Below are 60948 nucleotides of genomic sequence, written 5' to 3'. Positions count from 1 at the left end.
AGAATGTATATCTGGCTTTGTTTGTTCTGACTCTTTTACTGGCAACTGTTCCATTGGTGTTACTTAGCTTGCTTCAAAGATATATAAAGTCTTCAATCTCTTCCAAACTTGTTACTGCTCTTCAATAATTGTATCCGTATTTGCTGTATTTTTGTTGATCAAAGTTTATTAGTATAATAGAGAAATTGTAACAATTATCAGCCGAACAGGATCTACATTAATGTCAAGTAAGAGTAATTGTCCTTAAATTACAGCTTGTACCTATTTTATGTGTTTTTTTGGGTTAAAATTATTGAAAAATAGAGAGAAATGGTAAAACCATAAATCATCATTAGGACATTTTCTACAAAATGTAATTTGGACGAAACCATTAGTCGATTGTTATTGCAACCGACTTATGATTTGCATTGAGTTTTATTTTACCACAGGAAACCAAAGCCTTTAGTTTTCTGTTACAGTCGAAATTCCCCACAGTGCTATTTAACCTTTTTGTAAATCTTATCTTGAATTTGTAAAATTATACTCGTCATGAATATGCATCAAATAAATGCCACTACAAATAAGCGAACAACAACAATCAGTATTCAAGTTCTATGTCTCTGTAATAGTCAGCTAGATTACGTATAGATTTTATAAGTTGACAGCGAGATTGTAAGTATACATGAAAGAAATATCTCGCCTGATTTTGTAGAACAGAATAATTAGATCAGTTAATAAAATACAATATAAAAAATAAAGAAGAATAAGCGATAAACAAAATAAGTTCCCCTATTCAATATTTTATTAATTTTGACAGTTTACATGCGGAAACATTTTTTTACGACGATTGCGGTGATAATGCTGCACTTATTATTCTTACCAGTTCTTAAACGTCAATATGTTTCTACAAAGATACACTATTTCAGTTATAAAATTTTATTTATATTTATCGCTTTTCGCCACACAAAAATCCTTTACAAGCTCTGCCGTAAAGCATCCGATCATTTTAATACCTTCCAAAATCCCTTGTAAAATCCCCCTACAATAGAAATGCACACATGACTTGATAAAGATTATTTAAAGTATCCTCAAACACATCTGGTATCCTGATAACAGAGAAAACAACTTCTCATCTAAGATATAACCTAGTCCATATTTTGCAATATGAAAGACTTAAAGTAATTTGAATTCAAATTATATTCAAAACTAAATTGCACAATGTCATGATGTACGAATGCATCTGTGAAAATGTGATTGGAATTTGGACCAATCCGAATATTCCTTAATGTGGCGTTCACACTGCCGATTATTGCTCCTGTTTGGGATCAGATAACGCTAAGACACGAACAGTTAAAAAGTCGGATAACTGTCCTCCTTGATAATGGTATGTCCTAACATTGTCTAACGAAGTCGTGTAGTTCATAACATATTCCTACGGATCGGGAATGGTCCGGAGAGGTCGTCCAAGCACTGCGATAGTTGGGTGCATCGCGTAACATTTGGGGAAACTCAGCCGATTTGGTTTAGTTATATTACAGTCGTGACTAAATCGCGACAGATTCTGATATATCGGATTAAAATCGTTACAATATTCTGTGTTTTCTTGGCGTTGTCCTCTGGAACATGCATGATCTGGAGAAATGTTTCATGTTTTTTTTGTCGATTGAGTTCAGATTGCATCCAGATCTTGCCGAATGCGAAACTGTTCCGAAATAGTCCCGTGTTAATACGAAATTCGGCAATGACTTCCGACAATTACGGAACACAATACGACTGAGTCCAGACATATCCGTGTGCAATGCGGTACAGCAGACTGTTTTATAGGATTGCGTTCCGACAGTAAATGATCATACCAAATATGGCGAACGGTTTCTACCGGATATCTTCTGTCAGCGTCGGTTCACTTTCTGGTCACTGTCCGATCTCTGTCGGATTATACACGAAAAAATAGTCGTTTTGTACCCTGCGAAAAATATAAATCAGATTAGAACGGATTGAGAACGGCATATTCGTGAAATGTGGTAGAGAACGGCTGAATTTGGACACTTCCTGAATAACATCTGATAGTTGTCTTGATTCAATAAATGTTTTACAAATTTGAATTAAGTTTGAATTTTCAGCTACGATTCACAGGATATATAAGAGAAAATTTACGTAAAAGTAGAATTAATATTAATTCCAAAGGTATGTTTTTAACATTCATCTTCTTTCATTTTAATTAAAAGGAAAACTAAAATTCTAAATTGTTGCACCCTATTATATTTACCATGATCCAACTCTCCCGCTACATGGTACAGCATGCCTATGACCCAATAGTTTTTTGTAGTTATAATTATGTTGACTGTGTAGTGCGTATTTGGTGAAAGTCTTCTTTTAAAAGTGCCGACAAGGGAAAGAGTGAAATTTCCTGGTAATGACCGCGGCTTGGGAGACAAATCAAAGTTTAGAATAGTGAGGACCCGTGTGTTTGGTTCGGCTGAAAAAGAGTTAATTTCTTATCAAAAGTAGTACTAAAATTGTCTGCAAATAATGTCTCGTATTCTTTTCGTTTAGTATAATGCACCCTGAACAGTTAATCCAACAGCTCCCAACCGCCCAGCATGTCCGAGGACTATTTCAGATATGCACAGATCTTTCTGTAAACAGAAATTCAAAAGATTTTTAGCACAAGTTGCGGAAAAACCTCATGAATACGTATATCATACACATATTCACAGTACTATTTAGGATTTACAACTAAATTACGAGCCGTGGCGTGAATGTTATTGCGACGCAAACATAACACTTCCCTGCCCTGAAAATTAGTTAGCATCTTAAGGATGTTCTTAGGTGAAAAAAATCAAGAAATTAAAATTGACAGTATAAGTCGAAAGAGCATAGTTATGGAACAAATTAAGCTAAAAATATTGATAGGTCATGGAGCTCCTTTTTGAGATTTTTGTGTTTTACAATTTTGCGGGACATTTGTTTTTAAATTTTTTATGCGTTTCCATTCGTTTCCTTAAACCAGTTAAATGATTTGTTGCATTAAATTTGTTCATTAAGAATATATTTTTACTATTTACCTTTAAGAGCACGTTTGTTTACATCCTTCCATCACGGTTTTCCTCACACGTGCGATGTGCAGTAGTGGAAGTTACAACGAGAGGTTTCGTAGTTGAGGGCAAGAAAATATCGGCGAATTTGCGTCTAGGAATTCATTAATTCAATAGCTGTACATTTATGAAGATTTATAAAGATTGCGACAATGTAAAGGATTTTCTTTAAGAAAAAAAAAGATAACGCTTACTTCTTTTAGCTGACAACTTAGCATTTAAGTGTATAACACATTTTTTTAAACTTTAAATTTCATATGTTCATATGGCTTTAATTATGTGGAAAATAAAAGGACATGGGATGGTGTAATTTTAATCAAGATCATTGTCCTATATTAGTAATATATAAAGCTGAATTCTTTGATTCGCCGTTTTAACGGCATGCCGTTTTACAAATTGGACATCGTTATTTAGTAGTATAGGTTATAAAAAAATAGCACTGAATTCCCCAAATGCCATACATTGTCTTTTAAATTTTGCTATAATAAAGGTTTTGAAACAACACTACTCCGATAAAGCGAGCAATGTTTCAGTTTTAGAGCACAAAGTAATCGTATAATACGTTTGTAATCGACAACCACATGATATTTTCTCAGCAACAATACACTATTTATAGGTTTGCATCTGAGACAGCAACTACATCCAACATCAAATAATGATTGATAACATTAGAAAAAATGATAATCTAACAACCATGTTTTTTTTTGCAGAAAAAAGTGAATTAAAGGTAGAATTAATTTCAATTTAAGATTAAATCCTATCGATAAGTTATAGATATTTTTGAATAAAAAATTCTTTGTTTGTTATTTCTGATTTCAATATCTCAAATTTTTTTTGACAAACAAACTAGCTTGAACATTTTAAAAACTCGAAAATTATTCTGTGAAACCCTATGTCACCCCTACAATTGCTCTGTCAGTGAATTGTGTACTTCTTTGACGTAAGTCGATTTATAAGTAAACTACGAACATGTTTATTCTTACATTATATAAAACCTCTGTCCAAATTTCATAATATGCTTTGAATAGTTGACAAAGTTAAGTCAATACATTGATATTTCCAAAATCGTTCAATGTTTTTTTTCTTCATTTATGAAAGCGTTTACGTATACATACAACAGTCTGCCCATTTCCATGTATGTGCTGCAAAGGCAGATGTAAACAAAGACAACACTACAGGAAACAAGTGCATCCTGTTTGTCTGGACACACCGACAATAAGACTTATATTAATATCTTATCTTGGAGGTTCTGATCTTTTCAGTCAAGTTCGTTATATTGATATGCACTTAATGCTTCATCTAAGGCCACAAAATATTCTGTTTATATTTGGTATTTCAAAATGAAATGATTATTACAATGGATATCAGTTTGCATACGCCCATAATCATGCTGACTTATAGCCTAAAGTTTTGATGTTGTTTTGTTATTTCTACATTTGAAGTTAAATTTGAAGCATTCGTCCCTCTTAATATAATTATAGCATGCAAACCCAAACTTACGCCAATTTAACAAATGATAAATGGAATTAAATTTTTACACGTAGGACTGCTTCTTTGAACATGTTCGACACTGAAATAATGGAAAAAACTGCTTATTTCTGCAGATAATTCAAACCTACTTTGTTGACCTCACAAGGTAGCCATTTAAATCACTTTGCAAGTTTTGAGACAAAAAATGGAGCGGTAACAAATAAAATAAAAACATCATCAAAACAAAGATTTGTATTATTTTCGATTTGACCACGGTTATGCCTGTTACACAAAAAGACCTTCCCAACTTTAATTCTCCAACACCACAACAGAGTGAAACGAACAAAATTCTTTATGAGCAACAGCATGTTATCTAAATGGAAATCTACAAAATAGTTACTCTATCTAATAAGATATATACAAAATGTCAATACAAGAATGAGGAATAGCATAAGTCTACTCCTTAACAGAGTTAATGCTTTTGAACGACAATTTGCAGATATATTAGATAGAAACTGTAGGCGAAAAAACATGACCAGCAGACATATATCTACAAACAAGTCAAAATAATGAGTCGAATCCCAGAGGTGTTGTTGTCCCTGATTGGAAACTTTAAGCCATATTTTTAAGTTGAGAGAAATTAAAATATACAAAAAAGAATGTATAGTGCTTAAATAAGTCACCATAGTATGACATGCTCCATTGGCTTCCTATAAGAGGCATTGGCTTTAAACGACGATTTTTACTTACCCATCTTTGTTTATGTGTCGATACTTTGGTAAATAGACAATTTGTACAATAGATCAAATGTTTGAAATCGTCATTCGATTCGTGATTTAAATTATGTGTTTGTAATAGACACATTCAAGAAGAGCAAGACTGTAAATAGCAAACATGACAAGCAGGACAACATCATAAACAAGAGGCTCTCAAGAGCCTGAATCGCTCACCTGTTATTTGTTTTGCTTAAATCTTTCATCAATGATTAATTTGCTTTTCAGTATAATTTGATGCGTGGCTTGAAAATGCCATTTAAATGTTCATTGTATATGTCATATTTTCTTCAAAAGCAAATAAATGCATTTCACCCATATGTTCCATTTTAGCCATAGTGTCTATGTTTCTTGACGTACAAAGAAACAACATACAAAATTTATACTAGATTCAATTGAGAGGATTGATGCAAACATAAACAACTTGTGTAAAATTATCCTTAAAGGGCAATTACTCCTTTTAAGGGGTCAATTGGCAACTTTTGTCATATAAACTTTTTTTGTAGATCTATGTTTGCAGAACCCTTGCTGTTTACAGTTTATCTTTATCTTCAATAACATTCAAGATAATAACCCAAAGCTGCAAAATTTTCTTGAAACAACCAATACAGTGGCAGCAACCCAACAATGGGTTGTTCGTTTTATCTGAAAATTTCAGGGCTGATAGATCTTGACCTTTTAAACATTTTTACCCTCTTAGATTTGCTCTGAATGCTTTAGTTTCTGCCAATAAACTGCATTTGACCCCTTTTTTTCTATTTTTAGCCATGGCGGACATGTTTGTTAATGGGTCAAAATTTGGGATACAATTTATAAACTAGATACCCTAAGGAACATTAAGTTAAAGTTTGAAGGTTTTGGCCCAGTAGTTTCAGAGGAGAAGATTTTTTTTAATGGTTTACGACGACAGACATACGACGACAGACGACGACGACGACGGATGTCACGTGATGGCATAAGCTCACATGGGGCCCGAAGGGAAAAAGGTCGACATTGTCAAACTAGTTATTGCTCTTCAATGCTTATTTTATCAATATTTGTAGTCTTGATTATCCAGATGCTCAATATGCATATGTATGTACGTACTAGATAATGTTCGTAGTGAGAACGACAACTCTGGTGCAAAGAGACTACCATATTTGCTGTTTGCTGTGGTTGAAAGTATATTAGTAAAGAGAACCTGTAACAATTATAAGTCAAACAGGACCTACCCAAATGTCAAGCAGGAGAAATGGTCATTAAATGACAAGTTGTACCTATTTTTGTGAGTTTTTTGTTGAAATTATAGAAGATAGAGAGAAATGGTAAAATCATAAATTCATCACCAGGACATTTTCCACAAAAAATAAAATGGACGCAATCCTCATTTGACTTGGATTGCACTGACTAATGATTTTCATTAGGGTTTCTTTAACTGGAGGAAACTACCGAAATTCGTCTTCTTGCATTGTATTGGAATTTTTGTAAGTATGCAAGTTGAACCATACAGATCTTAAATACTATAGTTTCATGTGACAGTCGAAATTCCAACCACTGCTATTAAATCCTGTCGTATTTTTTACCCATCCTACCTTGAACTTATTGTAAACCTATTCTCTTCATGAATATGCACGAAATAATTGCCACAACAAATAATCAAACAACAGTAACTCTACCAATCTTAAAATCCCATTTCTTTGTAATTTTCAGTTAGATAATATGTATAAGAAAGTTTATAACAAGACAAGACTAATCCGTATTTTTGTTATTTATTTTGCAGTCGGTCTACCAGCGGAAAATCCTATTCATTTTTTTTCATGACGGTTGATCATGCTCTGATTGGTGATATTAACTGTTTGTTACCAGATGTTAAGAACGTAGACATTTTTGGATTTCATTGTACAACGACCACAGTATTTCAGTCATAAAATTTTATTTATATTTATCGTTTTCCGCCACACAAAAATCCGGAACAAGGTGTAGAAATCGACAGCTCTGCAGTAAAGCATCCGATCATATTACCGCTTTCCAAAACTTCGACTCGAGCCCTGAAATCACCCTACAACAAAAATACAAGCACGCTCTTGAAAAGAATTATTCATAGTATTCGGATAACAATAATACAATGGCCGAGTCCATATTTTGCAATATGAAAGCCCTAAAACTACTTAAGTTCAAATTATAATCAAAGAATAAATTAAACACACTGCACAATGGCATGATGTAGGATTTTTTTAAATCAATTTAAATCAGTAGTTTAGGGGAATTTGTGGATACAAAAAGCATAAACAACTCTTAGATATCAAAAAGACCATGTTTTGTTATGGAAATCCTAACAATTTTTGTGTCATTTTGGAACAAGCACTGCTAAAGTCAAACAAGAAAAGTGAGGGCGTGTTTCAGTTGAATATTTCGTCTTGAAAACGTATAAAGCAAAAATATTTGATACATAATCTCGCTCAGATTCTGTAGTTTTTATATATGTAGGGCAACAGATTGATTTTTAACATAAAAATTTCACATTCCCGAATCATTGAAAGATATGGATCAAATGAAATACCTTTCTTATGAGTCTCAACAGCAGAGTAGGTGTGTTCGAATAACAAATTTTTACTGAAAGTATTTGACAACAAACTTTTCAACTGGATCTTAAAAATGCAAAACTTCATTTCTTTTGTGTGTGATATTTAGGGTTTATAGTCTTCAACCTCTGAAAATTTTAAATCTGTCCTTCAACGAAATCTATATTTTTTTCTGAACTTCGAAAATTCCATTTGACAACCGATCAGACAAAGGTCTTATAGTTGACTGAATGCAAAAGAGTACATTAAATGATGACCAATAGCTAGCATATATTCTTTTAAAATACAAGTGCCATATAAAGATCGTAATGGTGATACGTGGATCAATTTATCGGTTTTCAAAAGCTTATTTTGCAGCACGCCACCCCAACAATGGGTTTCACTTTTACGATTGTAAAAATTAATCGGCGTAATTCGGAGATAATTTTGACAAAGTAGAATCTTGATTGAATACCTTTTGAAGACTTCAAACCTCCCCTAACATGATACAGTGGTGTTAAAAGACACCTCTGTCGCTCATAAAGACTTAATATATTCTAATCTAACATCGTTTTTAAAGTATACTTCAATGCTACTTGTATGTGTTCTCTTTATTTGAGTTACAACCTTGAAGATAACTTCAGAACAATGAGAAGTACCAACATACCGTATAACAAGGAATGCTTTTAATATAATATAAACTTACCGTAGCCAAGAAACCCCACTGGGATGGAATCGTTTTCACTGTTACGACTGCGCTCTGGACATCCAATTTGACAGGGTCAAAAGGGCATGTACATGTTAGACCATTATCAATAAATGACTGTGGACATGTGTTGTTGTGCGAAAACTGTTGTAAAAATTCACATGGGTCGTCGTACAAACTGAAAAATAAAATGACTCCAGTCATTGACTTTCCATAGTAACGGTATAATCTTCCAAGTATGGTAGGATGTGAGTAAAATTTTATTGCAAACTTAAGAGTCAGAACAGAACAATTTCTGGTATACCAATATATGTATTATTAAAAGGGTTTAATTCACCATATCCATAAAATAAATGACTTCAAGAGATTGAGTCTTCAAAAGATTAAAATTGTGGGGTAAAATTAGTATTTATATTAAATTCAAAGGTACATATTTACTCAGCATATTTAACATTAATATCTTCCCAAGTTAGATGACAGAAAAAAATCTTAATAAAAAATACACTAGATTGTTCTATCTTTGATAATTACCAAGTTCCGACTTTCTTGCTACACGGAACAGCATGCCAATGGCCCAACAGTTTTTTGTCCATGGTAACATTGAGTTTGTAGTGAGTGTTTACTGGCAGTCTTCTTGAAAGTGTGCCGACAAGGGAAACTGTAACATTTCCTGGTAATTTCACTGGCTTGGGACTCAAATCAAAGTTTGTCAAAGTGACGACACGTGTGCTTGCAACAGCTGAAATAAAATTCGTTTCATATTTCAGTGTTATAGACTCCTACAATAACTTGGTACTATTGTTTATATTATATTCGTCAAATCCGTTTAGTATAAAGCATTCTTAACAGTAAATCCAACATCTCTCCACCGTCCAGGACTATTTCAACTATGCACAGATCCTAAGGTTAAAAGAAAGTCCAAAGATTTTTATCACGTGTCGCGGGAAAAACTTCAGGAAAATATATGACATGTCGGAATGGTGGTGGTGGTGAATTATCTGTCTCCGAGAACACCACCAACCAATTAACCATAGCTCAAGTATTGGTGTAATTTAAATGTTAAAGTGTGTCTGTCAATTTTCTCTTTATGAATATTGTGCAAAAACTAAGGGTACAATTACTTTAAGCAAATTTTAATGATGACATTTTTACTTACTTACATGACCTAGTCCTCTTCATTTCTTGTTGAACATATGGCTGTCAAAGTAGACGACCTTTTGTTTATGTTCATGTTTTTTGTTATTTATGCTTCAAATCGTTTGATACTTTGGCGATTTTCAAAATCATTACTAAGAGCGAACCTGATGAATGTTTCCGCCTTTCCTCCCCAAAAAACAAAAACACGTGCTGTGCACATGGAAATGATATTTGTTTTGATACGACTTTTATCGCATTTATATTTTCAAACTGCAGTTGTTTTAACAGTTCGCACATATTAAACATGTTCTGTCAATACATTGATAACATAAAAATAATAGCAACGTGTTTTTTGAAAGAAATTGTTAGCCTAATTTATTTCACTTTTTTAAGCGTTTAAGTATACATACAGCAGTCTGTCCATTTAAATGTGTGTGCTGCAAAGCCACATGCAATCAAAGCGAGAAACAAAACTGCTGAAAACGACTCCATCATGTTCTACTGTGTGTGGACACGTCGATAATAGGACTTATATCTATAGATCTTATCTTTAAGGTTCTGAACTTTTCGGTCACGTTCGTTATATTGATAAGCACTTTAGGTTTTCATCTAGGCCAAACCAATTTTTCTTTATATATTTGGTATTTAGAGATTTATTTGATTGTTACAATGATAATCAGTTCGCTCACGCCTATATCATGCCGATTTATAGCCATCCGTTTTTGTTCTGTAGCTATTTCTACACCCAATCGTACTTTTCAAGCATCCATCTCTCTTAATCATAGCATGCAAACTGACGATTACGTCAATTCAACAAATGCTTTAAAAGCGCCATTCTCTGCTGAAGTCTAAAAGAAAATGCCTTTCATTTAAAAAAAAAACTAAGGCTTTTCTACCTCAGGAATAGATTACCTTAGCTGTATTTGGCAAAACTTTTAGGAATTTTTGGTACTCAATGCTCTTCAACTTCGTACTCTATTTGGCCTTTTAAACAGTTTTTGATTCGAGCGTCACTGGTGAGTCTTTTATAGACGACACGCGCGTCTGGCGTAAATATAAAATTTTAATCCTGGTATCTATGATGAGGTTATTTTCTACAGTAACGTAGGACCGCTTCATGAAAGCAACCCTACTAACAGTTTTGACCTCATAAGGTCGGTATTTAAATTGAATGCAAGCTTGTTTCGAGACACATCATGAAGTAGTAAAAAATAAAAAAAAATAAAAAACACATCGAAAAGCTTAGAAAGGTATTTTTTTTTGACAAAGATTATTCCTTTTACCCAAAATCAGATCTTTTCCACATTTGTTTTCCAACACAACATGCTCAAACGAACAATATTTTGTTTATACAACAGCAATAATCAAAAAAGAAATCTAAAAAATTAGCAACACTATCCCATGATAGACTGGATTTCCTACCTTTATGATGAGTAACACGAAAAGATAGTCATTTGCTATCAAATTAAACCCTTCAATTCATCATTGTAATGGTATAATAATAATATCTTTATTTAGAGAGAGGAACTCATTTGGATTACACCAATTTTCAATAAGGCTCTCTTAATACAAAAATAATTACATTTAAAAATAAACAATACAAATTCAATAATGAAGACAAATGAAGATGCAATACAATTTAAAGACTGTAAACAATTAGTATATGGCAATACAGTACAAATATCATGGTAATGTTAAAAGTACATGAATTTATAGTTATGTTTAAATTTTCATACTATGTTTGCTATTTTGTAATTGTATTAGGAAGAGCATTCCATACTTTTGTCCACTTTTAGTTAATGTTACAAATTGGAACAACATTAGGAGTTGTTCTATATGCAATGGCTATCTATATATACAATTTCATTACCCGAAGTTGTATAAATTAAACGTTAATTTGGCCTTGTCTTCAAGTATGCAAGGTCTTCTAATCTATTACGACAAGAAAGTCCACACGTGATTTGCAGTTTATTCCTTACACAGAATGTATGGTCTGACTGACTTAAATGACGTCAATTATATTTCAAGAGGGGCTTCATACATAAATCAATCATAGCTTTTTGAAGTTATGGAATTCCACATTGTGAACTATGCGTCTTTAATTCATGATAAATAATGAGAAAATAATTTATTTGATGATTTTAAACGCAGGTTATTTTCAGCTTTTAAATTACTATCTGAATATGACATAAACTGAGCAAAATATTAGAAATGGTAACACCAGAAGGATATACTTTCTAAATCTGTATGTTAGCTCTTGATAATTGAATTTACTATTTTTGTCATAGTGTTAAATAATTTTTTTCCAGAAAAGCTTTTCAATGCTTTATAGTAAGTACAATCATTGTTTAAGTAATATGAAATAAGTTTCTTGCAATTTGAATGTCGACGAAACAATTGAACCAATGCATGTATATATACCAAGGTAGCAACCATTTAACGTCCGAGGGGGTGCGGGTTTGGTTGGGGGTGGAAGGGTATGTTTTTTCTTAGTCAGCAATCTTATCATTATTTAATTTGAATTAGCATTCAGAATAATTTTTATTGTCATCTGCTTGACCACAATAATGTTTTTATTTTTTTATTTTTTTTTTAATTTTTTTTTTATCAAATTGGTGATCAGAATATACTTGTTGTAGAAAAAAACAATACCCCCCTAGAAGTTAAATGGTCGTTCCCTAAACTAAGTCCCCTGTATGCGCGTTTTTTCTCTTCTCTCACATTTATTACAAATCTATATAACATTTTATTGACTAATAATATTTCATGCAATGATTGTTGATCTCAAACTTATATATCAATCATCGAGTTTTGGTTTAGTTTACTCGGATCGTAACACTGATTAACAATCAACACAGAGCACGTGGAGCTTCTAAAAATTAAGTAAATTGAAAGAGCCATAATATTGTTTTTATACTGTGGAGTGTTGTGTCGATTATTATTTTATTAGTTTGTGAGTTTCTCTGTGATAAGTGTTCTTGTTGTATTTCTGTCATGCAGTTTTGTCATTTCAGCGATATTTTCTAACATTGTCATAAATCGGGAGGTTTGGCTAGCCATTAAACCAGGTTCAACCCACCGTTCGTTTTGAAAATTGTCCTGTACCAAGTCAGGAATGTGGCGGTTGTTATCAAATAGTCATTTCTCTATATGTTGTTAATTTTTGTTTCACTTCTATTTTGCCTGTTATTTTGATGTTTTCCTCTTATTGTTAATGTGTTTCCCTCGGTTTTAATTTTGTTCTCTCAACCGATTTTTATTTTTTAAACACCGATATCACTACTGTTGTCTTTACTTATATGTATACATGCATATATATTTCATACTTTTCTATTTGTTTATTTAATTTTCCCTTCACCGTTTGTGTATTTAATTGGTTTTATGAGAATCAATTATTACTATTAACCTTCCAGTGTACGTTAAACTTTCCTAACACTATTTAATCACGCACCTGCGCGATGTGGTGACCAAAGTTCTAACGATAGTTCTCGTAGTTATGATCACTGCATACAGAAAAAAATATCGACGAATTACTGTACGGGAGGACAATCATTCTTTAGAAGTACGTTCATGAAGGATTTTCTTTTAAAGGAAAGATTACGTACACTTGTTTAATAGTAAAACTTAGCCATTCAAGTATTTAAAACATATTCAACTTTTGTTTTTAATTTGAAGTTTTATTTCAAAAGTGTTGACTGACCACATTTTGTAGGAAGCGCGGAAGGGCTTTGTTTCTAAAAATGTGCGCACGATTAGTTAATCCTACTGAACAGTAAACATCAAGTTAATCATACTGAACAGTAAATATAAAAATCAGAATAAGTAATACTATCAGCCTTTCAATTGTCCATAGCACTGTGTTATTCGTATTTCTAACAAGGAGACTGCATACAGACAAGCTGTCGGGTACTAGAGTATGTACATTTCCGACGATTTCGATGAAATACAGAATTTTCTTTGAAAGTAGTATACCTTAGTCAATCAATTAAAAAAGCATGTATACGCCGCTTTTTTGTTTATATTTTGGTATCATATGACAGGCATTTACCAATGAAAAGGGAGGGTTTAAACTGTTTTTTTATAGCTAGCTAAACCTCCCACTTGTATGACAATTGTGTATTGTTCCGTCATATTGAAAAACCCAAACAGACATTATTAGTTTGATTGACAATAATTGGAAAACAACAAACAATATTGTGTTAAAATTCATTTGCATGTAAGTGAATAATTCGACTATGGTAAATCCGTATTCATGTGACCTTCAATTCAACTCCTTAGCTGGAGATGAGTTACACATGATTGAGACGTGTTCAGTTATTAAATGGAAACACAATTTTAACATTGAAAGTGGAGAAGGGTAAACCATTTGGTGACTGATTCCTTCCAAATACTCATTTAATATATGTAAAAACGATGATTAACATATATATGTAACCTATTATAATATGAAATCAAACAGACATAGAAATCCAATTGCACGAGTTCGCTATCTTTATCTTTATATCTATGTTTATTTCGTGTTATACGACCGTCAGCAGTTTTCAGATGTTACCTCGATGGTTAAATAGATGGCGTCTACACTGAAATACACACGAAATGCTGATACATATTATCGAGCACATGCATTATAATTTTGATATATGCTTTAGGTTGTTTTAAATCAAATATGACAATTTGAGTCTTATCAGTGAACATTAATTTGACAGCTTATACCCTTTTTGATTGAAGGTATAAACATATGAGTGCAAAGTATATCAAAATGTCTAAACAACTGCATTTGCATCGTCTGAGTATGATATTGATTAACTTTTTATTTACAATTAAAACTTGTAAACTAAGTCTTTAAAATAGCTTTCCCTCATAGTAACATAAATATTTTGTAGAATGTGATAAAACGTACAGGAATTGTATTTGACAGAGCTCTGTTGTCTACAGCTGCACACAATGTGTAAAATGGTGTTATTCAGCTGCATTTTAGTTATAGCCTTTTTTGGTTATGTCAAATCGGACCTATGCTCTACTTCGATTATAAACTTTCTCAATGCAAACATTGGAGATGAGAAACTAGATTTGGACTCTTATAGAGATATAACTCAAAGCCTGTCAGAGTTAAAACAGGCAACTCTTCGGATGGAACAAAAAATTGACCGTATGTACAAAGGTGAGGATTATATGTCTATTGAACATTTTTAACAGAAATAAAAACATAAAAGCAAATTCGTATCTGTATAAAAAAAATAAATACTCATGTAACCGTTATGTTAATTAAAAATGTTATATTCGACCAGGACTAAACCAGAACACATTTTGATAATTGTCAACTACAGTTACGGACATCACAAAATGGCAGGAACATTTGCCAAAATATCTTTTAGAAATCTGTAAGAAATTACTTATCATTCTTCATCATTTTACCTATAAGCGTATACCAAGAAAGGTAACCTCAAGCAGAAAAGACCATTTAGTGATGAAACCAAAGATTCAGTGATGAAATCAACAGATAAAAAAGGATAAGAATAATGTTCATAGCGTAAATTATAAAATGATATACATTGATGTTCGTGAGTAATAACAATTGATTTTATATATAATTCAGTTCAGATACATACATAACAGATGATTTAACTATTATCTATTTCATCAAGTTTGAAAATCCACAAACTATACAGTACAAACAAAAATGTTGCATTTTACTGAACACAGATTTAATTAGATTTTAGCGCCATGTTCGATTGAGCCTTGTGAAAATGGAGGAACATGTTTGAATGCCACATGTACATGTAGTGATGGTTTTGCTGGATCAAAGTGTGAAATAGGTTAGTTTCAAATTGCTCTGTAGTACGTCCATAATTATTTTATTGATTTTTAAAATTTAATAGAAAACTTTGTTATAGTTCATTTTTTTACTCATCTTGAATATTTTGAAACTGATCGTTATTCATTTTTCAAACCTTAAAGTTAAAAGTTGAAAAATGTAACAAAATACAAGTTTTTTTTAGATATTTGTAATTTTGTCATGATGTTTGTTTCATTTTAATGTTTAGATATACACAAATAGGTCAATATATTTTCACCTCAACAAACACCTTTTGTTTTGATTAATTTAGTTGTATTAACTATCATTAAACGTTTACAACACATTGACTTGAGTGTGTAGGTAAAAATAGTATTCTACTGCATGTTGATTTTGATAGCATAATCAACATTTGATTGGTTGAAACTATCCCACGTGACGTCGAACAAAACTTTTTATTCCAATCTTTATACATATTGATAGTTTAATCAATATTTGATTGGTTGAGACTGTCCCACGTGTCATTGAACAAATCTTCATATTCCTCTCTGAGTATCATATTCCCCTCAGCATCATATTCCCTCTAAAATATGGGGACTACATCGTACGATGTTTCGCGCGCTTAATGTTCATTTAACGTTATTAAACTCCTTTTTTTTTCTTTTTTTTTTTTTTAAAGTGATAGCAAAAATAATTATCGTGTGCAAATTTATTTCAGACGTTAAAACAAAAAGATAAATAATCCATTTTTGATCCATACTATTTATCAATGTGTATGTCGTGTTTGGTTATAAAAACAAGCTGATAAGAAAAAATTATGCAAACTAATACTTTATGTTCAAGAAGTAAACAAAGCATAGACATAGGTAGTGGAATAAAACATTCATTTCCCTTGGCTTCGGGAGATATGACGAAGATTTGCTCACCCTCGAAAATCATATTTCCCTCGGGCAGAACCCTCGTGCAATATGATTATTCTTTGTGAACAAATTTTCATATCGCCCTCAGGCACGGGAAATAAATGTATAATATTCCACTCTGAGTATCATATTCCCATCATAACGTCGGGATTGCATTGTGCGACGTTACCTGTGGTTCATGTTTTAAAACGTTTTAATCGGGTTTTTAAAAGATAGTATAGTAATTTCGTTTTTAAAATTTTACAGATCTAAAAACAAACAGAAAAGAATGAATAATTAACTTTTAATCGGTACTGATTGTGTTAAGTTATGAAAAACAAACTGAAAAGAAAACAATTATGTAAATTAATATCTGATGCTCAGAAGTACAAAAAAGTAAATGGCAGTTGAATAACACATTCATTTTCCTTGGTTTAGTGAAATATGATTTTTCATGAGTGAGTAAATCTTCATATCTCCCTCAGGCACGGGAAATAGATTTATAGAAACCGATATAAGGTGTAACACCACTAATTCGGGCCCGGCCAGAAAGTAGTATATATTTAACGCAAAATAGTTCCTACGCATGAGTGTAACTTTCAAAATATGTAGGATATTTAGGTATTTTTGGCATCAAATGAAAGCTGAAGGATTGGTGATCATTGTAGAACACTTTTGGACTTTTAATTTTAAATATTAAAAACAACTGCATCAAATTTTAATAAGAGGGTACATTTTGTCTGTTTGTCAGATCTGAAGTACCTGTTTTGGTACATCCGAAGTTCCGGGAACCAGTTCTTTCTTATATGCCATTAAAGGTATGTTGATTTTTTCAGTAGAAGACATCTTAAAGTGTTGCTTTGACATGCAATGATTGCCACTTTATTTGAACTTAAAATGAAAGAGGTGTGCCTGGTTGAAATGGAGGAATTTAACATAGAAAGTAATGGGACCATGAATTAGTGATGTACTTCCATAATAATATTTTGGCAATGTTATCTATAATGAAAGGTCTCTAATCATACATAGTCCTTGATTGTAATATGGCAATTGTGCAAATTGTTTGGTATATTGTGACGTTTTAATGTCGATATAAATAAGGTACCATACAGTTAACTGTCTGGTACAATGTTTTCAATTTATGAGTTTGACTGTGCCTAACTTTGTACTTGTTTGGCTATATAAATATTTTGATATGAGCGTCACTGATGAGTCTTAAGTAGACGAAACGCGCGTCTGGCGTCCTGAATTATAATCCTGGTACCTTTGATAACTATATACTCAAAAACTATAAATTCGGCAGGATGTTTTTGAAATTTAACTAAGAAACAGCATGCATAGGAGGACATGTCACTTTAGCCAGTCACTTAATTCTGACTTGGAGCCGAAAAGTCTTCTTACTTTAAGGTTCTTGTCCTGCGCCATTAGTACTGTTAGAATATAAAGTGTACATATTATTTGTAAATTATTTCATTTTCGTGGATACATAAGGTAAGGGCATGTTATGCTAAAGTACAATAATTTAACCATTCAAAGTGAACAGTTAATAAGACAGTGAACAATAAAGCTAAAGATTAAGGAACACAACCTCTCCTCTCTAAAAAACGAAAACAATAAATACCCTGTTTAAATCACATACCTCAAAAGTGTTGTATTCATGATAAAGGTTTGTCGGCCATGCCGCAGTCAAAGCAAAAGTACAGGATTGTGGATACATCAAGAAGAACGAAATTTTCGCTAACAATTCCATGAGCTGTGAAAAACAAAAGAACATATCATTGGGAGCAGATTCCAAAAAAAAGTAGTGAAAAATATTAATTAATGAAAAATATTTACAAGATAGAAGAACGAATTTACCAACTCGGTGAATGAAACATATCTACAGTTATAGATACAAAAAATTAATATCAAGACAACATATTTTCTTTTCAAGGGTTTTACTAATTTAGGTAGTTGAACTAAATGTATTTGGCTTTACCTATTAGATTCAAATTTGAAGTACATCTATTCTTACCAAACAACCCGCAAAACGTGTTTACACAACGAACTTAATTTAAATCGTGTGAACATGTTCGATTAACTAAGGTACCGGTGATGAATCGAACTGAAAGTCCGACATCGTTTAAACGAAACTTTTTCAACAAGAGCATACAGTTTTCAGAAAATTCTTATCACAAGTCATAATTCAGATATAGGCATATTTAAATTTCTGATATTTTGGCATCAGCAGAGAAATTAATTGTCGAAATGCATATCATGTCGATGAAATTGGTACCGGTAATGTCATTACATTATCTTATACAATATTTTTTTCAGATGTCAACCAAACATGTCAGTGCGACGCGAACACACTTATACCGCATCCAAATAAATGTCAACTGTAGCATGTGTAGTCAAGTGTTGTCTCCTCTTCCTACAGAAAACAGATTCTATCCGTTTATGCCACAAGTTCTAAAACCAGCCTACCTGCACGAATGTCATTACCCTAAACTATTTTCTACAAGAACTATTTCCTGTCAAAATAATGAAGACGTGAAATGCGGTTCTACATACGAAACAAAAAATAAATGTAAGTAGATATAAACAGAAAAGAAGAAAAGGTTGAAAGTCGACGAGACACCCAAAACAACAAACAGTTCCAACAATAAACATCAACTGATTGATTAATAATTTTTCCATTCAATAGTTATCAAAGGTACCAGGATTAAAATTTAGTACGCCAGACGCGCGTTGCGTCTACATAAGACTCATCAGTGACGCTCAAATCAAAATATTTATAAATCCAAACAAGTACAAAGTTGAAGAGCATTGAGGATCCAAAATTCCAAAATGTTGTGCCAAATACGGCTAAGGTTATCAATACCTGGGATAAGAAAATCCTTAGTTTTTCGAAAATTCAAAGTTTTGTAAACAGGAAATTTATAAAAATTACCACATTATTGATATTCATGTCAACACAGAAGTGTTTACTACTGGGCTGGTGATACCCTCGGGGACGAAACGTCCACCAGCAGTGGCATCAACCCAGTGGTGTAAGTAGTTATCGAAGGTACCAGGATTACAATTTAGTACGTCAGACGCGCGTTTCGTCTACATAAGACTCATCAGTGACGCTTAAATCAAAATATTTATAAACCCAAACAAGAACAAAGTTGTAGAGCATTGAGGATCCAAAATTCCAAAAAGTTGTGCCAAATACGGCTATGATAATCTATACCTGGTATAAGTAAATCCTTAGTTAGACTCATGAATCTTAAGGTGCCGTCATACTGGTATGAAAAAATGTTTCGATTATGAGATTTGTACACCAAGGTTAGGTTTGAAATGGAACATCTTTCAATTTTGCATCAGATATAAATATAACTGTACTGTGTGTTTAGCTTAAAGATTTTTATACGACCGCAAAATTTGAAATTTTTTTCGTCGTATATTGCTATCACGTTGGCGTCGTCGTCTGCGTCGTCGTCGTCGTCCGAATACTTTTAGTTTTTGCACTCTAACTTTAGTAAAAGTGAATGGAAATCTATGAAATTTTAACACAAGGTTTATGACCACAAAAGGAAGGTTGGTATTGATTTTGGGAGTTTTGGTCCCAACATATTAGGAATTAGGGGCCAAAAAGGGCCCAAATAAGCATTTTCTTGGTTTTCGCACTATAACTTTAGTTTAAGTTAATAGAAATCTATGAAATTTTGACACAAGGTTCATGACCACAAAAGAACGGTTGGGATTGATTTTGGGAGTTTTGGTTTCAACAGTTTAGGAATTAGGGGCCAAAAAAGGGCCCAAATAAGCATTATTCTTGGTTTTCGCACAATAACTTTAGTTTAAGTAAATAGAAATCAATGAAATTTAAACACAATGTTAATGACGACAAAAGGAAGGTTGGTATTGATTTTGGGAGTTTAGGTCCCAACAGTTTAGGAATTAGGGGCCAAAAAGGGACCCAAATAAGCATTTTTCTTGGTTTTCGCACTATAACGTTAGTATAAGTAAATAGAAATCTATGAAATTTAAACACAAGGTTTATGACCATAAAAGGAAGGTTGGTATTGATTTTGGGAGTTTTGGTCCCAACAGAATAAGGGGCCCAAAGGGTCCAAAATTAAACTTTGTTTGATTTCATCAAAATTGAATAATTGGGGTTCTTTGATATGCCGAATCTAACTGTCATGACTGTGTATGTAGATTCTTAACTTTTGGTCCCGTTTTCAAATTGGTCTACATTAAGGTCCAAAGGGTCCAAAATTAAACTTAGTTTGATTTTGACAAAAAATGAATCAGTTAGGTTCTATGATATGCTGAATCTAAAAATGTACTTAGATTCTTGATTATTGGCCTAGTTTTCAAGTTGGTCCAAATCGGGGTCCAAAATTAAACTTTGTTTGATTTCATCAAAAATTGAATAAATGGGGTTCTTTGATATACCAAATCTAACTGTGTATGTAGATTCTTCATTTTTGGTCCTGTTTTCAAATTGGTCTACACTAAAGTCCAAAGGGTCCAAAATTAAACTTAGTCTGATTTTAACAAAAATTGAAATCTTGGGGTTCTTTGATATGCTGAATCCAAAAATGTACTTAGATTTTTTATTATGGGCCCAGTTTTCAAGTTGGTCCAAATCAGGATCTAAAATTATTATATTAAGTATTGTGCAATAGCAAGTCTTTTCAATTGCACAGTATTGCGCAATGGCAAGAAATATCTAATTGCACAATATTGTGAAATAGCAAATTTTTTTTAATTAGAGTTATCTTTCTTTGTCCAGAATAGTAAGCAAGAAATATCTAATTGCAAAATATTGTGCAATAGCAAGATTTTTTTTTAATTGGAGTTATCTTTCTTTGTCCAGAATCAACTTAAATCTTTGTTATATACAATATACAATGTATATTCACTTTTTACTACCAACTGATAAATTAAAATAATCTTTACCATTCAGTGATAACAAGCAGTTTTTTTACATCTTAATATTTTATGATGTATTTAAATGAGTAGTTATTGTTGCAAACTCCATTAGAAATTTTAATTGAGATTAGTTTTGGAATAAGGGAAAGGGGGATGTGATTAAAAAAATTGGGTTCAATTTTTCTCATTTGAAATTTCATAAATAAAAAAGAAAATTTCTTCAAACATTTTTTTGAGAGGATTAATATTCAACAGCATAGTGAATTGCTCTAAGAGAAAACAAAAATTTTAAGTTCATTAGAACACATGCATTCTGTGTCAGAAACCTATGCTGTGTCAACTATTTAATCACAATCCAAATTTAGAGCTGAATCCAGCTTGAATGTTGTGTCCATACTTGCCCCAACCGTTCAGGGTTCAACCTCTGCGGTCGTATAACGCTACGCCCTGCGGAGCATCTGGTTAGAAGATGGTTTTGCAAATGAGCCTGTAAAGATAAGGCGGCGACTTTGAATTATATCATTGAACGAACTTTTACATATATTTACGGCAATACATAGTAGTATCTTTAGAACAATTGCAGTTATTATAGATTACCGTTGATCATCTCGTTAAGTTTTTTTTTTGAACCTGTACGGCGAAACGTGACAATAGCAATCGAGTTGAGATGACCAATGAAAATCTGTTTATCGCTATTTTATACCTATGACGTCGTTGTCAGTTTCATGTCAATTTCATTAGCAACTTTGTGCCTCATTTAATAGTTAGAGAAAGGAAATTATCAGCCATCAAGACGAAAAGAAAGTTTTGTAAAAAAACGATAATTCTTTTTAACTATATACTTAATTTGATGATCATCCAATTTAAAAAAAACTTCATCAGAAATGATAAAACAGGAGGACCATGTATAATCAGCCCCAAAAAATCTAATATTAATAAAGAGTTTTGGATTTGTCCTTATTATTGAACGATATTCCTCTATATGTGTAAACGTGTATGTTAATTTATTCAGGAGTCTACCTCGCGGTTAGCTATAACTGCGTTTCAGCATGTTAAGAATGTCAGTATTTCACACCACACTGTGACGGGGTTACGAATGGTATATACAGAAACAAATCTATTTGGCCACCTGTGGAGCAATATTTTGAGTGTCTAGATGAAAGAAATATTTACCGTGGCTCCAATCCCTGTCTAACTAATATGGCACCTTATAACGGCAAATGCAAAGACCTTTTCGAAATTCCAGCATCATATTGGGAAGTTGGGTACGGTGTTGACTGCACTGGTCGTCCGAATGGAAACTACATAAGTGAAAAGACTGGACATTGTGATATCTTCTACACATGCGTTAACGGAAACTCCACATTAACACACTGTAGTCCTGGAACAGTCTTTGATTCGAAATCTTCATTTTGTAAAAACTCATCAGAGGTATGTCAGCCATGTGGCTCCGTCTTCAAGGATTGTCAGTGAAGCAATAAAGATATTGTAACAATGTTGACCAATTTTACTGAATACAAATCAAATATACATTTTGTTTTATCCTTCCTCTTTTGATCTTTTTAATATTTCTATTTATAATCATAACAGACGGTCTAAACCAAATCAACAGAAATAAAATGTGATTCTACATGTTTGCATATACTTATCATACAATTACCCTATGTTTATCTGTAAGCATTTTGGCTGTTGCAAAAATCAGAACTTTACATCCGTCCAACTTTTCTAAAGACCACTACACAGAATTACTGAACATATTTATAATTTTGTGTCATTTGCATGATTCGTAGCTTGGTGTGACGTCAATTTTTTCTGAACTAGTATACATTATTGGTAATTGAATAAATGAGCCTCACCTCCGGGTGAGTGATTTTCTCTTTGTTGAAGACTTATTGTTTGCATCGGGCTGTTTCCTATCCATTGGTCGAGCAGCTGTTTCTCTGACACATTCTCCGTTTACATTCTCAATTTTATTGATCAGTAACTGTTTATAAATTTATAAATTATTTTAAAAAACATGTTTTCACCTCTATCGTATGGAATGCCAAAGACCAAACATTGTCCCTATAAAAATTGTTTCTAACCTTTTAAACCTGCGAGGAACATTGTATTTTCCGACGTGAACATCGGATCGATAATTACAATTTTAATTTTTGCAAAAACACTTCCGTTTTGGAAAAAGGAGCATGATTTTGTAGTCGGAGAAAGGACATAGACAATATAAATCACTATAACCGATCACCTGGACTGCTTTCAATGAATGCTGTAATGCAATTCACAAATAAAAAATAATAGAAAACGATCTTCATTTTGGTCGTTTATTAAGAAGTTTAAAATTTTGATTTTCATTCAAATGGATCAGCAAATATGCGACAGTTATGCCATAGTGCATGATCATTGTCATAACAGTATTTATGTAAAAAGAATATTTATCTTGAACTGTTGTAAGTAATTCTACATCCACTCTGTCTTTTTGTTAGAGGATTTTCTATTTTTTACCAACTGACAAGTTAAACCTTTTTCAAATTATTTTCATAGTTCGTTCTTGTGTTATACTGTCACACCAATGTCACCGGATTAGTGGGAGGATACAATTGGGACCCCGCTAACATGTTTAACCCCGCCACATTTTGTATGAAAGAGCCTGTCAGATTACAGGAGCCTGTAATTTTGTAATTGTAATTTGTGTAGTATGCATACTTGTTTTTCGTTAATGTATTGTACATAGATTTGGTCGTTAGTTTTCTCGTTTGAATTGTTTTACATTTGTGATTTCGGGGCCTTGTATAGCTAATTATGCGGTATATGGTTTGCTTATTGTTGAAGGCTTACGGTGACATATAGTTTTATGTGTTATTTGGTCTCTAATGGGGAGTTGTCTCGTTTGCAATCTTCTTTTTTAAGCAATCATTTATGCATCTCGAAACTCGCAATGCTCTGCAGAAAAGCAATTGTTTCTCGCTGCATTGAAGACCCATTAGTTACCTTTGGGTGTTGTTTGATCTTTTGACGAGTTGTTGTCTCTTTGACACATTCCCCAGTTCAATTCTTAATTTTATAAACAAGGAAAGGTCGTCATATACCACCCAAACAGTTGTCAAGAAATATGCACGAAAAATGTTTCCAGTAACCATCTTTATCCTTTGAATATCGCAAATACTCATTCTCCCCCGAACCATCTGGATGACATAGCAGAATTAGATTAAAATAGTTTAGAAGAGGAAAGTGGTAATGTATATGCTCCAAATCCATGTCAGTATAATTAGCTGTTGTATGAAGAGGACACAAATAACTTTTGTTAACAAAGTAGCTTTAGAATGAAATTCATAACAGTGTAGCTATGGCCATTCATTGACTGGGGAAAATTAGGTGAACGTTCGTCTGTAATGCCCACTGCTCACGACGTACTTATCATAGACATTTAAACTGTGAGGTCACCAAAGGTTCTAAACGCATAAATAAAATAATTAAAAATACTAATCAGGAATAACCTTTGTAATTTGAAAATAAATAAAAATGACCTTCAACACGGAGTCTTGGCTCACACCGAACAGCAAGCTATAAAGGTTGAATACTTAAAATTCTTTAGTTAATTTTTTGTTATGGTTTGACCATCAATTTTCCTAATATGATATCGCACGTTCTTTCAGATTATTTTTTTTACTTAATTGGCTTTAAAAGTTACAATGCATGATGTCGTCTGTTTATGTAGTTCATATGTGTTTTTTCGTTTCTCGTTGGTTTTCCCGTTTGAATGGTTTTACACTAGTAGTTTTGGGGCCCTCTATAACTTGCTGTTCGGTGTGAGTCAAGGCTCCGTGTTGCAGGTCGTACCTTGACCTATAATGGTTTACTTTTATGAATTATTACTTGGGAGGAGAGTTGTCTCATTGGCACTCATACCACATCTTCCTATATCTATCTATATCTATACATTTTTTTTCAACAAAAGAATACATCACAAGAATATAAGTTTTGTAAGAAACATGAGAAATTGTGTTGGACTTGAAGATAAGGCAAAGTGACAAATATCTGAAAGGATGAATCGTTTTATGGTATTAAACAAAGAAATCAAATGATTTTTTAATTATCCTGAACTCTTCACAAACAAAACCCACATGTATACGCATTGAATAAATAGTAGGCCATTCTTAAATGATCACACCGTAGAAGTAGTTGTGCTCTTAATCAATGAGATATTTTGTGAATTAACCCCATCAACTTAATAGTTTTTTTTTACAATGGATAAACCTATTTTTTTATTATTATTAAATAATATCATCTCTGAACATTATTATTCTTATAAATGACACGGTTGTATGTGATGATTATAATAAATATTTAAAACAAATTCCTTTCAAGCTTTGTAAAAAGAAAGTTTCATTTTATGTATCGGAATGTGTAACAAGTGAATATTTCAATCCCCACTGGAAGGCCTCTGACAGACTGGGTGAGCATAAAATCATAGCCGTTGACAAACAAGTTACAACCTACAAACGTTTTACTGTCGACCACACTGTTATGCAATTAATACTATCTATAAGATTAAGAAAAATTAGCACAAAACTTAATTGTGAATTTTTGTCCTGCGACTCTCTATATTTCATTCTTATTTTCTTACACTGAGTAGGTTAATTCGTTTTATTCTATTTTTGATTTACCAGATGTTCATATTCATATGACCATATAACCATACGAGTGTCACCGCTGTTCCGGTTGGTTACATGTTGCGTTAAGTTATTGTTTTGCACATAACCAATCTGAGGTTTAGCAACCCCGATCCATATACATTGTCTTGAGGAGAAATCACATATAAAAAGGTTGAATTAAAGGTGTATTTTTATTGTGTTTTGTGCATCAAACACTTGTATTAAACAGTTCCAAAAGGTAAATTTGAATCACAAATGATAAGGAAAAGTTCCAATTATCGTAACTACAAGCAACCATAATCACGTCCCTTTTCCTCGAATGTAACAAGACGAATGAGACATATTTGTATGTGTATGGTTTTCTCTCTCTCTCTCTCTCTCTCTCTCTCTCTCTCTCTCTCTCCATATGTATATATATATATAACTCGTCTAAACATCAACCCAACAATGTTAGATCTGTAAATTTGCTTTCGCAAATTTTTGGTTCTTCCCTCGCCGGGATTCGAACCCATGCTACTGTGATATCGTGACACCAAATCGCCTGCACTGCAGCCGTCCCGCTAGACTACACGACCACCTAGACTCTCAAAAAAAAAAAAAAATATATATAGTGGTCTAGCGGGACGGCTACAGTGCAGGCGATTTGCTGTCACGATATCTCAGTAGCATGGGTTCGAATCCCGGCGAGGGAAGAACAAAAAATTTGCCAAAGCAAATTTACAGATCTAACATTGTTGGGTTGATGTTAAGACGAGTTGTATATACATAATGTACACAGCCATGTATCACCATCATTGCTGGTGATCCGATGGATAAATCTGTTGTAGAGTTGTCACTGACTCAGACGTACTTATAAATATAATTATTTTCTGTGATTTGGTGTCACGATATCTCAATAGCATGAGTTCTAATCCCGGTGAGGGAAGAACAAAAATTATTTTATGTATTTTGGTGCGCTTGATTTTCCCTTTTGTATCTGTCGCTTCTCTTTTGCTTCTTTTTTGCCTCTGTCTTTTAAACCTCATTATAAATGGAAACCTTCTTTTTGCGTCATTGACGAGCTTCATGCACCTCCCTTTTCCCTTTATTATATTGAATTCCTTTGTGATTTTATGTAAAAGTACAGGAAGACCAAAAGAAGGTAATATAAGACTGCAACTCCCTTCATGGAAGAGATAACCAAATGAGATATATGTCTGTATCGATAAAAATATCTTTTAAAGATGTCTATTATGCGATCTCAAGTATCAATACTCAAAATACAATATGGTATTATTACCATGATGATTCATTTTGTCGGGAGAATAATCCACTCTCGATCTTTTTCTTCATATACACTTTTTATTTATATTATCATTCTTGTATTGTCGCTACCACATCTAGGACTCTATTGCAGATGCAATTTTGTAAAGATTGGTCGTGAAAAATTGTCCGGCATGGCTCGAGAGCCCCCAAATTACTAAATTTCATGGAACAGATAATGTAATGTAATTTGGCACACGTCGATGACAAAACCTTTTTTATTTGAAGATATTCGTATTCATTATCCCCGAGATACACTAAGTACATCTATTCCACTGTTAGATATCAGTTAAGAAAATATTCAAGTTCTGAATAGGTAAGCCTTTATTACCGTCTGCTTCCTATAATACTACCGTCAGTAAATTAAGAAAAAAGAGCAATTTTAAGGAATGAACGGTTCAAAAACTTTATTAATCATTATGGTAATTTTCTGTTCATATATTATTACCCTCCACACATAAATCCAGTACAAGGGGCACTTAGGGTCAATTCAACTTCCAAACATCCGATCGTCAATGAACCATGTAACAATTCTGCTCTTACTTTAAAATCACCCTGTAACAGAGTAGATGTTGATCAAATTTCATTTTATCCAAAATCATTGCTGGTGAATTATACTAGTGGTTTATCATTGACAATAATGTACATATGATGAAGGGCCTTTGTAATGAATCGATATGATAAATTTTCAAAATACGATTTATATGAAGTCCATTCTTGTGAAACCTAAAAAACATATTTTTCTACCATATAACACATTTGGATGACTTTATACTAATAGGACATGTTAACCCATATTCGACAGGGCAAATTAACAATGCATAAAAGTAAAACAAATTCTATGAAAATACGCAATGGAAGGCTAGACTAAAAATTTACAGAAACTGATAACTAACAGGAACACATAACACATAACACATAACAAATGTGAACTTTTTAAATTATGCTATTTGTATATACAATAATCATAAGTATGCCTTCACCTACGCGCGATTTAGAAATATTTACAGGGATGTCAGTGAAAGGTGTGAAACTTCAAATCTAAATGATTGGTTTGGATTTGTTAATTACGAGAGATATAAATTACACTATCCCAAGGCAAATACTGGTTTTCACTTCGAACTGACGTTTTGCCATTTGACTTTATATAATGCATATATGAACACTTACAGATGCTATGAAGAAAAATTTAGGTGGAATCGAATTTAGACGAGCAGGTAAACTATTCATGTAGAGTGAGATACCATCAATTGGACAGCCGCATGTTAAACCATGGTCTGTTACTATTTTAGGACAGGAGTGATTTTTGAAATATTCTTGCATGGTCTCACATAAGTCGTCGTACATGCTGTAAATAATGAACTTGATGAATTAATTAACAAATATCATCGTGATAAAAGATTTTAAAATCATTCAATCGTTAATAACAATGACATATAAAAATAAAACATAAAATTGAAAAGGGAAATATGTCAAAAAACAACAACTCGACCCAACAGAAGACAACACCAATAGACCATCATACAATGCCTTTTCTAGTGTTTTTCATGTATACATTGTACGTCAAGGTGTAATAGATACGTAATTTCATTTAAGAACACAAGTTCTTTGTATCAGGAACACTTTTTTTTTCTAGTAAACAAGTTTTTGTTTATGTATTTCATTTAAAACATCGTATCAATAGGCATGACTAATTTATTGATTGATTGTTGCCTGTTTACTATAATGATTTCTTTGAGTGTCACTGTATACACAGAAGCTATTAAACCAAGGATTCTGAAAAAAGTAAAGTAGAAATTAAGTCCTTGAACATTTTCCGGATGGCCTGTCCAGTTGTTTAATAAATAGAGGCAACAGTAATATACCGCTATTGAAAAGTCATAAATCGATAAAAAAAAAAAAAAAAAAAAAAAAAATCCGGGTTACAAACTAAAACCGATGGAAACGCATTAGTTGTTTGACCGTTATGAAATATCTTTTTCGCAGATAACTTTGGATATGTTCCAATGGTTGTAACCTCATCTCTTTTCCTCGAATATGACTTCAACAAGTTTGACCTACCTTGACAAAATTTGTACATACATGAGAAACGGGAAGGGAGGCACACAAAGATCATGATCATCTACTTAACTTTACTTTTCAGACAACCTGATTTCCAACCAGGTTCGTTTTGTTCGTATTGCTCAGTCTTTGTCTTTTTTTCTGTATTGTATTTTGTAAAAATCTTTTTCTTTTTGTCGCTATTCATTTTTTTGCCATGACCTTGTCAATTTGTGTTTTGAATTATGAGTTTGGTTATCTCTGTAGAATCAGTCGGAAGAAAATACAGGTTACCATATTTCTATATTCAGAAAAGTTGAGAGAAGGCAAAATTGACATCACAATAATTTGGTAGTTTTAGCTTGTCTTAACAAACATTAAAATATATCATATTAAACCACCTATACATTAACTAACCTTAATACGTAGCAGAAAATGAAAAATCAAATGAAATCTTTTCTTTACACTAAAAAATCCAACCGGTTGTTTAAACAAAGGATAAACATGACCGTGCAGACGAAAGCAATACACACGTGATACAGACGTTAAACACAGAAAGTAAAATTCAAAATCAGCAAAAATCATACTAAAGTTATAACAAAAATACCGAATTCAAAAGCAAGTTAAAGCCGTACGGTGACCTACAGTTGTTAATTTCGGTGTCATTTTTGGTCTCTTCTGGAGAGTTGTCTCATTGGCAATCATACTACATCTTCTTTTTTTTTATATAAAAAAAGAGTATAAATTACTAACAAATTAAACAAAAAAATCAACGGACCAAGTGACAAACAACTGACAAATTCCTGTTTTGGTACAGGCATTTTCCGAAAGATATGGTGGGTAAACCCTATTAAATAGCTAGCTAAACCTCCCAATTAAAATCAAGGATCCAAGTGTGATACTACAGATATATGCCACGTTACTCCTGACAACAAAACACAGCATATGGAGTATTCGGAATTCAGTAATAGTAATTGTACTTGGCATGAGGAAGATAACACTTTTCCATTCATATAAAGAGAGTGCATATTTGTGGTGATTTGTGATACAAATTTTCGTAAGAAAGATGTCGTTATCTAAATCATTTATAACTTTTGTATCAACTCAATAATTAGCAGCAATCTGTTTGTGTCAATAAAATCAAGAAATAGAACTCTAGCTCTGGAATATTTTGAGATACTTTTAGTGTAATATGGGGTCAAAGCAAAATTGTCGCAAAGCAAAATACATAGGTACCAACTTGCTTTTTCAGTCTGGGTAGCTTTTAGCATTTTTAATTGTATGGTTGGTTTGTTTCACGCCGAGTGACAAGATATCGTAATAAAGCCTAATCTTTTGAATCTGTTTTCTAAATGTGTATTGGTAAACTGCATATTGGTATAAGAACAATTTTTGGTGAAAATCGAATGGCAAAAATCACTGTTTTAAATTGTTATGAATGTCGAAATGATACACAAAACATAACATAGCTTAAGTTTGAACTGTTGAAAGTTATATTTACCATGACCCGATTCCGTGAATACATGGAACATTATGATACCGGCCTAAAAGTTTTTTTTCTATCATGACATTCAGTCTGTAATAATTATCAGCTACAAGTTTGTGAGCAATATGACTGTTAAGAGTTACGGAGATATTTCCTGGTATAAGTATAGGTTTAGGAGACACATCAAAATTGTCCACATAGACCACACGTGTAGCTGGAGCAGCTATTTTTGGAATAAACATTGATATACTAATATTACTCATGTATTAGTTCACTGGTAATCGTAAATCTTGGTAAAGTTTTGCAAAGCTGTCTTATTTAAAGTCATACATATACATTTGGTTTATTACTAATCTTATTGATATAAAGTTTATATATTGACTTTAGAGCACAGTTATTACGTATTAAAAATTAAAAAAATCTCATCTGCGCTTTCTTGATAATATTTTTAAAATGGGGTGTACTACATTAGGGACAAAATATATCAAAATTGTAGAATACTTTATCAGATCTAATTCAAAATATGAGCATTTTATGTGAAGGATGTAATTAGCTGAAATCAAATATATTAAGAACTTAAAATTGATACCGAAAGTTAAAAGAGCATAGTTTAATGAACATGATAAGCAAAAAATATTTATAGGGTTTGTAACTGTCACAAGTAAGATTGAGAGCTCACACCACATATATTCTGCATGTGCAGGTACTAAAGAGAGACGAAATATACCACAGGGACATTCCATGTAATGAACCTGTTACTCAGTAACAGTTCTTGGAAAGATGTTAATCATTAATAGCTATAGTTTCAATAGCCTTTTTTTGATAAATCAATGCAAAAACAGTAAATATATACATACAACAGTCTCTCCAATTCCATTGCTGGCTGTAAGGAAAAGTAGCTGCAAAAGCAATAACAGTGTTGATGTATTTCTTCAAAAACTTAATACGAGACTGATAAAAAAACAACTTCAATTTCTGGTTTACACTGCGTTATTCAATTGAAATAGCATGATACATTTATATAGTATATTATATAAGTATAAATATATTATAGGATTAAAGTTTACATGTAGATCAATACCCACAATTATAAGGATAGGATATCGCAGATTTATGTGAGATCTACATGACATTTACCGTTGATTAAAACTCGTATAGATAAATACATCTTAAGTAGATCACACACAATAACTTGATTATCAAGAGCACAATTTTGTATTTGAAAATTTAGACATTTTTTATTTCTCTCAATTTATTTGGTCAAGGTTTACCGCCAGTGGCATCGATAAACAATCAACGTAAAATCAAAGAACATGTGACATATAAGGGAAAATAAGGGAGCCAATTTTTTTTTATATAAGGTCACTGCATACAACAGTATAGTTGTCGTCGAGTTAAGGTACGGGAAGATAATAATTTAATAGCAGCACGTTTTAACTTATATTTATATACTTTGAAATACATACATAAATTGTATATAACTAGTATATTTTACAAGGATCTTGAAAAGTTTATTTTCCATCTTTTTGTTTTATCCAGCGTGTGAAACAAGTATGCCACAATGGCATATGAATGTTGTCCAGAGGTAGCAAAACAGGCTAAGACGATATAAAAGGTGTTTTGTTGTTTATGTTACTTTTAAAGCAGTGACTAGATTAAATTTTTCAAAGGTTTAAATTATTAATCGGTAATTTTACAAACCTTCTATCAGACAATCATGATGTAGGAACAGTATAGTAATATCTGAAATATCAAGCATACACTTCCGAATTCATACTAGAAATACAGTTCAAGTCGTTAAAGGAGAACAAGTAGTAAACATATTGAATTTGCTGTAACATGTTTACCGACAGGAACTGATTCTTAAATTTTGTCACATTAAAGCCAAAGAAATTACGGTAACCTTTTTTCTTTAAGGGAATTTGTGTAAATAAACTGCTGAAAATTCACATTTATCTCACATCTGCAACCTCAAAACTGCCAATTCTTCCGGAATACCTGATTTTTTTAAAAAGGCATTGCTGTTACTAAAACTTTAGCCGATTATGACTCGTTTCGTAGATTTTTCGTCATGTTTCTTTCTGGCCGTGGTGTTGTCCGTCTTTTCACACTTTTCTGTAAAACAAACGAACAGTAAATGCATAGATGTACAGATATTTAGAGAAAGCATACTTACATACTGCAATTGTAACAATTGAAAACATACTTCTGATCTAAATAAATTTCAGAACGGTATTCCATATGATAAGATAAGAATTTGTCATGAACAGGATGAACATAATTCCTTAAATAAACTTATCTGCGTAAATAAATGGAATAATAGGACTTTTTTTTAATTTTTGAGCTAGGATTCAGCCTCTTTAAATATTTTCTGTCTTGCTTCTCTATGAGAATGCTTCTGTTAACTTTTGATTAAGTCCCTTTTCTGTTTCCTTACATTAAACATGTAACAATTTGAACATCTTTTTTTTAATAAATTTAAATGACTTTTAAATCACTCTTACATAACTAATAAGACAACATTCTAATTTTTTTTGTTCTTAAACAGTTTTATATAAATCATTGATATCTATTCATATATCGATTTGTTGTAATGGTAGTAATAGATATTTTTCAATGATGTTCTATTATCCATATATTATTGGCTGATGATGGATTTTTCGTGACAAGTAAAATTTTTGCAACAAAAGCAGGATGGTTGATAAATATTTAAAAAAAAATTATTTACATTTGGTGGCGAAAAGTACAATGTCATTCTTTATAATATGTACCAATGTTATATGCTTAGTTAGCCTACCGGAGTTATGAAAAGTACAATGTTATTTTTAAATAGCTGACAGGAAGTATGAAAAGTACCATGCTATTCTTTGTGAGCAGTTAACCGCCGATAAAAATACAATGTTCATTTGAGAGACTGAAAACGATAAATAAAAAGCATTATGTTATAATCATTTCACCATTAAAGAGTTGCGAAAAATATAGTTGTTTTCTATGAGTGGTAACGTGTTGCGAAAACTTACAAGTAGTTTCTGAGAGAAAAAAATGAAGAGGAAAAAGTACATTGTGTTACCTGTGTGTGATAATATGAGTAAAGAGTAAACTGTTGTTTTCTGAGAGTCATAACGAAGAGTAAAATTAGACTGTTAGTTTCTTTGATGGATAACGAAGAGCGAAGAGTAAGTTGTTGTTTTCTGTAATAGATAATATATGGGTCAAAAAGTAAAATGTTGTTATCTGTGAATGAAAAGAGGAGTGGCAAGAAAAAAATTATGATACATGTGAGTGTTACAAACATCAAAATATAGAATGTTTTCCCTTGTGAGTTATAATGAGTATTAAAAAGTGAAAGTTATCCAAGTGTGTTGGGTAAGTTTTTGTTCTTGGGGAGTGGTAACTCGTTGCGAAAATTAAAATATAATTTTTCTTTGCCCTGAGTGATAAAGAGGAGCCAAAGGAAATGGGTTTGGTTATTTGATAATAACGAGGAGCGAAAAGTAAAATGGTGTTCTTCGTAAGTGAAAATGAGTAACAAATTGTAAAATGTTATTTCCCGTTGGTAAACATGAGTAACATGAGTTACGAAGTAAAATGGTGTTCTCTGTGAGTAATAACGAATTACTAAAAGTAAAGAATTAAGACAATTTAAACATTGTTAACGAGGTGCAAAGAGTAACATGTTGTTCTCTATGATTTGTAGAGGTTTTAAGCGGAGAAGAGTTGCAAATAATAAATGCTCGTTATCCTTGAGCGGAGGAGCTGTATTCAGTAAACTGTTGACCACCGTAACAATTAGTCGTGAAAAGTAAAATCTTATTTCCAGTGATACATGTAAGAGATATTATGATTTTTAACTGCATATATGAATCATCAACAAAAAATTACTAACATAATATTAGGAGTTGACGTCAATAAGACAACCACGCTGAGTCACAAAAAAACCCTCAAAGGCTGTATAGATATTAATTTATTTTAATCATCTTATTGCATGATTTCGCAGATAAACATTAATTCAAGTATCGTGTCTATAGCGTGAATTGTATTTAAACCAATGTTTTATTAAGTAGTCTGATCATGACACTTTATCATAGTGTATTAAATAATTAAAAGATTAACATTTCAGGTGTTATAGATATCTTTATTTCATAGAAACAAAAATATTGTTATCAACTATGATAAAACTATAAAAAGACGATGATTACATTTATAAGACAAAGATAGTTTATACACTGCAGTACAGAAGCGATGTTATTGATAATAATTTTAACGATATCCCTCTCTGGTTTGGTCAGATCAGATCAATGTTCCACTTCTGTTTCTAATTTTCAAATTGCAAACTTTGGCAATACGAATTTGGATGTAGATAGCTATATAAAGATATCTCAGAGCCTGTCAGAGATGAAACAGGCAACTCTTAGGATGGAACAAAAACTTCACCGTATGTACACAGGTAAGATATATATATTTATATAACTTATATTTATATAACTTTTAAAAACGAAAATCAGAAAATTATACCTTTATTACACAGGTAACATTTAAATAGAACTTTTTAAAAACAAATATCAGAAAAAAATCACTCTATGTAAACAGGTAAGATTTATAGAACTTTATAAAAACAAAAATTCGAACTCTTGAACAATTTTTTTTTGTGCAAGCGGTTACAAAGTTCTACAACTGAATGTGTTGTTAGATTAAAAAAGGTTGAATTTGTAAAAGAACAAATTAAGTCTTCTACAAGCTATCAAGTAATCACAAAGAGAAGTTTGGTTTTGTGATATTTGTATGCAAGATAAGGTTAGATGATTTTGAAAGGATGGTTAATCATGGTATTAGCTTTGACAACTTATGGAATCGTGTTGACTAAACTCACCTGAAGTAAGAATGAATTTGAAGCACACTTCAATTTACTAAAAAGAGAATGTCAAAACAATATCTTCTAGCAAAAAAAGTTCTTTGAACTTGTTTTAGAAAATTTGTTATCACATGTACAAAATGAACTGGCTTATATTAGTGTTTTGTTTTATTGCACTAATATTAATGTTGAGTCACATATAATAGCTACTTTTTATGAACATTCTTAGTTCGTTTAATCAGACAACACATTTGATGTATGAAATAACAGAAATACAATACTAGATTTATTTCAAATATACCTATAATTTGACCGAAAAATCAGGGTATTTCATTGCAACAAAATGTTTCTTAAAACTTAATTTTACAAAATACGCAAATGGATTTACGGGATACAAAAACTTGACACAAAAATAACTGCAATTAAAAGATTAGAATATGCTTTTGATTTAAGTGCCATGTTCGATCGAGCATTGTGAGAACGGAGGAACTTGTGTCAATAATACATGTGTGTGTAACGACGGCTTCGCAGGATCAAAGTGTGAAATAGGTTTGTTTAATTTTTAGATTAAAAGCGTACACAAAATATAAATATAAAAAATGAATTTATCACAGTTTTTATAGAGAATCAATCTGTATGTTTAGCAAACAAATAATATATTTTACAATGTTTCATTATAATGTTATTCTTGTATTTAGGTCAACTTTGACATGAAATGCTCTGCATGATTTATTCAATAAGTTATTCAAAGGAATGAAAGCTTTCAATGATATAACGAAGGCAGACAGATATAACTATTTATATAAATCAACATACGCAGCAATTAGACATCGCACAAAACATAAACTAGAGTGGTCAAATTGATGCATATTGAGTGTCTCCTGAAGTTTAAACAATGAATCATACAACATCATCATTATAATAGTATATGGACAAGAATTTGCAAAAAATGCGAAAAATATATTTCAAAATAAAAATATTTGACCCATTTATATTCTATGAAATAAGAATGGTCTTTTTTAGATGTCAATCAAACATGCCAGTGCGATTCCAACACACTTATACCTCATCCAAATAGTTGTCAGCTATTTTATAACTGCAGTCAAGTGATTTCTCCACTTCCAACAGAGAACAGACTATATTCCCATATTCCACAAGTTTTGAGACCTGCCTACCTGCATGAATGTCCGTACCCAGAACTATTCTCTACAACAACTATGTCCTGTCGAGATCATGATGAGGTTAAATGCGGATCTAGACACGAAACCAAAAATAAATGTAAGTAAATGTAAGCAGAAAAAATGCGAATATCAAAGAGAGATTTATTTTATTTTTCAAATGTTACCACGAAATTTATTGACAACTCAAAAACTCACAACTCCAAAATGACAGCCGAGGATATAAATACAAAGAAAATGCATAAATGTAAGAAGCATTAAGAAAAGATAAAACTAAGGGACCGGTTTCACGAAGCTGTTATAAGACATATCTTAGGACATGTCTTATGATTCTCTTATGACTATTTTAGGACATATTTGAGATTCGTCTCAAAGCTGTCTCAGGATGATCTTAGCAAAGATATCTTAAATCTGCCACAAGTTCTTTAAATTTTGAAATAGATTTCTGGAAAATTTAATGTAAATGAAGTTTCCCATAAACTACTAAACGTGTTGATAATTATAATTAGAAAATTTGCAAAATTATTATAAGAGTAAAGTGTAAATATAAGTTATAAAAATAGTAAATTAATAATACACTAATATACATATGAAACTTTAAATGCACAATTGTAGAAAAAAAAAATAGAATGATGACATGTTTTTTGTACAATTGAGTTGAATTCATTTGACACTGTGTCGGTTATTATAAAATGAAAGTCCTTAATCGTGCATTCTTGGTATCAATACATCGAATGTTCATTGTTGACAAATCATGACAATCCGTCAATCTGTTTATTTCTTCTATATTTTATTGATGGTTATAATAATAATAATAATAATAATAATAATAATAATAATAATAATAATAATAATAATAATAAAAATAATGATAATAATAATAATAATAATAATAATAATAGTAATTATTATAATATTGATAGTAATAATAATGATGATCATAGAAATAATTATATATAATAATGATAATGATAATAATAAATAAAAAAAGAAAGAGAACGTTGAAAATGGAGTGAACGATCATTTAGGTAAGAGGTGGGATACTTGTTCTTATTTGACCACATTAACCTATCATTAGCTGTGTCCCTTGTGGTATTTGAAACAGTTAAACACACACTTAATCAATCCAAGAAATTTTTTAACTCTTCATTTCAAAATATTTGTACTAGAAAAGAACTTCAATGTTTGATAGATATTTATGAATTCTATTGACACATCAGAACTAGGTCAAAATACTTCATTCTGTGATACCCTCTTATATGGATTACCAAACTGTAGTACCTGATTTAATGTGTGGTGTGCACCCAAAAATTGGTTCTATACGTGATTTACTACAATGAGAATGCGGAACCAAAAAAAAAAAAAAAAGAAAAAAAAATGCTAAGTAATTAAGAAAAGTGATTTACATGTGTCATTGATCAGATTACTTTGCTAATATCAACTTTGTATTTTTGTGTTTTTAATGTAGGTGACTACCTTGCAGTAAGCTATAATTGTCAAGGAGCTTGTAAAGTCTGTATTTATTTCACACCTGACTGCGTTGGATTCAATGATGGGATATACAGAAATAAATATGTTTCGCCACCTGGAGATATATATTTTGAATGTCGAGATGAAAGAAATATTTACGGTGGTCCAAATCCCTGTTCAACCAACATGGCACCCCACAATGGCAAATGCAGAGATTTATATGAAATACCATCATCCTATTGGGGAGTTGGATATGGTGTCGACTGCTCCGGTCGACCAAATGGTAACTATAAAAGTGAACGGATGGGAAGGTGTGATATCTACTACACTTGTATAAATGGAAATTCCACGCTATCACACTGTGATTCGGGAAAAGTCTTTGATTCAAAATCTTCGTTCTGCCAGAATCCAGCAAATGCATGTAGCCCATGCGGAACCATATATAACGGCTGTTAATGAAAATTCCAAGATAATTGTAAAGAATGAGCTAATTTTCCGTGATTAAAATCTTTTTAGAATATAAAAACAATTGTCTCTGCTTTATAAAAAACAAGATGTGGTATGATTGCCAATGAGACAACTGACCACAAGAGACCAAAATGACACGGAAATTAACAACTATAGGTCACCGTATGGCCGTCAACAATGAGCAAAGCCCATACCGCATAGTCAGCTATAAAATGTCCCGAAATGATAATGTAAAACAATTCAAACGAGAAAAGTAAAGGCCTTATTTATGTAAAAAAAATGTTTTGGAAATATAACTTCATACGGCGAGAGAATCAACTCAGAAAATTCTGCAACATTTGAGTCCGAGCTATACGTAAGAGTAATTAATTTGTCATCAATAGAGTGCTGATAAATTGTTTTCTGTTAAGTAATTCGTGATTCGCAATTTCACAATCTTAATTACTATGAGAACTTTCAATGTTCGCACACCAAAATATAAAACTACATCATCGTTTTTTGTTAATCAGAATGATATTTACAAATGACAATGTTCTTGTTTACACTTTTGAAAAAAACCTAAAACAAAACAAACAAGATTAACTAAACTGTTTTTGTTCTGAATTGGAAAATTGCAATATCCTTTCAAAGTGTTACAGTTATGTAAGGTTATTTAGATCTGACAGTGAGGCTTACAATTTGTGTGTTTTGGATAATGATTCTGTTCCAGGATTGTATGACCTACCTCTTATAGGCAAGTGTTCTTCAGATGTTGAAATAACTAAATTAGAATGAGAAGTTTTTGGTCATACTATTTAAACTATTGCAGGTTTCCTCCTCTTTGGTTGATGTTCCAAAAAGACACAACATGTACCTTTGATTGTTCATTATTTTCATTTTAATGTTTCTCTATAAACCCGCTGATTTAATAGTAATATAGCTGAAATTGTACACTTGTAGTTTAAGAATATTAGTTCTTATTTTTGTTGAACGTTTAACGAAATAGTGTAGAGCCACTTGTTATGGAGTACTTCATGTTCTCATAATCTTACACAAGCCCATCTTCTTGAGGAGTTGGTGGTATTCTGAAATAACTTATTCATCGGTCCGTCTATAACTTTCTTTTCTGTATTGTATTTAGTCATGAATTTTAATTTGACAATTTTCACAGGGAATACATGGGAAATGATAAGCAGTCATTTAATGTTTGACGCTACTTCAACTGTTTATACTAAGAAAAAATAGAAAAAGAAAAAAATCTCCGAGGCCGCCCCTTCAGAAGTGACTGTCATATCACAAGTTCAAGACCGCCTCTGTCATCTGTTTATCGGAATTATTTGCTAGATGTCAATCACGCAATATATTAAACTCCGCACATTGATCAATTTCGTTTTAACTTTTTCTCTACTTCATCCATAATGTAGAGTAGTATGCGGATCGGTGCTGGAGGAACTGATGGCCTAAAGGCAATAGTAGTATACCGCTGTTTAATAGCCATGGAAAGTAATATACCACTGTTCAATATTCACAGAAAGTTGAGTAACATCTGAGTATTGAAACAATTTCTGTTGAAACCAAGACAATGTTAGTACCGAACATTCATAGATTATATCATAGCGATGTTTTCGAAGGGACCTCTGATTGACCTGTCGTTCAACAGTCAGGAGATTATACACTCAATAGTTTCTTGTCAGACATCTGAAGAAAATCGTTCTCTTATAACTAATTCTATGGACAGAATAGTACGAGGAATATAGTAATAGATACACGAGGTCATTACTTGATGAATCCCATGTTTCTTTAAAACAGATACAAATTAAAGTAAAGTATTTTCGATAAAAAGATCCACATTAAATCAATAACACTTAATGCAGTAACTATACTTTAATCAAGTGTATTTCACAATAATATTCACATTGATACATTTAATCAACGACGTCCACACAAAAATCCATTACATGGTAACGTGATAGACCACTCGGCTGAAAGGCATCCAACTATGTAATGACCTTTCATAATTTCTACTCTTGCTCTGAAATCACCCTGAAACATAATTTGTATACATTTTTCAAGAGAAAAAAGAATTCGACTAACAAGTGACATAATAATAAGAAACCTTTTGAACTTACTCCCAGAAAACAAAACAAGAACTGTAAAAGAAAAGATAAAAGGAAAACAAACAGACTGTTTAATTCTACTACAAACAGTAAGAAAAAACAAAAATACCAAATCCTAATGCAAGTTAAAAAACCTTAAAAACTGACAAAAGCATAGACTCCAGTAAGCCGTTTCACACTGCATTTCAAACTTCCTAGATTTATCAAAACCCACAAATTTATGTACAAATATATTACGAAGATGACGCTTGTTTTCTATTAGTTTCGTTTTCTGACAAAGTCTCACGTTTGATTATATCAGTTTATATTAGTTCCCTTTTAGTTGAACTAACCATGGATTTTGTTTCACGTGCTCTCTATTTAGTTTGTTCACTCATAACTAATGATGTGTAATCTTCATAATGCTTTGTGAAGTTTTAAAACCCCTAAACAATAGCAGATTGTCTTTTTTTTTTATTTCGGATACACTCTCAAGTTCACTTGACTTGAAGAGAAAAATCCCAAATATGTCTCTATTTTCGTATTCCGTCTAGACTTACGTGGAATCTGTTAAAGGATGTAACCTGCCAAATAATACGCATCATTGGGTTTGTACTAACATGAGCATCATGAAGGGTGCCACATGTGCAGCAGGATCTGCGTACTCTTCCAGAGTACCTAATATTACCCGCAGTTGTGGTGGGTACCTGTTGCTAAGTATATGTTTTCTATGTGTTGTTTTGTGTACTAGTGTATGCTTTTTGATATTTCTTGTCTTCCTATCTTTTTTAGTCATGGCGTTGTCGGTTTATTTTGACTTTTGAGGAGTCGAATATTCCTTTGGTATGTTTCTCTTCTCTTATTCATTTTGAAAAAAAAACATAGATAGTTGTTCCTTTTATACTAATTTGATAATATCAGTTATAAAAATGCCAATTATATGGTGCCTACTCACATTTAGAAGGAAGTCCCATGATGGTTCAGTCGATTTCCAGTTCCATGTAGACTGGAAATTTACGTTTCCAGAAGGGCATGCACAAGTAGTTGGTAGACTGTGGAAAGTTTTCGCTTGAGGACACAAATGTTCACCAAACATTTGTAAGAAGCCACAGAATTCGTATGAACTGCAAAGTAAAGTGAACAATTTGAACACTTATCAAATAAAGAAAAATTGAATAGTTTATTTGTATTGTTTCAATATTTATTACCTGATAATTATCTCTGTATCTTATATTGACATCATGAATCTTTGCATGTCGAATAATTTCCCAACCATGAGAGTATTATTTGTTCCCTAATTTGATGTATCTCCGGTCTCATATTCTTTTTGTTTGATTAAACTAGAAAACTTTAATAATCAAAATGAAGTGTTTTATTTCTATATAATGCCACATTTTTAAAAGAAGCTATCAATTTTGAATCTTAACTGGATTACGAAACAAATCCTCATAATTATACAAAGAAAGATATCACACAAAAGTGGCAAATACAAAATAATTAATTAATTTTTTTTTACAATGACATAAATAAGAAATTATGAAGTCTAGTTCTCCAGATTCCTCAAGTCAAGATATGATGCACTTATAATTGTTTATTGTATACTTAATCTCCAGATCGATGCAATAGAAGCAGTCAACATAATTTTATATGATTAAAAAAAACGAGCATCATTCATATATAACGGGAAGCTAAAGGATAATGTCAATTTGTTATCATTTTGCGCAGTTGTTATCACATAATTTGTTACTATGTATGTTGCAAAGTTGTTTGTTTTTTGTTGCACTTCAGTGTTTCTGTTGTTTTGTTGTTTTTCTCTTATAGTTGATGTTATTCGCTCGGTACTAGTTTGAACCCGAATTTGTTTGTTTTTGCAATCAATTGATGACATTTGAACAGCGGTATACTACTGTTGCCTTAATGTGTACTTAATATCGGCCTCATAAGAAAAAGTAAAAACAGAGTAACTCATAGGGATGCCGATTGTGTTTTGGAAATTGAACTTCCATGTGTAACAAATACATTGTATGTTGTCCAAAAAAAATATGATGTCAGTTTCAATGGACTTTTGTTTTGATAAGAGTTTTAATTACAAATCATTTGTTCCATACTTTAGGATGATTCTTGTCAATGAGTTTGATATTCCGTTTTTAGAACCAAAGTTGGACTTTTTTTCAATATCACATTTAGTTTACATGATAATAATAGATTACTACTTGAACTCTAAGTGTAGAATAAAAAACATTAATAAAAAAGTGTAAAGAGTAACATTAATAAAAAAATGGAGAAAGGTCATTTAAAAATCACAATGCATTAAGAGAGGTGTTCGGATACTTAGTGATGTAACAAACATTTCGAACTTTTCTACATCTTTGACTGACCCCCCCACCCCCCCAAAAAAACCACCAAACAAAAAGACCCAAACAAAAAAAAACCCACCCCATACCATCGACCTATGAAGATTTCCTATGAAGATAAATATGTGAAAGGCTTATATGGTTTTCCAATTTCCTGAATCATGAACATAATAGGCCAATGTCAAAAGTCAAATGGGGTAAGACAATAATATGTTCTTGAACGTAAACCACCTTAAATATCCGGCCATAATTGATATTGTCAAACATAACTTTTCTAGATTTATTCAACTGTCTTGCCAATTTTGGATGCAATTTGTTTGAAAAACAGACATTATTAAAATAGACGTTTAAAACTTTTCCATATTTACCATGTTCCAAACCGCTTTCTGCATGGTACAGCATGCCAATGACCCAACAGTTTCTTGTCCATTGTTACGTTTAATCTGTATAGTTCGCATCTGTCTACTAGATGTTCGTTTGCAGTATTACTCTTTATGTGTATATTTAGGTTTCCGGGTAAACGTATTGGCTTAGGAGATATATCAAAATTGGCAAAAGAGATACGTCGTGTGTTTGGGTTATATTTAGCTGAAATAGAAATATTACGCTATTTCCTATTTTCAATAAAATATATTACATTTTATAGGAAACAACTTGCTCTCTCTTATATAGTGGCATCAATTTTTTTTAAACAAAACATACATCTATTCTGTTAAACGAGAAGACCTCATTTTGTGTGTCGCTTCTCTTCCTTCCACAATAAAATAATCATCATGCCTCTGTGTCCTAAAGGTAACATGCATAGTCGCATTTGTCATCCATTCTTATGATTATTCAGATTGAGTTATTTTGGGAGAAAAACGACAAAATAGGTGTTCGGATATTATTTCCGTCATCAGAATGACTTGTAATCATAGATAAGACTTAAACATGCACAAGAACAACTAATCGAATGAAAGATTACAAAAATGAAGACAATCAGAGCGTTCTCAATATCATGGTTGTTAGATTGCGATAAGAACCACAACTATTATACCTCCTTAGAGACAATTGTTTTCGCGTTTATCAACATGTAAACTACGATTATACTACTATAATATACAGAGACTCTCTGTATTCTGTGTACTGTTTTCTTTGAAATTTTCAGTATCTAAGGGGTCATACCATTTGCATATATATTGAAATAAGTAAAACATGTGGAAACAAGAATGTGTCCATAGTATACAGATGCCACATCGGCACTACCATTTTCCATGTTCAGCGGACCGTGCAATGGGGTAAAATCTCTAATTTGGCATTAAAATTAGAAAGATCATATCATAGGGAACATGTGTACTATTTTAAAGTTTCAAGTTGATTGGACTTCAACCTCATGGTCAACTACCTCGACAAAAACTTTAACCTGAAGCAGGACAGACGGACGGACGAACGAACGAACGGACACACAGACTAGAAAACATAATGGTCATAAATGGGGCATAAATAAATTATTGTTGAAAGTGAAAATAGTGATTTGGCCAAAATAAAAGTGAGTAGAGATTATAGCATGTAGAGGGAGGCAGGATTTTTTCGGGACGTCGGGATCGGGTGTTTTTAAGCTCGCGATTTCGGTATTGATCCTCATTACGGGATCCACGAATACCTTTTTTTCGAATTTCGGGGTCGGGATATGATTTTCATACGAACTTCGGGCTTTCACGTTTTTAACCCCGGATTTCGGGATCATGGCCCCTGCGACCACCCCTCAAATAAGCCTTAGTCATTTATACAAGATTTAAATCCTACCATTGGCATGTTAATAGGGCTCTCAAAAAGAAAAGCACTGATGGATTGTCCTAAAATCATAGTTTAGTAGAATAATAATGGTCTATAAGCAGTTTCATTTAATTCATGTTTGAAGCGGTACAAAATTTTAATCTAATTTGACTTTTTACCAAAAATTGCATTGTAGCAAAGGGGGAGAATTGTGGTATAAGGCCAGAAACACTTAAATAATTGAATTTAACAGAAAGGAAACAAATAACGGACTTTGGACAAAAGGGATAGGGCTTTTGATACCTTATATGAAATTCTCCAGACATAAAATCTTTTACAAAAATTTATACTACAACAGTTTACAAGCTGTATATGCCCACGATTTCGCGGGTGTGTTCTAGTATTGTTTATTCTTTAGATTGCTTGTAACAATTTTACTTCACTGTCTAAGCTCAAACAGAGTATCCCCGTGAACACATGAGTATCCAACAAAACACTCAGAATATAATAAAATATAAACTTCTATTTTCTATAGTATCAATCTTTTTTAAATTTATGAAAAATACATTTTGAGACGCTGTTTTGTTCTCATTCATAACCCTTTGTAATTCTTTCATAAACATATTATAAGCATCTAAGAATTTCATTTTTTGCTCGGAGAACAAGTATGAGATATTTTTTTCAAATCTACGTTTAATAGTGATATTCGACGATAATTGCCTAAAGACAATAGGTCTTTTTTCAAATAGAAAAGATAGAACACCTGCTCGCTGTGAAAGAAGTTTCCCCGCATTTTCTTTATTTAAAACATTAACAAACATTGCTTTTAATTTTTCCAAGAAATTTTTTGAATTCTAATGTTAAACCATCTAAACCAGGTGATTTGTTTAGCTTGATCATGTTAATAGCATAAGTGTTTTAACTAAAGTATCCTCCCCATCACATTCCCCATTCGTGGTTGTATATAACACTTTATAATTGTTTTTTTTTTATTATTTCAAAAATTGTTTTTTTTGTTTGTAAATACCTTATTAATAGATATTTTAAGTTGTCGCGATCGTTGGTTTTTTAATCTTAGAAAATCAGACTTATTCTTTTCCTCTAATTCTTTCCATTTTTCTATTGATATAATTTGAGACCCGGTCGCTTTATATTCATAAATTGTATCCATTTGTATCTATAATTGTCTAATATTATTTATTAGCGTGCCATTTTTGTGGTGTAATTCTTCATCTCTAAATGTACTAACGTGTTCTAATTCGCTTTCTAAATTCTCATGTTGTCTCCCTTGGTGATTTAGATTTTCTTTTACAGTAGAACATATATTATCTCCTAAACGACGGATATCACTACTCTCACTTTTATTTATACACTTTTCAAACTGTTCATTACTCTGTTGTCATTTTTTTATGAATCAATATCTTATGAAATAAAATTATCTAATTTCCAGTGTCCGTTCCCTCTTTCATTAACTCTTGTGCTAACGTTTAAAACTAACCCTTGATGGGCAGTTACCTTAATCAGTGCCGGTTTAATTTTACAATATTCAACGAGACATTGAAATTATTATGCACATAAAATAAAATATATCCTACTGGCTAATGCCTTATCCTTTCTTCTCAATTTACACAGTTGGGTGCTTCATGTTAAAAATGCCAAATATGTATAGAATTATAAATTTGGTAAAAAGCTAATTACAATATAAATATTCAAACCAATACACACCATACTGAAAGATATTATTGTAGTGTTAAATTGATAACCTTACATAATAAGTTTATCGAAAGGATCAATAAGTTCACTTCATGCAGGAACTTCTTAGGAAGAAAGATAAGAAGTTAGCAATATCCTTTAACTCTACTTTTTGCTATATAGATGATGTTCTTTCACTAAATAATTCAAAATTTGGTGACTATGTGGAACGCATCTATCCAATCGAGCTAGAGATAAAGGATAATACAGATACAGTTACGTCGGCCTCATATCTTGACTTACATCTAGAAATTGACAATGAGGGTCGGTTGAAAACAAAACTTTACGACAAAAGAGATGATTTCAGCTTTCCAATTGTGAACTTTCCATTTCTAAGTAGCAACATTCCAGCAGCACCTGCATACGGGGTATATATCTCCCAGTTGATACGATAGTCCCGTGCTTGCATTTCTTATCATGATTTTCTTGATAGAGGGTTGCTGCTCACAAGGAAGCTATTAAACCAAGAGATCCAAATGGTGAAGTTGAAATCATCCCTTCGTAAATTTTACGGACGCCATCACGAGTTGGTTGACCGTTATGGAATAACCGTTTCACAAATGATATCGGATATGTTCCTTACATCGTAACTACAATCCCCTTCCCTTTCATGAATGTGACCTACCGAATTAGACCATTTACCGGATTTGTAATCACATAATCAACACGACGGGTGCCGCATGTGGAGCAGGATCTGCTTACCCTTCCGGAGCACCTGAGATCACCCCTAGTTTTTTGGTTGGGTTCGTGTTGTTTATTCTTTAGTTTTCTATGTTGTGTCGTGTGTGCTGTTGTTTGTTTGTCTTTTTCATTTTTAGCCATGGCGTTGTCAGTTTGTTTTAGATTTATGAGTTTGACTGTCCCTTTGGTATCTTTCGTCCCTCTTTCGTATCTAAATTGCAGGACTAGAAAAACAACATCTCCGTTTAAAGTGATTTTTCGACAGTATCAACATGAATTTCTCATTGTCATTGAAAGCTTTAAATGCTATATATATATATGTAACATACCTTCAAATCACATATATTTAATGATTTATTCAAATTCAAAAGAAACGCTCATTTATACATACAGCAGTCTGACCATTTCCATACATAATGAGAGGTAAAGAGTCTCTTTGCAACTATGTCTAAAAACAGAAATAAATCAAGCGTACATATATTTGTTTTCCAAATTCTAAAAAAAAAAAAAAACAAAACAAAACAAACAAACGCCAAATGCACCAGTTTGCATATTACTACATATAGTTATATGTTTTATTTTGCTTCCGTCAAAGGTATACGATTTTTTCGCCGTTAAATAAACAAAATTTATTTTAACCATTTGTCACCATACGACATTAGAGTACTTATGAAACAATAGGTATGCTTATATACAAGCCAAATTTGTTTGGCCACAGTGTAATCTTTGATTGTGAACAATCTCATAAATTATAAACTCAAAATGTACTGCCAAATATGTAATTAACGGAATTTTATATTATTTCTTTTCGTGTTTTAACGCCACATTCAAGCACCGCTTTTGGAATATTTCGTGGCAGCTAGTTTCATTGAAGGAGGAAGCCGAAGTGTCAGGAGATAACCACCGAAAACTGACAATCTAGTTAATACAGATTGGATTCAAGTGCCTTCGCACGAGCAGGGTTAGAACGCACAACATAAGTCTTGACTGGCTAGTGATAACAGTAGTTACTACTAAAACCACTAGGCCACAGAGGCCCCTAATGAACGTCATACCAGTACATAAGCTTTGTGTGCTTCATAATATGATCACGACGATACAAGCAACTCTGATGTATATCAGCGAATTGAACTGATATAACATCAGTAAAAGATAAATGGCAAAACTTTCAAAACCTATGTTGACCAAAATTGCATCTTGAAAAACATACTTATATGCGAAAGATACCAGAGGGACAGTCAAACTCATAATAAACTAAATACAGAAAATAAACTAACAACGCCATGGCTAAAAACGAAAACCAGACAATCAATAGTACACATTGCACGACATAGAAAACTAAAGAATAAGTAACAAGAAGCCCACTAAAAACTAGGGGTGATCTCAGGTGCTCCATAAGGGTAAGCAGATCCTGCCCAACACGGTAAGGATATAAGTAAGAAGTATTGAATATTACCTTTATCTTTCTTGTATCTCGGATGTCCAGCTTCACATGTACAACTGTATGTCAATGCAACATGTTTACTTGTCATATTTGAACAAGAGTTTAGGTCGAAATCTGTAAAATAAATAATGAAATATGAAAACGCGATCATTATTGATATGCAAATACGGTGAGCAAAAGCTTGAAAGAAATGTAATCCAAAAAGTATACGGTATTAATTTGTAAATAGTCTCAGAACTATATGTAGAACGGGGACCCAATTATTTCCATCATTTCATTAATTAAACTTTATCATTATTGAGGGGCAGATGTTTTATTCCGTATAATAGACTGCAAAATTTTCATTACCTTGTCATACAAGTAGCCAATTGCATAGCTTCTTGAAGAATTCTCGAATTTTCATAAACTGCATTTAAGAGAGGAGTACTATATTGAATATAAATACGAAATTTTATCAACTGTCTGGTTCTAATCGAAAATGAAATCTTGATCACATACTCGGAAAATCTTCCACCCTAGACATTTCAGAATCACTTACAAAACAAAAAGTTTAATGAATACCCTTTAAACATATTACAAATTTAAGCATCTTTACATAATTTTGATCTTGTTACAATATCCAATTAATAAATAAAAGATGGTAGCTTTATCAAGGGTTTCACTCGAGCATAACGAACGGGTATCCTGTAACTGGGATTATATTCCATTTTTTTGAAAATTAAGTTTAATGTCAAACTCAGTTAATAACATTGTTATTTGTATATATTATTTTCATACAAGGGTGGTACTAATGGAAAACAGTTCATAACGTGATTGATTAAAAGCACGTTCATCCCAATTAAACAATGATCAATTAATTTGTATTACCTTTTGAATCATCATATGAAGCGGAACTAATATAAAAAAGTTAAGCAATTGTGGTTTTCATAAATGATCGCTGATGATGGTGTTTTTAAGGACCTTGACATTTGTAGATATATCTCTAACCGATCGTGCAAGAACCTCATGGGTTATGAGGTTCTACGATCGGTTAGAGATATATCTACAAATGTTTACAGTTATTGAGTGGGAAGAATGAAATATCACAAGTTAAAGGACACACCGGTAAATGGTAAAGGACGAAACGTCAAACATCAATCGCAGAGCGTTAAATAATTCTCTGTAAAATACCTTTTGGAATTCGATAATGCCTTGGTATTTTTATACAAGCATTCAGCAAATAACTTAAATCGAGATCTATGCTCATGTCAAATTGTCCTTCAAAGTATTATTATGTATGTCTATGTATTTCTGTATACCATTGCATCAACATAGGTTCTTCAGAATAAAATATATATATATAAAGCATCAGCACAAGAATACGATTATTGTTTAATTATTATTATCATTATTTGAGTTTCAGCTGTATGTTCTAGTTCAAGTAGTAACAGTATTGATGGAACCATATATTCATAAACAATTTATTATCAAATCACGCAAAACTGTTAAAAGATTTTAAGGTGACGAATTTAAGAACAAACATACAATTAATAAGCTGCTCAATAGTTAAAGCTATGCGACAGATAATAACATTTTAGACAAATATTTGGCAATGTTGTAGATCTTGTATAAATGGTTATATTTGTTTGACATTTTCTGTAACATTGTATGGTAAGAAGCATAGTCTATATTTCTAGAGGTGCAATATGAAGCATATTTGTTTAATTAATTTATGTCCTATACTAACTTTAAAACTCTACTACTTTGATTTTAAACATATTTTATTCATTAAGATATGAAAAGGATTGAGCAACAGGCACAGCCTATAAAAGCTCTCTCCATATTACATGTTCAAGGTATAATTCAATTATTACAACTGTATTAAAATAATGCAATATAGTGGAACATGCATGCTACTTATGAGCACACACGAGCAAATATATGTTTACAGTGTTACTTACTAAATGCAAAGTATATTTAAGTATATAGGCAATTACTCATCATGTATTCAAGAACCTTGAAACATGCAAATATTCTTTATAAGTCATTAGAAATATATATATATGGCTTGAAAGAGACACTGAGCTTGCTTAGTGGATTAAATGAATTAATGTTTAAGTGGGAAAAAAATAAAAAATAAAACTAAATGAAACAAAAAATAAGTTAGTTTCAAACAAAACGTTGAGTGTCACTGATATATTTATGAACAGATTTAAAAATAGCAATATTCATATCATATGAAAATAATCTGTTTCCAAAAAGTAATAATTCAATATTTATATCAACATTATCAGCAATGGAGTTAATGGAATCAAGAAGGATCTGTCTTACATCATTGTACTTAGGGCAAATGAAAAAGAAATGTTTGTTATCCTCAACAGGATGATTACAGTTTGCACAAAAAGTGTTCTCGGATAAGAATTGATTAAACAGATGAGATTTTAGGTTGCTAGCATTATTTCTGAGTTGACAATGACTTATATTAAGTTTCCTTATCCCATAGTTGAAGGGTTTAAATATATCATCAGTCCTATAAAACTTTTCCAGTCCACTTCTAAATATACCCAAACTTGGGGATTTTTGTAAACTCAAAGGAAGACTATTCCAAAGTCTTATAGTGGAAGGAATGAAACTATTGAAATAAGAGCTAGTTCTAGCAAGAGGCGGATGAAAAGTGTTATTTTCCTTCCTCAAAGTATAAGGGGTTTGTCTGGGAAGATATGGCTGGACTTACTCATATAAGTATGCAGGTGTCATCCCATTTAATATTTTATAGAATAGTATAAGCTTATGTTTATTACGTCTATTCTCCAGAGTTTCTAAACCTAATTCAATATAAAGTTTTTGTCTGGAGATATTACGTCGTAAACCTGTAATTATTCTCGCGGCTTCTATCTGAATATTTTCAAGAAGCTCAGACTCGTGCTGGGAGCAATTGCCCCATACAACATCACCATACTCTAATATAGGTCTAATAAAAGCATAATAAATACGTATAAGTGAACTCCTATCTAATAAATGCTTAACTTGACGAAGCACAGATAGACGAGAGCATGCTTTTTTTTATAAATAATATCAACATGTGAGTTCCATGAAGCTGATGACTGACATGTTATCCCAAGATGACAGTGAATATTTATTTTCTCAACCTCTTCCCCATCTATCCCAAAAAATACAGGTGGGTGTTCCCTTTCCCTTCTTGTAAATACAATATTTAAAACTCTACTACTTTCATTATGAAGTTTCGATAAAATGTACATTCTATAATGGAAGGCTCATATGCACCACTATAATATTTGTTAAGAGGACCAGTGTAATTGGATAGCCAAACACTAAAAAAGGTAAAAAAGGAATATGACATTAACAATCTGAAAAATCCATGAAATAATGGAAATATAATAGACATTACAAGACAAAGCTTTATTATGTCGACAATTATACATACGTTAGCAGCAATAAAACTTTATTTCATTCTCAATAAAAAAATCTATCTTCATTAAACATAGTTGGTAAACCTTAGAAAAGAGAAATAGTTTGTTTTATTAAATGATCTTTCAATATGTCTGCTAGAAACTATGTCCGCTTGTCCGTTATAATTCCAATTTTTGTATAAGAGACACATCATATCCATACTTACTAAACATTAAAGAAACGAATAATGCCATTTACATAATATTTGTGAGTATTCTTAAAGAGAGAGAGAGTTATGTACTTGTACTTACGATCAACCGTAACTAGAAAATAAGAAAAAAGAAGAAAAGATAAATAATCAAATAACTAAACATTTATAAATTTATGTAAATAATAGGACACAGTTATTTTAGAGTAAAATATTCGTCGTGGTTATTTTGTGCGATTCTTATCAACCAGCTTCTAAAGAGTCCCAGGAAGTGTTACACAAGGCAACTGTAGCATATAAACGCTAGAATAATTAGAAACATAACAACATCAATATATCGGAAAATGAAATTAAACAAATGTTGTAAAACAATATCGCCCATCTATTAATTTCAAGCAAGCCATAAACTTAGCTTTAATGAGAAACAAATAAAAATATAGTGAAAACAATTGAAAGAAGGACAATCAAAACTTCACAAAAAAGATAAAAAAAGACGAAAAGAAAATAACAATAGATCTACTAGACACTACTAGACACTACTCCAACACATTCAAAAATGCAGTCTACTCTAACGTTTATTATATCTCTGAAATTTGTCATATATCAATTAAATAAATTTAAAACACTTTACTAAGGACTGTTGTTCTTTATTATCATTTAAACATTATACCAAACAATGCTTAATATTCGTACAAATCATCATTTATATAAGACTTTGACTGACAGTCTATGAAAAATACATCGTTAATTTCTGATACATATAATGTTATATATTTAAGATGTACTCAATGTGTTCAATAGATTTTATATTTGATTGCATTTATATAATAATTTTCAATTTGCTATTTTTGGCGAAAAAGTATTCAGATAAGTTCCTAATATCTGGCAAAATTGATTGTTTATAGGTATATTAAGGTGTTGTGTTTCGGAAATTGTTTCCAAGTCGTCATTCATACATTGATATTCATGGACCAGCACCTCAACGTCTAATCCTTATCCAATTTACTAAATAAATGGATAACCATCTTAACATCACCTTTATATTTACTCGGTAATGCAATTTTCATTTATATATGTATGGAAAATAACTTTATATCTCACATTTATCACATTTAGATCCTTGATATCCACTTTCACACGTGCAACTATATCCCTGTAGAGTGCTCTTGCATACACCATGAACGCATGGATTTGGGTCGCAGTCTGCAAAAAATATAAACCATATCAAATATCTGAGTGAGGATGCGTATGCACTTAATCAGGAATTTTAAGCAATTTAAGCTAAAGCAATTATCTACTAGACACTATATAAATAAACTATCTCAAATTGAATGTTTGGCATAGAACCATGCATACTTAACTACAAAACAATTTCCCTATTGCATAAAATGATCGTCTAGTATGCCTTGCAGAAACATCACCTATGTTTCAGTTGAACTTTTTCATTTTTTGTGATTACAATTACATAATTTACACATTTGAATTAAGACCATCAATTGTTTATGAATATGAAAATAGCATGCATCCATTACAATAAAAATCGATTGAACAAGTAAAAAAACCCTGTGAGAGTCGTATAACTTTCCAAAAGCGCACCTGATGCGTGATGGTGACTGGATGACATATTTTGTATTGATTTCCCCTAATAACTCTGTTGAAGGAGTTTCGTGTTAAGTATGTTAAGAGCGGAAAAAAACATATTTTGAAGTTCTACAAAAAGTTTACACCCACGATCGTATCATATTCAGTGACATTGATACGACGAGCAAAGAAATAAGGATAGACAATGATGGTTACTAATTTGATTTGAGAGCGAAAAAACAAGGTATTTATACTTACAATCTTTCACTGAAATAAAAGATAAAAACTTAATGAATTAAAAAAAATATTACTGATCAAATCCAATTGCTAAGCGTCCTATGCAAATGCAAAAACAAAGAAACAATAGTACACAAGACACAACATAGACAACTAAAGACGAAGCAACACAAACCTACCAACAACTTGGGTGATATCAGGTGCTTAGGAAGGGTACGTAGATCCTGGTACTCATGTTGCACCAGTTGTGTTGCTCATGTTACTACAAACCCGGTTCGTAGTTTAATCTGGTAGATCATATTTGTAAAAAGGGAACAGGATTGTAGTTACGACATAAGGTAAATATCTGATATCATCTGTGAAACGAATATTCCGTAACGGTCAACGAAGGGATGATTTCAACTGCTCAATTTGGAACTCTTGATTTGATAACTTCATTTTGAGCAGCAGTCCTTTTTCTAGGAAATCATGATAGGGAAAACAAGGCCGGGAATATCGTATCGATTCAGAGATATATATTCAGTATGCAGACGCTGTTGGAATGTTGCTACATAGAAATGGAAAGTTCATAATTGAAAAGCTGAAATAATCGCGTTTGTCGTAAAGTTTTGTTTTCAACCGACCCTCACTTTCAATTTCTAGATGTAAGTCAATGTATGAGGCAGAATTAACTGTATTTGATGTGTTCTTTATCTGTAGTTAGATAGACAGATGCGTTCAATATAGTCACCAATGTTTGCATTATTTAGTGATAAACAAAATCTATAAGCGGAAAGTAAAACTAAAGGATATTGCTAACTTATTTTCTTTCTACGTATTTAGTTCCTGTATAAAGTCCGCCCAATGAGAATAAAGGAACAAGTCGGTAAGAAGAGGACACAAAAAGATATCATAATTCATAACGCAATAAAAATGTATGTGTTCCAACGTGTATTCAGGTAAGCTTGTTTAAAAACTGTGAGTTTACATAAAAATCCATTAATATTTAGAAAACCTCGTAGAAAAATGTTTCACACAATATTTTCTATATGATACGTTTAAAAAAAAAATACACCAAGTTGTTATTTTTAACATGCAATCACAGCTCTCTAATGTTGCAACCCTTCACATGGGAATTTTACACGAAACTCAAATTAATGTCAACATTATATTGGTCTAGCTTGTTTGACTTTAATATTCTTGTAAAGAAAAAAGTTTGTTATTTTTGTTCAAACTGTTTATTTTATTTTTCCAGTAGTTCTGAATAAAAGCTGCTTGTAATATTTTTAATCCCGGTTCGTAGTTTAATCTGGTAGATCATATTTGTAGAAAGGGAACAGGATTGTAGTTACGACATAAGGTAAATATCTGAACAAAAATACCAAAATGGTTGTTTGTTCGCTAAAGTACGATGGTATGTCACGCTAAAGTGCGATGGACCAATAGGGTTAGGTTCTAGGGCTTTATAAAAAACGTTATAGAACACTAAATGTAAAAATAGTCTTTTTGTATAATCTAGTATTATAAGGTATATCATATGTGAAAGGCATTATAATTTAACTATAGTTTGAAGTAAATTATTCTAAAAGACCGACCACGTAATACTAGTAATTGTTTAAATGTAAATTAGGTGGCACAGAATACCATATTTCTTGTACTAGTCAATGACTTTTTTAAAATTTGGGCGTTTTTACAAATATTGTGATAATTTGTGTAGCTTGCCGTTCACACGTAGTCTATCACTTATTGGGACCCCTCCCTTTACAATCGTCCTTAATTATAATTAAAGATACAAAATGTAATTATTATCGGAATATGTAACATTTTTTTGTTTAATTCAAATGAGAGAGAAAGGAGATGTTTGCCGAGCTTAATTTACCCCTTTTTTGAAGCGACTATATATTCATGTTATATTATCCTGCAATGTGCATGCTAATGTGTTAGCCGACAATTTATAATTTACGCATGAAAACATGTCCCTTTATTTTGCCTACGTTGCTTTTCAATAAGAGCGATAACATTTAAACGGAGACCGCACAATAAACTGCAACAAAAACAATAATTTAAATGCATCCGTTCGCTTCCAATAAAAGCAGGATACAGGATATCTATGCAAATACTTCTTGTATCGACAAGGACTATAGTAAAACGGTCGACAGCAGGACACAAGTTCTTCTTCAAGCCACCAAAATAAAACTCCTTTGCTTTAGCTGACAAAGCACGGTTTGGTTAAAATTAATTAATTCATTGACATTTGATTTAAAAGTTGTTAATCAAATGTCTGTAGTTTATTTTCCGGCGTTTTCATTTTTGGTTTGTATAATCGACTGTTAACGTCATAATCCAACTACATTTCTTACGTCTTTACTTTCGCGGACCATCGCACTTTAGCGTATGGAAGCATCGCACTTTAGCGTATACCATCAAACTTTAGCGTGTTCATCGCACTGTAGCGTCCCCATCGCACTTAAGAGTCCTACATATATCTTACTGAAATATTAATAAGTTAAAATAATCGAGTTCTTCTTCATTTCTGTCCCAGGCTACTATACAAGAGAAGTTGCATTTAATCATTAACACATGTATGTCCACCTATATTTAAAAATAAATAGAACAAAAAGTCTTCACTCAAAAAATCCTACATGTATATATGTGAACAAACAAATTTTTTATCTTACATTGATCACATTTGGATCCATCATATCCATATTGACATGTACAATGATAACCCTGAAGGCTGCTCTTACATATACCATGTACGCATGGATCCGGGTCACAATCTGCAATACATAGAAATAAAATAAAACAAACAAGATACAATTGCGAATGTAAATGGGGAATGTGTTTAACAGACAACAACCCGATCAAAGAGCAGAAACCAGCCAAAGTCCACTAATGGGTCTTTATTACAGCGAGATACGTTGGCAGAATAGGTCACACAATTCGGTACTATTGTTGTACATTTTTAGATGTTGACGTATTTTAGTGGTCATCTTAGACATGATGGGGTGCATGAAACTTATGTAAAGTCATTGAAAGAGATCTTCCTCCTCAGAAGTTTGTTGAGCGGTACGGTTGCACATTTACAAAATATATCATAACACCAATTTCTTGTCGAAATATTAATCAACTAAACCAACCATAATTTATATGTCGATCGCAAAAAATTTAGAATTGGTCTGATATAATCTTTGACGTTATATCATCTAACGCCGTGTGCTTCTCGAAAAGGATGGAAAACCATTGGTTCATTGTAGATATAATTTACATCGTTAAACAAGAATCGAATACTTACAATCTATGACTGAAATAAAAAAATATATAAAACATACTTTAAATTCACAGATTATAGATATAATTCATCCTCCCTACGTCTGATAAAAATAAAAGAGCAAATATACATTTCATATAGATTAGACCGTTGGTTATCCCATTTGAATGCTCTCCAACTTTTTACTTGTTCGGCTTTGTAACTATTTTGATCTGAGCTTCAGTGATGAGTCTTATGTAGACGAAACGCGCGTCTGGCGTAAAAAAATATTATTTTGGTAACTTTGATAACTATTTACACTAGTAATTTTGGGTCCCTTTATAGCTCCAAAGCTCTGTGTTAATCTGGACCTATAATGGTTTACTTTTATAAATTTTGACCAGGATGGAGAGTTGTTTCCCATATCTCTGGAACAAGGCAATCGAATAAATTAAAGCTAAATACCCTCTTAATTATGCAATTGTTTTTAGAAAAGAATTACTTAAATCAGGAAAAAATGTCGTATTCCGCTAGCTGAGCAAGGAAACCCTGGTCCATCAGAACAAAATGATTTCCCCAAAGTTTTCAGCGGGATTTATGTTGCTCATTATATAGGTTGTTGAGTTGAATTTGTTATTTTTTTTTTTTAACTTTGTCGTTTTTATTTACTGTCATGGTGTTGTTTGATAACCACTTTGGTATTTTTGTTTTTTATAAGATGCCAAATAATACTCATCTGAAGTAGGAGCGTAATTTTTTTCGAAATGTTTAAAGTGAGAATTTTTTTTCAAAGTCACTGTAGAAAAGTTTATTTCTGCGTCGTTTCATAATTATCACATATTTGCATTTAAGAAAGAAATAGAATATAGACACATCTTAACAAATATAATGGCACTGGTCTTAAATAAAGGCCACAGTAGTATACCGCTGTTCGAAAGTCATAAATCGATTGAGAGAAAACAAATCCGGCTTACAAACTAACTGCGGTAAACACATCATTTGATGTAACCTGATGTTTAGTGAGTGGTTGTATTTTGTTAAGGGGGTTCATAAATGTTTATCGTTTCTCGTTTTTAATAAAGGTTTGTTAGACCGTTGGTTTTCCCGTTTGAAAGGTTTTACAAAAGTCATTTGTTTGGGGCACTTCATAGCTTGCTGTTCGTTGTAAGCCCGGACTCCGTGCTGATGACCGTACTATGACCTTTGATGGTTTACTTTTTTTCACATTTTCTCTTAGGGTTGTCTCATTGGCACTCATAACACACTTTCTTATATTTAAATATAATCATGTGCTAGTACCTGATTGGCAAAAGGAACAACTTTTATATTAATAAATTACATTTAAAACTTACTTTTATCACAAATAGATCCATAATATCCTTGATGACATGCACAGCTGTAACCCCGAAGACTGCTCTTACAAACACCATGTGTGCACGGATTCGGGTCGCAGTCTGTAGTTAGTTAGAATATAATTTTCATATATGTCAAAATGAAATGGAAATTACCTATCAAATAAGAAAGGCAAATTGAAAAAAAACATTTCCTCATAATAAATTACGCCTTATGTGCGTTTCCTCAACAACAGAATCTTCAGCCAGCCGAACAAATGAATTCAAAAAGATGTGCAACTGTAACCCGGAATACTGCTCTTACATAACCATGTGTGCAAGGATTCAGTTCACAGTCTGCAGTAATTAAAAATCTCATTTTCGAATATGTCAAAATGAAATGGAAATTACCTGTCAAATAAGAAAGACAAATTAAAAAAAACAACATTTCCTCATAATTAATTACGCCTTATGCACATTTCGTCTACAATAGAATACTCAGAATGTCGTACAAATGCGTTCAAAAAGATAGCTTTTAACGAAGATGATTTCTCTTTTAAAATGCCATTGTCAATTATTAGAATGAAAAAACGCAAAAATCGGTTGCTTGGTTGATAAAGAGACACATTAAACAGAATGAATCAGTGATGTCTTATAAATAATTCGGTTGATAATCCGTTATGTCGGTACTTCTTTTTACAATATTTTAATCCGAATATTATATCGAATTGATTTATGTACAATGTGTCTTTTTTTGTACCATGTGACTTTAATTGATAAAACGTCGTATGTGAAGAAATCATAAGATGGGAATTTGTCAAATACCAAAATTCGGTTATTCTGAGCTTGAACTCAGATGCATATAATGGAAGTTATATGGCGGTAAAAGTACGTCATTATGAAATTGACTTTTCCCTCCACAAAGTTATTTGACCTTCAACATTGGTATGACTAAAACATGTAAAAGCCAAATATATACAAATTTTCATCTTTTAAAGTGCAAAAATAATGAATGGAATGTTTTTTGCTTTCAAAATATTAGCCATAGCAATATTGGCGGGAATGATTCTCTATAGAATTTTTCTACGTTCAAGACAAAAAGTAAAAGGCCAATTTGAGTAAAAAGTTTAAAAATGGTTATAAAAGGTTTTGCCAATAACGCAAACCTTTGTATTTCCCTTCATTTAAAAATCGACCAGAAAAAATAAAGAATAGATTCGTAAAATTGACATATCTAGAATTCGTTCACAGTAAATTATAGACACATTTAATGTATTCAGTTGGTAAAGGAATAGCTTGAAACCTTTGCGAAACGCTCATATTGGTAACTTAATAAAACATCAAATAATTAATCTTAACATTTCTTTATATGAGTAATGCAACATACCCAAGCTGTCACACAGTAATCTGGCATTACATTGATCAGTAGTGCAGCACTTTTCACATACAACTGTTTCTGTTGTTGAGCGAAAAGTTTGCGAAGGTTTTTCTGACTTTGCTTCTTTCTTAAACTTGGAAGATGTTTTTGTTGAAACATGTCTTTTCCCAACGACTGGTATACTGATAATTGGAATGCATCGCTTCAAATATAGTAAAAAGAACATAAAATAAAATGTCACATTTCAACAAAATTTCAGTCTGTTGTAGAGCTCTCATGATCCTTGTTATTATGTGTATATGCAACCTTACTTTAAATGCAGATGACTTTACTTTACACCCCCCCCCCCAAAAAAAAAAAAAACAAAAAAAAGAACGGTACGATTTGGTCGGAGCGTTTCCGCGGTACCATGAAGTGCGACTCAACATTATCAATTTTGAAAAACAAAACATTAATCTATTGTTAAGACTGTGTGTTGATCCCTTTATATGGGCATTATTTTGAGTTATAGCTGAGGATATAACATTACAAAGTCATATCTAGTATTTATAGCAATTTACTGTCAGAATCCTGAAGACCTCTGTATTTTAAAAGTCTCGTTCACAATCGTTGGCATGTTGATTCTATGGATACGTTTTCAAGAATTCCTTAAAAGCAAAATAAATGCGAAGATCGAGAAGAAAAGTTTAATCCGCTTTTTTTTAAATTTTGTACCTCGTCAGTGAATGTTGATGATAGTTTTATAAAAGTATTCATGTGATGTTTTCAACTTTGTGTTATCTAACTC

At 32.0% G+C, this 60948-nt stretch overlaps 1 protein-coding gene and 5 long non-coding RNA genes across 6 annotated transcripts in view; 2 read left to right on the top strand and 4 right to left on the bottom strand.

The window, feature by feature from the left end:
• Positions 1-7212: 7212 nt before the first annotated feature.
• Positions 7213-10284, bottom strand: LOC143047484 (uncharacterized). Its single transcript, XR_012969575.1, has 4 exons — positions 10111-10284; positions 9095-9302; positions 8564-8741; positions 7213-7355 (listed from the first exon to the last, which is right to left on the bottom strand). It is a non-coding gene; the product is annotated as an uncharacterized LOC143047484 (long non-coding RNA).
• Positions 10285-14616: 4332 nt separating this feature from the next.
• Positions 14617-22821, top strand: LOC143047481 (uncharacterized). The gene is made up of 4 exons (XR_012969574.1): positions 14617-14861; positions 15421-15516; positions 18710-18962; positions 22314-22821. It is a non-coding gene; the product is annotated as an uncharacterized LOC143047481 (long non-coding RNA).
• A 4833-nt stretch (positions 22822-27654) lies between these two features.
• Positions 27655-33006, bottom strand: LOC143049129 (uncharacterized). Its single transcript, XR_012970077.1, has 6 exons — positions 32955-33006; positions 32480-32521; positions 31636-31677; positions 30794-31001; positions 28423-28600; positions 27655-27807 (listed from the first exon to the last, which is right to left on the bottom strand). It is a non-coding gene; the product is annotated as an uncharacterized LOC143049129 (long non-coding RNA).
• A 1956-nt stretch (positions 33007-34962) lies between these two features.
• LOC143047480 (uncharacterized) lies at positions 34963-38807 on the top strand. Its single transcript, XR_012969573.1, has 4 exons — positions 34963-35225; positions 36084-36179; positions 36654-36908; positions 38277-38807. It is a non-coding gene; the product is annotated as an uncharacterized LOC143047480 (long non-coding RNA).
• A 1787-nt stretch (positions 38808-40594) lies between these two features.
• On the bottom strand, positions 40595-48920 carry LOC143049128 (ganglioside GM2 activator-like). The gene is made up of 5 exons (XM_076222884.1): positions 48820-48920; positions 47755-47811; positions 43544-43763; positions 41777-41945; positions 40595-40768 (listed from the first exon to the last, which is right to left on the bottom strand). Exons 1-5 carry the CDS (start codon positions 48893-48895, stop codon positions 40655-40657), a joined length of 636 nt encoding a protein of 211 aa, XP_076078999.1. The 5' UTR covers positions 48896-48920; the 3' UTR covers positions 40595-40654.
• A 9884-nt stretch (positions 48921-58804) lies between these two features.
• The window catches only part of LOC143049126 (uncharacterized), a 4948-nt gene continuing 2804 nt past the window's right edge, over positions 58805-60948 (bottom strand). The window contains exons 5-6 of the long non-coding RNA XR_012970076.1: positions 60171-60363; positions 58805-58906 (exon numbers count right to left, since the gene is read on the bottom strand). This is a non-coding gene — a long non-coding RNA (uncharacterized LOC143049126). The remainder of the gene's footprint in view (positions 58907-60170; positions 60364-60948) is intronic.

This window comes from Mytilus galloprovincialis, chromosome 10 (genome assembly GCF_965363235.1).
Source record: "Mytilus galloprovincialis chromosome 10, xbMytGall1.hap1.1, whole genome shotgun sequence".
In the NCBI taxonomy this organism is placed as follows: Eukaryota; Metazoa; Mollusca; class Bivalvia; order Mytilida; family Mytilidae; genus Mytilus; species Mytilus galloprovincialis.
Note: the sequence above shows the minus strand (reverse complement) of the source record. Positions and strands in the feature narration are given on the sequence as shown.

Excerpts from the sequence above, each read along its gene's own strand:
- LOC143049128 (XM_076222884.1), bottom strand. The coding sequence starts at position 48,895 with ATGACAAGTAAACATGTTGCATTGACATACAGTTGTACATGTGAAGCT. Across the intron at positions 47,812-48,819 it reads GAGATACAAGAAAGATAAAG|ACATAGTTGCAAAGAGACTC; the intron begins GTAATATTCAAT and ends TTCTGTTTTTAG. Across the intron at positions 43,764-47,754 it reads ATGGAAATGGTCAGACTGCT|CTAAATATAACCCAAACACA; the intron begins GTATGTATAAAT and ends TTTCTATTTCAG.